Source organism: Haemaphysalis longicornis, unplaced genomic scaffold, assembly GCF_048455015.1.
Source record: "Haemaphysalis longicornis isolate Haplotype H1 unplaced genomic scaffold, Haemaphysalis longicornis Haplotype H1 scaffold_8, whole genome shotgun sequence".
NCBI classification, from domain to species: Eukaryota; Metazoa; Arthropoda; class Arachnida; order Ixodida; family Ixodidae; genus Haemaphysalis; species Haemaphysalis longicornis.
The window spans coordinates 49,838,171-49,910,259 of NW_027526445.1; the positions used below are offsets into that span (position 1 = coordinate 49,838,171).

The 72,089-nt window shown below is 48.5% G+C and overlaps 1 protein-coding gene across 1 annotated transcript; it reads right to left on the reverse strand.

Annotated features, from left to right (window-relative positions):
* Positions 1-9,720: 9,720 nt before the first annotated feature.
* Positions 9,721-52,107, reverse strand: LOC144148166 (microtubule-associated serine/threonine-protein kinase 3-like). The gene is made up of 13 exons (XM_077679747.1): positions 52,034-52,107; positions 50,345-50,548; positions 46,958-47,119; positions 46,308-46,399; positions 44,257-44,422; positions 36,149-36,321; positions 32,269-32,339; positions 30,760-30,876; positions 23,615-24,093; positions 22,071-22,179; positions 15,769-15,908; positions 13,795-14,142; positions 9,721-10,642 (listed from the first exon to the last, which is right to left on the reverse strand). Exons 1-13 carry the CDS (start codon positions 52,055-52,057, stop codon positions 10,385-10,387), a joined length of 2,343 nt encoding a protein of 780 aa, XP_077535873.1. The 5' UTR covers positions 52,058-52,107; the 3' UTR covers positions 9,721-10,384.
* Between the last annotated feature and the right edge of the window lie 19,982 nt (positions 52,108-72,089).

Consider the following 72,089-nt stretch of genomic DNA (forward strand, 5'->3'; position numbering starts at 1 on the left):
CAACGGTGGAGAATGTCCGGAAGTGCAGAGCTCGGGCGGCGGCGTGGGCCGCTTCATTCCCCGGAAGGCCGGAATGTCCGGGAGTCCAGACGATAGTAATGGAGGTCTCGTTAGGTAGACGCTGGAGGAGCGGAATGGCCTTGGGTGGGGCTAGACCTGCCCGGTTGAGGCGGCATGCTTGCTGTGAGGCGGAAACTACAGTGATGTGCGGATGCTTGGCCTGGGTGGTGGCTGCGAAGACGATTGTCAGAGCTTCTGCCGTCTGTATTTTGTTGGTGGTGTGGTGGCAACCGTGGCGATTCGGCCGACGTGATTTAGGGTAACCAAAGCTGTGCGTCGAGTGCAGGAATCATAGGCGACGTCAGTATAACGGACCTGGGGGTCATCCGGTAGCTTCTTCATGAGATAGCGGACCCGCGCGTCCCGACGGCCTCGGTTGAAGATGGGATGCATGTGCCGCGGCATGGGGGAAACGTGGGTACGGTGCTTGATGGTAGTTGGGAGCCGTTGTAGTCTGTCTTGATTTAGCGGTACAGGGTAGCCGAGCGTGCGGAGAACGGAATGGCCAGTTGGCGTGAAGCTGAGGCGTTGAAGTTGGGAGTTTCCCTGAGCCTCCACAAGCTCTCCAAAGGACGTTGTGTATTCCTAGCTTGAGCAGTTTGTCCGTAGATGTGTAAATGGGGAGGCCCAGAGCCATTTTGTATGCTCTACGAATGAGGGTTTCAATTTTTGTGGTTTCTTGTGGTCGAAGATTGAGGTACGGTGTGGCATAGGTGATTTTGCTAATCAGGAGAGCTTGGACCAGTCGACAAATTTCTGATTCTGTGAGGCCGTGATGTCGGCTGCGGATTCTGCGGATGAGATGGGTTTGGCGAGTAATGGATGTCTGGAGTTGCGGAAGGAGCGCTGCAACCCTGTCGTCCCGATAGAAGGGGACGCCGAGGACGCGGAGGGTGGTCACCGAGGAGATAAGTTCGCCTTGAATCGACACTTCAGGATCAGGTGTGGGAGGAGGAGGGCGGCCACGTAATCGGGCCCGCAGGATAAGAAGGGCTGATTTGGCAGGTTCACAGGTCAGGCCCCTGGGACGCAGGTAGTTGACGGTGGTGTCTACAGCTTTTTGGAGGGCGTCTTGCTGTTCTCCACTGGAAGTAGAGGTAGCCCAGAAAGTAATGTCGTCGGCGTATATAGCATGCTGCAGGTTAGGTATTTTGTTCAGAAGAGTAGGTAGTTCAAGTAATGTGATATTGAAAAGTAGGGGGATATTACAGATCCTTGCGGTGTGCCTTAAGAGGGTGTTCTGATGATGGGCGAGGTTAAACTTCCGAGCTTGATAGTAGCCGTGCGCTCTCGAAGAAACGCTGCAACGTAGTTGAAGGGGCGAGACCCGCAGTGGGTGAGGTTGTCTAGAATCGCTTGGTGAGTAACGTTGTCAAATGGCCTTTTGCGTCCAGCGCAAGGATGGTGCGAGGCGTGGTACAGCTGAGATGGTCTAGCACCTGCTCCTTAAGTTGTAAAAGAATGTCCTGCGTGTACAGTTTGGTGCGAAAACCAAACATGGTGAGTGGGTATAAATGCTTTTGTTCGAGGTAGTCGGTGAGGCGGTGATGTATAAGACGCTCGAACAGTTTGCCAATGCATGAGGTAAGGGCGATCGGACGTAGTGATGTCAGCGAAACAGGTTTGTGGGGTTATTTCCAAATGCCACCACTGCTCTGGAAGGGTGCCCTTTGTCCAGTAAGTGTTGAACAGTCGCAAGAGGGAGTCGAGGTCAAGGATGTCGAGATTACGAAGGAGGCGGTTTGTAATGCAATCTTTGCCACGTGTGGTGTTACGTTTCAGATTAGTTAATATGGCCTGTAATTGTTCTATGGTGAACGGGGCGTGTAGTGCGGGGTTGGGATTGCTGGTGTAAGTCTAGGGGGGGGGGGGGCGGGGGGGGGGGTAGGTTGCGGGCGCGCCGAAGAGGTTCGTCTGAGCTGCATGGAGCAAATCTCTCGGGTGAAGAGAACTGTTTCGAATAAGCCTCTGTAGTATTTGATGGTTACTCTGGGTACGGGGAGGTGGTGCTGCCAACTAGGTGGTGAAGTAGGTGCCAGGTACGTTTAGAGCTTAGCGTGCCTTTAAGTTGGTCGCATAGCGAGAACCAGTTCTGCCGATGAAGCGTCTAGGCATATTCCTTCGCTTGGATAGAGAGGAGGGAAATGCGTTTCCTGAGTGTTTTATTGTGGCGCTGATGCTTCGTGTTTAGTGAGGTTGCGGCGCGCCTCCCAGATATGCAGCACGTGGCCGTCGACTGCTGGGTGATCGTCGGTAAGTGTCACTTCATGAGTGTAGCGCTTGAATTTTTGTTCGAGTGCCTCCGTCCAGGCATTGAGATCATACATAATTGGTGGAAGGGCCTCGGCGTCCTTTCTGAAGGAGGGCCAGTCTGTTAGTTTGGCAGTACCTCTGCTTGATTGATTGTGGGGTTTAACGCGCCGACGCAACGCAGGCGATGAGGCGCGCCGTAGTGGAGGGCTCCGGATTAATTCTGGCTACCTGGGGATCTTTAACGTGCGCCGAAATCTCGTGCACACGGGTGTTTTTGCTTTTCGCCTCCATCAGGAAAGCGGCCGCCGCGGCGGTAATTGAACCCGCGACCTCGTGCTCAGCAGCACAACGCCTTAGCCACTGAGCCACCGCGGCGGGTAGTAGCTCTGCTGAACGGTTTCTTGTGCACCGGTAGCTGTATGGTGATGATATAATGATCGTTGGCGAGGGTTTCCGAGTGACAGGTACAGTCGGTATGGGGGCAATTCTGGGACCATGAGAGGTCCGGAATGGTGTCACGAGTGACACTGTTGCCGATTCTAGTGGGCATAGAAAGGTCATTTTGTAACACAAGGTCGTGGTTGTGTGTGGCTCGGATTAAGGCTGCACCTTTTTTGTGGCCCGTGGGTAACCCCAACCAGGGTGAGGGGCGTTGAAGTCCCCTAAGACGACGTCACATTGCCGAGCGCTCGTGAGTGTGTGCCTCGCGGCGACCGCCCAGCCACCCCGGCGGACGTTTGTCAAGCCAAGCATTGTTCAAGATTTGCCAAGATTGGCAAAACAACTGCAGCGTTCACCGTAATCGTGCCAAAACTTCCAAAAAAATGAAGGAAGCTCACACAAAGAAGTAACAAAGATGAAGCAACACAGATGAAGTAAAGTTCGTTGTGGCAGCGAAGGAGGAGCAAATCGGCTGCAATCGTGGACGTAACCGTCGTGGTGGTCGGGAAGGTAGCGTACAGCTTCGCTACCTTTGAGTCCTACGCGTCTGTGTGTACTTCATACCCAGCTTTCTCGCTCAAAATTACAAGCTCTCGGGAACCTATTAAAACCACTGTAGGGAAACGATATTTGGCACAAAGCTAGAAGCCAACGTGAAGATTAAAACTCTAAAAGGACATTTCAGGTTTCTGACTATTTGTTTGTGTAATTCGCTGTTAAATATAACTCCCCATGCATTTCTATGGGATAGTTCCCATGGCTCAGGAACCCAGTCGCGCAACGTGCGCGTCTTGAAACTGTGCACAAAGCAAGTATTCACCCCAAATATTAGCTGTGCAAAAGAACTTTTCATTTCGCTAAAAAATTGCAGAGTAATCACTGTTGAAAGGACTGCCATGAGCGGGAAAGCTGTACATGTCTTAATATTTTGGTGCTTGGATTTCGTTGCTCGGCGACATCGTAAACCAAACGCTGCTCGGAAAGTGCCAGATAGAGTAGGCTACAGTCAAACACGTCAACAACAACCACGTCACCCCTTGTGGCCATCAGCCGAGCCCCGGTCAACACGCTCCGCAATATTGCTCGGAACATCCGCTTCTGAGCTGATGTATTAAGCGAGAGCAATAAACAGCATTGTTAATTTCATGCTCAAATTATTCTCTGAGTCATCAGTACCATCCTTTTCTAAATATTCTGTGGGTCATATAATAAAAATTTGAATCCAATTATCCTTTCAATATAAATACCAAGGTTTGACGGTACATTCCCCTAACTTTTTACGTCAAGAACTTTGCACACTCGCCTATACCTTTTTTATAAATCTGATAGAGGGAGAACAATGCTTTAAGGTTCGAAAACAAGCTCTTGATGAGAGTTTTCCCAGTGCTGAAAATTCCCGAAACAGGAATACATCTCGATCGAAATGGCCAATGATAAGTTGGCATTCCCGACCAGTTTACCTATGATGAGTTGGTCTATTACGATTGGCATTGCGACGAGTGGGACAGATCTCATATGGCTCATATATCCAGCATCGTGTAGATTTCAGAATTTTTCCTGCTCCAGGAACGCGCCGCCGTCTCCATAGTTCATACCCCAAGCTGCATGCAGCGCTGTGTAGGCTACGTTGTTGTCAATAGAGGGCCACTGAGGTCGCCTAACTCACTGTGAAGGAGGTTTTTGAAGGGTCCTTTCAGTCTACCCTCTCGGCAGGTGGAACCACAAGGCCTCGGCGCCTATTGGCAGTGAGATGCTTGAATTCCCCCCCCCCCCCCCTCACCCTCAGCTCTGACGTCGGCTTATGGACCCGCACCGCTGTCGTCTCAGTGGGCGCTCTATCGGCAACAATGTAGCCTCCACAGTGCTGAATGCAGTATCAACTATAGTGTCGCCGTGAAAGACATGGCAAGCTCCGCTGTCCAAGTTATGTACACTTATACAAAACAACCAAGATAGCCCACACTGAGGCTTAGAAAGTGCTTACCGGGGCATAGCCGGCGGCACGGGACTCTACCCGCGACCTGCAGCAAGTTAGACAGCAAAAAACCTGCTTGTTCTTGAATGGTCGAACATCATGCTTGGCCCTTCGAGAGCAAGGAGGTTCAACCCAGTTGAACTAGGCTCAACCAAATATCACGTAAGCTGGGGCTCCTTAAAGTTTACATGCATTTTCTATACGAGCCTAGCTCTAGTGTGCCCTACTGCTTCAACAAGTTCGATCGCTAAAGCAACGTTCTTCGTACAGCCAACAATTCATCTCTACCCACACCTCGCTATCAAAACGCAGCGCAACGACTATGGTTTGCAAGTCGTGCGCTGCCTTGTCATTTGCAGTCGGCAGATAAGGACCTGGCCGTCAATGTTGCCTCAAGAAAGTCGGCTATTTTCTTTCTACACCTATGCTTAATAAATAAACGCTGATGCGGAAGCTGGGAAATAAAAAAAAGAACTGAACCGCATGCTGTACGTGGTGGCCAAAGCCCGCACTACTGGACATGAGCCAGAAAGCTCGACATGAGGCTCGCTGCGACGTCGTGGCCAAAGGAGAGGGCTGTAGGCGGGCGTTTATTATATCCGGCGGCCATGCCGACGATAGGGGTTCGTGATCCCCGTCGTCAGACGCGAGAACTGTTTCTGTCCAAACATAGGTGTGGGAAATAATGTCTGCTGGAATGAAGCTGCTTCCAACCGGCTCTCAGCCAAGAGGAGGAAGCCCACAAGCTGAGGAGAAGGGAGGAAGGAAAACGTTTATAGTTTTTAGGGATTGGGCGGCACGCCACCGGGGTCTTGTGCCACGTGCGACAGTTCCCAGCCGACGGGGTCAGCAGGGGTGGTACCCTTGCTCCAGGGCTCCAACGACCTCTGCTGCTTTGCGTGTCCACTGAATCAGACCGATCTGGTGTTCGCAGCCGTCGCTGGCCAGCAGCGACTCCGCATTAGGGTTTGGGATATTGGGGACAGCTGTTGTGCTTTGGCATTCCCATGTGATGTGTTAGAGGCTGGGTTTTTCTTGATGGCGCAATGGGCATGCGTCTGCATATCGAGTAGAAGAAATTTTACTCGGTACGTTTAGGTTTGGGAAAGTGCCTGCCCGCAGCTGTCTCCAGTCGGTGGCTTCCGCCCTCGTCAGGTATTCGTGTGGAAGAGGATACCTTTTCCTGATACCCCTGCCGTATGCCATGTGGTAGAGTTTCCCGAGGGGACTAGCTTCTTCAAGGTCGGAATCATATGGTGCTGGGTTGGTGGTATAGCCTCGAGCTACCCTGTCCGCCTCTGTGTTTCCCTCTATTCCCGGGCGCGCCGGGGCCCACAGGATCCTGTGTTCAATCTTAGGTGGATGATCAGGGTGTTGGGGAACGCCGCCTTTATCCTGGAGGAGTACACGAAGTGCGCAGTGGCTTATTCGTCCCTTGAGGAAGTGTCGACAGGCCTCTTGCGAGTGGGAAATTATTGTAGATGACCGGCCCGTTCGGCATAATTCTGCCGCTGCCAGAGCGACACCTAGCTCCTCGGCGTCTGTCACGGTACAATGACGTAGCGAGCCACAGGTGATCATATGGAGGTCTGAGTCTATGACTGCAGCCCCCCTGCGTCCTCTTCTTGGATCTTGTGTGGCTGCGTCCAAGTACTCTGTGGTGTGGTTGGAGGAGAACGTGTGGCGTATGTAATCCGCTCGTGCTTGGCGTCTGCCTTGATGGAGGTTGGGGTCCATGTTTTTAGGAATGGGGGCCACGTGGAACTTCCGGCGGATATCACCAGAAAGGTCTGTTGTCTTGGACATTTTTTTCTTATTTGTTCTGTTTAACCCAACTGTCACAGGAGCGTCCTACCCGACGGGGTCCGCATCAGTCTCTCAGTCTGGGCCTTGAGCTTATGTTCTTGGAATGTGTTGCACGTGAACCCCTAAGACCAGTAGCTTTTCTGTTGATGTGCATATCGGTAGCCTCAGTGCCATCTTGTACACTTATAATTATTTCGGCCTGTTGCTCTTTGGAAAGGTTTATGTTCTGGTAGGGCAGACCGTATGTAACCCTGCTCTACCAAGCTGCGCACCAGTTTCAAAGTATCTTCTTCTCTCATTCCGGCGCGTAGCTTGCAACGCGCCTTGCAACGCGTGCAAAAAAAAAAAAAAAGTTGGTAGTACTCATTGAAGCAGTATGAAATTGATTTTGCGTCGCTTACAACGGCACCTGCTATTTCCAATCTGGTGATGGGGGCAACTGGCTCAGACAAATATGGCAAAAATTTCTGTGGCTGATTTGTCATAAACTTGATTTGTTGACTGTGGGGTTTTAACGCGCCGACGCTACACAGGCGATGAGGCGCACTGTAGTGGAGGGCTCCGGATTAATTTTAACCACCTGGGGATCTTTAACGTGCGCCGAAATTTCGAACAGACGGCGTTTTCGTTTTTAGCCTCCATCTAAAAAGCAACCTCCACGGCCGGGAACGGACCCCCTTACCATAAAACTTGCCAGCGTTGTTGAAAAGAAATTATGTCCGGCTTTTTTTATTTCGACTTTTAATATTCGTGTGAGATTACATACGTCTGCTGAGTTATTTGTTCCTTTCTCATTCTTTGTAACTTTCTTTTAATATGAATGATACCACGTGTCATACAAGTGCGTTCTGCGCGTTCTGCGTTCCGTTCCACGCGTTTCCATTTAGTGTGAATGAAGTCTTCTTAAACACATATTGCTTGTTTATACTTTGACCATAAATAATTAATGCTCTATCATAATCACATGGGATTCCGCAGACACTATGTCAAGATGATCGATGAGGCTTTCGTCGTTCGCCCTGCTATACTACTTGAATGGAACCCTTGAGAGATTATCGATGGGGCTGACATTCCGATTTTGGTTACCAAATGTAAGAAAACACATTTGGTAATCAGAAATGTCTTCTTCTACACTTATTTCAGGGGTTAACTGACGGGATACAAACGCGACATCAAGTACTCAATGGGCGCTAACTTGTATGCTTATGGGTTCTTTTACCAAAGATAGCGAGAAGCTATATTTAAAAGCCGCTCACAGCTGTTGACTTTGTGCCTACCAGTCGTAAGCTGATCCAAGTCAATGCCACCGAGGTTGAAATCGCTGGTGATGGCAAGTTTAGTGCGCTCAGTTACATTCTGGTAAAGGAAATCGTTCATTTGAAGTATGTAATCTTACGGGCCTTAGGTTTTCTATAAATGCCGCATACAGTAATTGACGTATTATTAACCTTATTAGTGCACCAGGTACTTTCGTCATCAGGGATGCCTTGATTGGGGAAACATGAAAGACAATTTTTTGTGGCATAGCTACTCCCCCTCCTTGACTGTCATGATCCGTACGTATACCAGGGTATAGGGTGGAGGAATTACTTCGGAATCATGTATGTTAGTATTTAGTCATGTTCCTGTTATAACTGCTATATCAGGGGAGTACAGTATCAGCCACTCCTCAAATTTGTGCACTTTGTTAACAATACTTCTCGCATTGAAACACACTAATGAAAGTGGTGTATTATTCCTGATGCGTCACGCGTCGTTAGTCCGCGCATCGGCAGGCAGGTCGTCATGAGATTGTTCTATTCCCACTCGCTCATTCTGGCGTGGTCCCAAACATACAATCTTTTATTCATGTTAAGTTTGTCATACACCATAGAAACTTTATCGCGATTGTCACGGTAAACTCTTGCCGATTGCTACAGCTTCCGACGCGTTCCATGGACCGCCAGTGAAAAGGCCTCCGAAAGAGATGTTGCTGAATCCTTCAGCTTGAAATAGTTCCGTATAGCACTGACATATTTTATGTGTAGTCATAAAATCGAATCCCGACAGGTCGTTATCGCGTGGAATTTTTCTTGCCAACGCGGTGTGCGCGCTCGACCGAGGTCCCTTTTACCCCTAGCATGCCCGCAAAGATGTTGGTCACGACACTTTCCACAGGAGAACCATAATCTTCATCCTGCGTTTCGTTTACGCCATACACAACTTAGTTATTCTCACGACTACGCTTCTATAAATCACCAATTTTTTAGTCATTTCCTCGGCCTCGCAATGAACGGTGGTTATTTCTTCAACGTTTTCGTAATACTGTTTAAGTGGGGCAAGAGTGACCTCTATGGATGCAATTTTGGCCTCTACATTCTATATAGACAAATCTGTAGAGTGTTGTGAAGAACACTTGATCTCAGTGACAAGTAAGGGTATCCTCTCCAGCTTAGTTATATGACCAGGGTTTTCCTCGATGTCACTAGTAAGTTGCAAAAACAACCCAATAATGCGCAATGAGTCACAGCAACAATGATACACCTATTGAGCCAAGTTTAAAGGGTTCAAACACATGCGCAGTCACACCATCGCCTGCCCACAAAGACCTCTTCACCTCTTCCCCAAGTACAGCTGTAATCAGAGCACCATTCTCGAAACCAGCTACGTACCCAACCTCAACACCCCTGTATGCTCAGCGCTTCTATAACAAATGCACACTGCGCTGATCTCCCCCCCTCCAACACCTAAAAAAAACAGCGCTGAGGGAGTTATACATAGGTTAAGGTCGCAGAGACTTCTCCACCCCTCCTACACATTTGTAATGAGGTTAATATTGTCGAAGCTGACCTCAGACCCGCTTTCAGTGTAAATTTCCGGAAAGCGAGAGTCAGGGCTTTTTTTCACACGGTTACGGTGCAACTCAATCCATGCGAAAAAGGCATTTTTCCTGAGAAAGTATTACTTTGAGATTTGAGATAGAGGGCGTAGGTCCAAAAGGGTGGTGTGACGAGCTGGCCAATGATGAGTTCTCCGGTGATGAGTGGACTTTTCACGAGTCGGCTGGTTGCCAATAAAAATTATCGCACAAATATTCGAGGCAGCAGCGGGGACAAATCATGGAAGAAGTGTTTTAAACGTAATTTCGGCAATTTTTTAAAGCAAACAAATATTACTATTGCGTAAAGGGCACTTTTGTGTCTGCATAGTGGTCCTTTGTATCAAAGTGATGAAAAACGTTTCTTGTGCATCAAAAGTAGCTTGACCACGTCAAGCGCGATCTTGGGTCGTCCGGATTTAACGTGACCATTACAAAAACAAAATTTGGTCCTAAGCCTCAAGACTTAAGGCGACTGAGACCACAGGACTGGATGGCATTTTAACAAGCGTCGAATGCATCCAATCCTTATTGCACCCACCAATCTCATTGTCAATAACATTGTTCACTGTTGGAGACAGTGTCACGTTTTACTGGTAATTATTACATGAGTCAAAGACATTGATAAAAAATGCGAACGCTGCCATGAAGATTCACGACAGTAGGTGTAACTATACATACTAACGCTATAAGCAACAAATGTATGTACAGATGCTGTTTCAATGGTCAGTTTAAAATTAAGGCGCGTTCGAGTAAACAAACATCTCACCGAAAAGTATCGTAATTTGCTCGCAGTTCTGAAGCATGCGCGCACAAGCTGCTGGTGTCGGAAGTGTGAGTACGCTTAATAAAGAGGTTTCGCTAAGGCTATCTCTAACACACCATATACATGCCGCATTGAAATATCAATGAGCGCACGTGGTTGTCGCTTGTCCTACGGAAAATATCAGCCGTACAGTCAATTGTGGAGGGAGCCACACGAAGAGCGGCTTTCAGCTGATGCTGGCTGCCGTGGACTTGGAGGGCACTTTTATGTCACTCATTGTCGACCCCTGCATCTTGGAGATGAGGAAGCGCTTCTTGCGCATCGGGGATACCGGGACCACTGAGAGCGCGATCTCGGGTTTTCCTGCTGCCAACAGGAGGTCGACCTGCCGCCTGGACATGCCTTCTACTGCGACGCCGTCAATATCCACCAACACGTCTCCGGGGAAGATCATTTTGTCGTTCGTACTGGTCACGTCTGCGTACTGGAAAAAAGAAGGAAGGAATGTTACCGGTCTGTAAACTGCACGTTATTGTTAAGTGATGCCCCACTACAGTCGCCCACTCACGTTTTTGCCAGTGGATTCGGTGGGTGACCGCTAATCGCACAAACAAGATTCAGTGACGTCATAAACAAATCACCGTTAAGTGGATAGGTTGTTGCCCCTGCTGCATATGATCTATTTTATATCTCAATTAATTCGCTGAAGTTTGCGATAAAAATAGAACCGTCGTTATTGGGACAGGGCGGCCTCTCAATAAACGGAGCTTGTATTGTGTCCTCACGGCCCCGTTCAGGAGTTTACGAAGAAAAATTCACGTGAAGATTACTATACTCCCTAATGTGAAATTTTTGCGGAGGTCGAACTGCCCTCTTGGTCACGGCGCATACCTGCTGCGTCTCTTGAATTGATCGCGTGATCAGCGAACGCACGGACGCGCGCGCTACTGCACTGTTACATCGCAGCGCGTCGGCGCCGCCGGCAACCATGTTGTTCGAAATCGTGTTTGAACCTCCCGCGCACGTCTCGTGGTTCGGGTGAGCCTTAACCATTTGAGGGTCGAATTTTTTTGAAAAAAACTTTCCCTGGTGGTCAAATTAGTTTATTGCGGATTTGGAATGTACAAAATGTCTAAAGTCAGGATTAAATGGTACAAAATTTATCAGGAACCGCATTTCGGGGTCAGCATCTCTTAGAACTGAAAAATGTTCAATAGTATTTCAGAGTGTGGTATTCCTTGAAACACGGGGCTACGCACAGTGCCTTACCGCAGTCTGCACGCATAAAGCGCATGTCCGAAAATGAGCTGTCTTCTTCTGAAGAAAGACTGTCTTCCGATTCAGACTCGGTGAAAGGAGCAAACTCAGAGTCAGAAGAGTCATCGCGGTCGGTGTCATCAGAGCGGGCAGTTCGTTGGGCCATATCGCCGCTTTGCCGTGCATCTGAAGAACTCGAAGGCAACCCAGTAAACGAGGAGAGCGAGAATAACTCATGCGCGCCTGTGATAAACAAGCTAATAGCAGCGCCAATACAGATAGAAATCAACTTCCGCCGCCCCCGCAACGGAGTCTCCGATTAGGTTACTTCAGTTCCAAGCAAGGAGGGCAAGAATACCTAGTGAGCGTGGGTAATAAACAAGATAACAGCAGCGCCAATATAGATCGAAATCAACTTCCGCCGCCCCTGATAGTGACCGCCGATCAAGTTTCGCGCGCCTCCGATGCGATCACGTGGCGAAACTGAAACCACGAAACGCGTTGACACGTACGCGCCGAAGCACTGCCGGACTGGCCGAAGCAATGCCTCCGCGATCGGAAGGTAGCACAATCAACTTTCAAACACTTCTTGTAAGTCCCAGGAGGTGGCAGCACCTCCCAGGGAGCATGCATCGTTAATATGGCGCGAAATTTCAAACGGATGCTCGAAATCGTACCCGTACGGCAAGGACATTGCGGGACGGAAAACCGCCGCCGTACACCAGTGGCGGATCCAGAGGGGGGGGGCGGTAGGGGCGATCGCCCCCCCCCCCAAAGCCTGTGTCAACATCCCCCCCTCTCCCCCCTCCCTTCAGTGCCAGTGGCCACCTCCTTGATCAGGTTGCCCCGACACGACTGCCCTAACCGCAGAGGAAGCCGAATTTCTATTTTTTGCCGTCACAGCTGCTGAATACCATATCATCAGAAGACGAAGCAAAAGTAGTCAAGCAGATTGCCCAGCGGTATGGATCGCTCATAAGCCACGGCCCAATAAGCGCTAGTGCTATTGCAACAGAACTGCGGCTATGGCGGGAAAAGTGGAAGCGTGAAAGAGAAGGAGCCGACATCCCTGCGACTGCTGTTGAAGCATTCTGCATGTGCGACGTCGACATCTTTCCTTCGATCAAAGCATTACTACAAATACTGGCCACTCTCCCTGTCAGCGTCGCCAGCGCCGAAAGATCCTTCTCTACGCTCCGCCGCTTAAAGACATGGCTGCGATCACAGATGTGTGAGACACGCCTGACCGGCCTCGCCTTGCTACATACGCACAGAGACATCCCTGTTGACTGTGAAAAAGTTATTGATCGCTTCGCCAACGGAAATCGTGGACGACGGAGGTTGGAATTTGTGTTGTAGCATTGGATTGCTCACATTAGAACTTTCAGTAGAAGTTCCCAAATCTACCAACCAGACGTCGTGGTGTTCTAGCTGCACATATTTCTGTGGCATTGTTTCTGCAGTCTCGTACATGAACTCCCATTGTATCTGCAGTAATGCTTGGTTATGAATGGCACATTCACTTTTGAAGTGCAGGTATGTGCTCATCATTATGACCCCGGAAATATCCAAGAATTAGTGTAATTCTGGTGACCACGTCGAAAGAGAGAAAATGATTGGACGTCAATCGGCTCATTTAATATGGTGCCGGTGCACCGGAAAGCGCCGTGCCTGTTCACTGTGATCCGGATAATGTAAATACTTGTATAAAGACAGCGTTCTTTCTCACATCAACTTGTCCTGATGACTGCCCGGCACGACACCAACCCGTGTTCGCACCGGCCACGCAACCCGATTCCTAATAAAGGCTTAGCACAGCAAAATGTGCCTACTTCTGAAGTATGGTAGCCGGATATTTGTAGTATTTCTTGAAATTCATTAAGATTAGAAAACTGATTAGAACAAATGAGTAGAACCACTGTGAGCAAAAATTAACAGTATTTATGCTCTGATGGGGTTCCTTTGATAATAGTAACTACTAAAAACAAAAGTCACCCTCACCCTATTCATTTGTACTTCAAGTGACCGCCCCCCCCCCCCCCCAAATGAGTGGCTGGATCCGCCCCTGCCGTACACGTACGGCAAAAACCCTTAAAGGGTTAAACGCGGAGGAGCATCTGTCGAAGGTGCAAGAGGAAGGCAGGGAGGCAAACTGAGCCATTGCAACGCGCCGGGAGATGACGCCTTAGCAGCGCGTGCCGCCCTCCTCCTCACACCATCGCTAGCCGCTGCTCCTTTGTCTTCCTTCTGCTGAATGGCACGTTCGCTGGCTTGGGTACGCGGATGCCGCTCCCACCAGCTCCGCGAAACCCTCGTACCGGGCGCCAAAGCTCTGCGCGCTAAAAAGCGGTAACAGCGCCGTCCTCTACTAAGCCTCACCAGAAACAGGAAGCACTTGGCAGTGGTCTTCAGCTTTTCGTCAGGCACGTCGACGTCGATGAGTCCAACACCATACGGTTTCGTGCCGATGCAACCGAATCCAGCTGCCTTGACAACGGCGGTCTCGTGGCTGATGCTGCGCATGAGGCCTAAAAATTCGCGACCGCTGCTCAGCAGTCGGTACGGGCTGGAAGCCATCACCGACAGCACCAGCTGGTCTCCAGCGCCGTTGATTAGCTTCTTGATCCGAGGGATGGGCGCGTCTGATACGGGGATGCCGTTCACGTGCAGGATGAAGTCCAGGGGCAGCACCTTGGACAGATCGGCCGGAGTGCCTTTGGTCACCGCCTGGGGAATAGCAGACCGGTACTGTTATTCGCAGAGTCTGCGCTGCGGCCTCTCGCCAGTAGCAGTGGCTTAGTGCTTACAGAAGACTGGAGCATTTGGATTGCATGAACGTTTTGTTATAAAAACTCTCTTTAAAGTTGAATTTGGGCGATAATGTTCGAAAACTATTTCTATTTTCAAATTTTGGGTATTTAAAGTGCAGAACCTAACCTGCGCTATGTGGCGACTGTAGTGGCGGGGGGGCTCAGGATTAATGTTGACATCGTGGGGATCTTTAACGTACGCTGAATTCTCGACTACGCGCGTTCTTGGTTTCAGCAGCAACAACGCCACTGCGCCACTGCTGCGGGATAGCATGGAAAACTAAAAAAAAAAATGTACGAATGCAACCCTTAGGTGGGGATGGACGTGAAACGAAGCTTCAGCTGCTTTCCGTTACAAACTGGTCCATTACGAAGTGCTTGTGAAAGCATTCATCTGTGCCGACAAACCAGCGGCGCTGCTCTCACAAATCCACGAGACGGTGTTTGCGTGGGACGGTACATCGAAACGGCACGAATCGCTTGCTTGACCTATAGATTGAAGGTCAGGGGGACGCTACCAGACGTTTTCTTGGTTTGTACCTGAATAATATGGTTCGCTTGAAATGCATAAAACTTCCGCTGCAGCGATGTAAACAACTTCAATAAAATGTCGACGAAGAATGTTTCGCCACATGAGAACTGAAGTGTGCTTCGGTGTGTGTTCTGCATTCATGCAATACCACCGACTAGCATGATTGGATACGATAGTGCTACTATCATTACGGCATTATCATCTATAAATTATTCTCTTAGCAGTAGTAGATTGTATTAGTAGTAGTAGTAGTAGTAGTAGTAGTACATTGTGCGGCAAAACCTTGTGGCGGCACGGCATATAAATTGATGTGCAGTTAAATACACACATAACCATTGTTTCGCTGTTACCCCGGCGACTCCAAAAGCAAGCTTTCTCACTCGACAGGCCCTTTTCTGTTGTCGCGAGTAAATCAGTTGTAAGTAAGTCCTCTGTTCGTACTTTTGCCTTTCATCCTAGTCTCGATTGTTTAAGCTGTGCTTCAACACACATCACCGACTGGCCCATATATCTCATACTCTTTAGAAAGGTAGGGCTCAAATTACGCCAAAAAGCCATGCATATACATCACCGCTGAGCAGGAAGACAGCCGTCCAAAGGGGAAACTTAAGCGAAAACCAGAGTATTGATGCGTTTACATTGCTCGTTAACAAAATTGTCATGAACGGTGCTAAGGAATGCGCCCTTCTGCCAACACTAACGTACACATTGCCGAGCTTCTTGCCTGCCTCCACGAAAAATGACCTCGTAATGGTCAACAGTCTTTTAAAGGCCGTGGGAAACAGAATGGAGATAAGGATTAACAGCGATTTTTCTTAGCCTATCTGAGATCATTGCCGCTGCATCCTGGTCAGCTTCTTTTTCACTTGAATCGATCACACAATCATCTCGACACGGGAGCAAGGGCCAAGCGCGGTACTGCGCGAATGCCATCTTATGAATGGGCATTCATTTAGCTGCGAATGATGGTTTAGAGACGAGGGCGCGCGAAGGAAATAATAAACAACTCACTTCTACGTAAGTGAAGAAAGACTCCTCTCCCTTGACGCGCCGCATTGAGAAACCGAATCCCCAGAACTTGAAGTATTTCTTCTTCCGGTACAGAATGAGGTCCACCTTCTCGGCGGCCGCGGGGTCTTTGACTCCCAGGCCTAACGAGAACAGAGGCAGGCCTGTTTTATTTCATTGCACAGAGTGAAATAAAGAGCACGAATAGATGCGAAGCACGTAAGCAACGAACAGGTGGGCGCCAACCAGCAAAGCTACCAGGAAGATCAACGTCATGAAATAAATATGCTAAAGGGATCGCGTCTCCGCCATCTGTTAAGTCACTGGGACTAGTGAATCGAAAGTGTATACTCCAACTCAAAGTACTTATAGGACAGTTGCAAGTTGGGCGAGTTGGTACGTGTTCATACTTAATCACAGCGCGAAGGACGGGACAGACAGAAAGATTAACCACTGGACAGGCGCTGACTCTCAACTAAATTTATTGAAAACCCGCAACAAACATTTATACTGAAGGCAAACAACGCCGCACGTGTCAAAGAGCATACAAAAACCAAAAAAACCAGATAAAAGTGCAAACGGGAACATGGCTTATTTGTCGTTATCCATGAACTGGACCTCTTTATCAGTAAGCACCACTGAAGAGTGGCTCACACACTTATCGCCCCTCTTGCTAATGTGATAGGCTTCAACTATCTCACGGTGTAGCTGCTTCGGGTGCTTGGTAAGAATATCAGTTTCGTGAAACACCGGTGGTTAATCTTTCTGTCTGTCCCGTCCTTCGCGCTGTGATTAAGTATGATCAAAGTACTTACTCGTAAGTACATGGACTTGCGAATACAATCCAGTACGATAATCGCGAGCACAAAATATCCACCAGTTTACTGGTACCTGTACTTGCGAATAAGTGCCCGCGAGCCCATGTACAATACTTGTCAAAAATTTCCAGGCCACGCCAAAGGTGCAGAGGCCAGATAAGCACCAAAGTACCAAATTACCCTGCGAGTGGTGCCGAATCATTTCTGCCAACAAGGAAGAGGAGAGACACCTTTATTTCTAGCTGTCACGAAATAATTCGGTCACAGGTAGACGTTAAGCTTGTGCTTTGGGCTTGGCCTAGAAAATTTTAATAAAGACTGTACTTAAGTCTGCACACACTCGTCGTCTAACTCACGTTTAGTGCGAAACCTCGGTGGCGCTACATCTTTAAAAACATTCATTGCGTCACCAGCTACCTTCAGCCGCTTGCGCGCACCCTGCACCTTTCTTTCGCTTTGCTCGCTTGGGCTCTGCCTGCTGCGATGCCAAGCAACAGGGCAAAGGCAAAACGGCTGCTTCGCCGGCGCTTGGTGTCTTACATTCGTTATCTTTGGCGCAGTGACTGGGCTATCTGAGCGTGCTATTCCGTGCGAAGGAAAGGATGAATCCAATCTTCCAATAGATATAGCTAGATGACAGGCCGCAAAATTTTAAGCAAAGGCGAATTCTCACGAAGCACTGTGTGCATAGTCCTCCATTTCGTCCGTGATAACTAGGCTTAGAACTGCTGAACCTGGACCATCTTTTATCTGGTCTGTACTAACTCTGCACCGTACTTACACGTGAGTGACCACTAATGAGTACAAGATGGTCTATCGATGAGAAAAGGAGGAAGAGGGAAAATTTTATTATTATTAGGCTATGAGACAAACAGCCCCGAGTGGTGCGCGTAAAGCAAAAATACATCTTTTTAGGCGAACCTGACATGGCTAGCGTTCCACGCATCTTTCAAGTCCGCGAACCACAAGTAACGTGTGTTTAAAGCCCGAGGAGTTTTATTGCACGAGGTGTGGAAAAATGACGTCCCTGTGCATGCGGTATTATAGCAAGTGGTAACCAAGAAAGCCGCGCACTGTTCAAGACTATCGTACTGGTACTATTTCTTACTATTTCGAATAGATCTCGAAAAGTGCTCGTTGACGTCATTTCCGCCTGCTGCTCCTCCAGCAAGCCCCAATGTTTACGGCACTGTTTAAGGTTAGTAACGTGTATGGTCCAAAGATTCCAATCCATTCTTGCCGAGCTAGAGGTTATTTCTTTCCCTGCGAGCCAAAAAAGCTGGTTGGAAGCACGCAGAAATTTGTACAGAACGGGGAACAACCACGAGGGACGCAGTCGCGTCGTGGCGTGTCGGAAGTGGGAACGTACCCTTAGGCAGTTCTTTCATGAGACACATCGTGTGTATGTCCTAGGCTACTTTTGCTACTTCTGTTTTTGCTGTTTTGTTCTTACATCAGTTTGTAATTATTGTGCTCCCCCTTACTTTATGCTCTACCACAGGCCTGCAGAGTATCGAATAAAAATTAATAAAATAACGCCTGGCTATGAAAGAGATAGCAGACATTCACGCCTATTGAAACGCGGTACTTGCAAAGTTAAAAAAAAGGTGCTCTCAGAAGACCTCGAAGCATACATGCATTTTGCATATTACTGTTCAAACTATTTTTAAAGCATTGGTCCGTTTAATTGGGAAGATACCACTCCTGGCACCATTAGGCATTTCCACCAGGGATGACAACAAGACTCCACGTTGTGCGCTACCCGAACCAAGTGGGGGAAATGAGCCCTCCCCGCATCACATGTGCCAAATCACATAAAGGTTTAACACCAGTTTTGTGACATTTCTCACAATAATACAAAATGTTTATGGCGAGATGCGCATGCCAGCGAAATAAGCTGTCTTGTTTAGATACCTACACTTGAAAAATATAACTTACCATGTCTTCGTAAAGAAAGTTGAGCGATGCGAGAAAGCTTTCTAACATCGCGTCAAGAGTTTTTCAAGCCCTTCGCTGAAAATGCGTTCAATCGATCGTCAAGTCTTCAAAGACCCAAATGGCAAAGAACGAAGCAATGCGTCGACGAAATGTATATGGTTGAAGAGATAAAGGTACATTGTTGTACTCCTCCTTCATGATCGACGCGTGCATTGCATTGTGGTATTTATAGCCGTTCCTCTTTAGCGGTATTCCTGTAACCGTTCAGGACGCCATCGGTCTCCCAAAGACAGCTTTCGCTTTAAAAAGCATTCATATAAAGGGGCCATGTAGACAAAACACAAGTTTGGTTCATTTGAATATTGCTTCGTCATGATAATACTGACACCAGCTACGTAATTAGGAAAAAAAGGAAGTGGCCATGCGACTCACTAGCTCATTTTGCGCACTAGAATATATGATATCATATGCACAGTCATGCGGTTTGCTGAAGCTGGCAAATTAGGCAGGTAAGTTAGGCAGGGCTTAGACGCTTGCAGAAGGAGCTATTTTCGCTTACGTGTTATGCATATTCATTTTATAGTCGTAAAAAGGTGGTGTGAAACAATCGAAGTTATGAAAATCTACCTAAACATATTAGTACCACTGCGTACTGCTGTTGGTACTGCGCGTTCTATCCTTGTCATAGCTGCGCAGCAGTGCGGCACTTCGGGGTTTTTTTTTTTTTTTCAGACAACACTGGCCGATTGGCGTAAGCAACATTGTCTTACGTGACACTACCATAGCTAAGATGGCCACCTTACCATACCCCTTGTTTCACGGAATGGTTAGTACCTACCGTATCAAAAACAAGCTAGGTGCAAATGCGGTGCGGAATAGCGGTGGGGAACAGTACTATGGTGGCGCCATCTAGGAGGACTGATGGTAAATAAGGCTCCGCAATCCAGTCCAGACTGAAATACGCACTTGCAGTTCGCTTGAAGACCCGTACATGTGCCGTCATGGCAGGCGTCAGGAAACACGATTGTGCGGGAGAATCAAAATTTTAAGTTGAATTGATTAATCTCCTAGTGAACAAATCATCACCTGCTGCTGGAAAAGTGCTGGGGGCAATATAAAACACCAAATTTTTCGAAGGAAGCAAAGTTGTATTTTGTCTGCACGGCCCCTTAAACTCTTCCACGCGACTCCGCAGGGTTCCATATTCTGAGCTCCGCATTGATAAAAACACAACTAAAGGGCCGTGCTGCTTCGCAATGCCTGGACATGCGCACAACCACTGGGGAAGCGGAGAGTGCCGATGTGGAAGTGAGTCCGGTGTTCGGATAGAGGAACGTCATATCAGTCACTTATCCGCTGAACGTACACAGCGGTGCAACCGCTACCGTTACTCGCAGCCCAAAAGTGGGAACCCTCGGTGGCGTGCAATCATTTTTTTTTTCATTCATAGCTCAAGTGCGTAACGTCTAAAGAGTCTTTTTCGGTTCTTATTTAACATTCTAACCGGATGGTTTCTATGAGCGTAAACAGCAGAAGTTGATTTGATTTGATTCATTGTAGGGTTTAACGCGCCCACGCAACGCAGGCGATGAGGCGCGCCGTAGTGGAGGCCTCCAGATTAATTTTGACCACCTGCAGGGGATCTTTAGCGTGCTACTAAATCTCGTACACATTGGCGTTTTTGCTTTTCGCTTCCATCAGGAATGCGGCCGCCGCGGCGAAAATAGCAGAACCACTGCTTCGGTTGACTTTCCTTTGAGGGCGACGAGCACTACCAATCGCCCCCCCCCCCCCCCCCCCCCCCCCCCTAAAAAAAAAAATCCTTTGCGGCTTCACCTCTTCAAACTCTGCAAGTTGTTTAGTGCGTGCCACTCTTAGGTTAGTAACTGGAGTTCTCGGGGCTCGGGCCACATTTTCATCTGCACTTCGCGTGTTTGACGGTTCTTCTTCTGCGAAGTGACCCCAGTGTCATTTGTGTGCTTTCCATAACAGCGAGTGGATACGAGACGGATATATAGGGAAAACTTTACTTCCGGTGGTGAGGTTTATACATGCCCACATCACTTAGCGCACAGGTACCCTAAGAATCTGTGAAAGAAAAACAAACGTAAATGACCGTGCCTCACAAAATTCCTTTAAGTGGTAATGCGCATTGAATTGCTTCTTTGTAAAAAAATACGGTAGAAGGATTATTTGAAAATATCAGCGCCCTATTGCCATGACTTCGGATGAATTGGGGCGTCACACGCGGTTATGCAAACAAGAAATCCCGAAAATTGAGTGACAAAATCAAAATTATGCAATTATTCCACCACCCTCACACAATTACCCCGAGAAATAAAAACTATCAATGATACGCCACCTGGAAGGACAACAAGACCTGGGCTCCCATCCACGCTTTCAACGCGGTTGGACAGCACAATTGTGGGCATCACCTGTAATTATTGTCCACGGCACTATGGCAAATCATTGACCAAAGGCTATAAAATGCAGTTTTGCAAAACTTAATTCGTATTGCCGGTTCCCTACCGGCTGTTCCTCGTACTGACGTTGCTCTTCAGAAGTCACTATTAGATGAGTACTCTTGTATTTATGGAAATGTATTGACGTCGCAAAATGTAATTTTTTCAACGCATATTGTTTATATGTAGTGTATTTATGTGGCGTGCGTGCGTGCGTGCGTGCGTGCGTGTGTGTGTGTGTGTGCGTGCGTGCTTGCGTGCGTGCGTGTGTGCGTGTGCGTGTGCGTGTGCGTGTGTGTGTGTGTGTGTGTGTGTGTGTGTGTGTGTGTGTGTGTGTGTGTGTGTGTGTGTGTGTGTGTGTGTGAGGAAGACATGTGGACAGAGATAGAGATTTTAACATCCCTCCTGTTTGCAAGTGTATCTCACCACAAGAACTGCCGAATGTTAGTTTAATAGAGTACTTTATCCCCCACGTTCGTGGCAGTCGTGTATTGGGTTTGTTCTTTACTGACACAAACACTATGGTTTGAGGTGTATGTGTGATTCAAAACTGCTCCCTTTCTCTTTCCATATCCACTGTTGACGTCCTCTTCCTTCCTGATGTACGATCACACGTTCCCCCGGTTGGGTGCTCGAACTGCAGAGATTTGCTGTCCACGGACGAGAAAAAGTTCGTGAATGGAGACCTATACAGCTTCGCTATAATGTATAAATATTTTTAGCGACACTTCTAGTTGTGGTCTGAAAACTACAAAGTCCTCACTGTTCTGCTGTGATCGGCAATAATGGCAGAGTCGATTTTCAGAGGTCGTATAATTAAGATTTCTGAAAATCGACTCTGCCATCGAGTCTGCCAGGCGCAACATTGCGCCTTGAGTTCCGTCGTACGCGCCAAGGGGTGAATCATCACACATGCATTCCAGAATATCTCTCTAGTTTGTGCGCGGCTGCAACCGTAAAATATGTCGGACCAAATTTCAACGGTCTTGCTTCTACCGGAATCGCTGCATTGTAGCGGGTTTGCTTTTGGCATTGTGCAGAGACATGAGCAACTGATGCGTCTGCGATGATCTGTAGTTTCACTCACTGCTCAAAGCGGCCGCAGAGTTGGACTGGTAGTCGATGGCCGTGGATGCCTCACCGCTGCTTTCCATGAACGACTCGGGCAACGTGATCGCTGTCTTGCTTGTCTTTACCTAGGAACGGAACGTTTTTACCGATTAAATTATTCGGAATATATTTTAACAAACCCCCCCAATAGCGGAGCTCATATGTTCGCTCCACGGCTACTGGTATTAGGTACTTCCTCGCAAGCCAAAATTGGTAGGGTTTAGGTCATTCGTTGCTTTTACTTCCAATATCAGCGAACAAACTCAGGGGTTATGGCTGATAATTTGTCATGGTACAGATGCCGTCATAAGTAATCAGAACAAGGATTTGTGAATATGACAAAATGTTTGTGTTACCAACTTTATGATAGCCGTTGCCGGTTTAGCGGAAGCTTTTTCTACTACAAATGGCTACTTTAAACGCAAACGTATGCAGGCAGGCAGTTTCCGGAAGAAATAAATTACTGTATATTTGCGAGACCGTGTTCCAACAACTTTTGATGACACCTTGTTAAAATGCCATTGCCACTGTGACTTGAAGGAGGAGCAGATCATTTAAAATGCTTTCTTTTCATACGAACTGTCTCTCGTGTGCTGTCAACTGATGCCAACTGAAAACATTCCACAAAAACAGTATTTGTAAATATATCGAGCAATGAATAGGCAGAATTTTAGTTCAACTTATAGGATAACATCTATTGTTTTTTATGGATAATGACTGCGATATGGGTGCAGTGTAGCATCGGGATTCTGGGGAGTTAGGTTAGCTTTTAAGGGGTCCACGACGACAAAAAACAGCATTTCTCAGTTTGAAAGAACTAGGCACGAAAGACGTTGCTGTAACAGAAAAAAAAAACACCCGAAATATTGAAAAGCATTCAAACATTGTGCCGCGCGACGTTGTATGGGCAGTATTGGTGATGTATTGGCCAGTACTAAAAACACGGTTGTCGGTGTGCTAGCTCCATGTTAGTATTCAGGCGATAAGATCAAACGTAACCAAAAGCCCCACTACAAACGTCCAGACATGATTTTTGGTATGGACTTAAGTCAGCGGCCGCCAACCGTACAGACGAGGTCATGTGACGTCGTCGAAATATAGCCGGAAAGTGGAGTGTATTCGGCACTGCTTCATGAGTTTTCTTGCATATCACGAGGATGGCTTGGTGGGCTAGTTGGTGTAGCATCATAAAGGGTTGACAGCGCATAAACACGACGGCACAAGGAAGAGGAGACAGGACAAGCGCTGATCCTGACAGGACAAGCGCTGATCCTGATCGAGACAGGACAAGCGCTGATCAGCGCTTGTCCTGTCTCCTCTTCCTTGTGCCGTCGTGTTTATGCGCTGTCAACCCTTTATGAAGTTTCTTGCATACATGAGTTATTTGTTTAAAGTTTTTCCATGAAATTCGTAATATTGCGATAAGGGGAAAGGAGTCGGTTCAAAAAACCAAACTCCATTTTTCTGTGACCCGTTTAAGGTAATGCCCTTCGCTTCCGTGATTTGCAACAGGTCGCATACCTTGGTCATCAATTTCTTGAAGCTCGACGAAGCGTAGCAGAGCAGCGGCTTCTGACTTTCGGCGCTCACGTCGTTCATCTCCTCGATCTTCTGGTGCTTGCGCTTGTCACTCGGTTCGCCCGCCTTGCCGTCCTTCTCGGCGTCGCTGTTCAAGATCTCCTTGATGCTGGCAATTTCACACAGGTCTTTCTTCTGGTACAGCATCTTCCAGTTGAAGTGGTCGAAGAACGGGTGCGTCTTGAGGTCGCTGTAGGTGCGCGAACCGAGTCGCTCCACGGGGTTCTTCTTGAGCATCCGGTAGGTGATGTCCTTGGCCGGCGTGTTGGCGGAGTTGGGGTGCTCGTCGGGCCGCGGCCACTTGAGCGGCGCTGTTATGATGCGCTCCCGGAGCATCTGCTTAGACTTGCCCCGGAACGGCACCCGCCCGGTCATCAGCTTGTACATCACGATGCCGGCCGACCACCAGTCCACGGCACGCCCTGCACGCAGCACGCGTGAACCACTGTATGTTGCAAGTAAAGGACTTAAATAAATGTCTGAAGACGGTGACCCGAAGATTGCGTATTTGGACAGTGCTGATATCACGACCTCCATATTTGCAGCCATCCTATTTCTACTGCCCAGCTCATAGCGCCACCTTAACACTCGTGAGGTATTACGCGATTCCTCATGTATAAAAGGCTTGTGTTTTCTCGGGCATGGACGTTTTAGATGCGATGATTCACCGAAAGTAATTAAATACTGTGATTCATAAGGTACCGCTAGGAAAGCTGCCGGCAAAGGAGGTAGAATATAAACACTGAGACGAAGTATTTGTTGGCCACTTAGCGACATACTTCAGCGAAATCGGCACTTAGTTCAGAAAATACAAACTTGACGAAAAATGAGTGTTCCTTTCCCGCTACACGGACATGCCAGGGTGCAGGAATGGGGCGGTTGGAGCTTGTGAACCTTCAGCACCCCCCCCCCCCCCTTCCACCCCTCCAAAAATTATCGCGCTGTCATCCGAGGCGAGCAAGGCAACCACGTTCGTGGAAACCATCCTAGGATTTTGTTCAGAACCTAAGAAATCCTGCCCGGAAAGTGCACCTACTCACCCTTAGGTGCCCGATTCCCTCCTGGGAAGCCGAGGGTGTTCAGCGAGTGCGCGCTGCTCGGCGCGATGTAGAGTCGCTGCTTTGAACAAACTAGGGGAGATTCGCGGGCGAAACCGCAAGCCTGGCTGCTTCAGTACCTCATGCAACCAGGGCCGCCACCGGAAACGAGTGCGCTAACGACTTCGGACTTCGTCTCCCCCCTACTTAAGAATTTACCTAAAAATTTGCTGTCGTGCGCCATAACTATCTAATGCCCCATCTACAAAAACAAGTCGTTTTGTCGCGCGAGCGTCGCCGCAGCAGCGAATTCGCAGGTACATTCGCACCATGTGGAACGGGCTTTTCCAGCGACACTTTTGTTGTCCTCATCAAAATATATTCTTCTCGATTTTTTCACTACAACTTCACATTTCGACGTGTTTTGTGTCACTCTCGTTTGTTGCAATTAACCGTAGTACGCGACGGTTGACCAGCTGCTCCTACACAATATATTCTCATAAAGGATATAGGTGTTAAGATTTGCCCCCTAACCGTCGCATGCGTGCGGAAAAAAAATGATTCTTGGATGACAAAACGACAATAAAATAAAAGGTCAAGCCACGGGTTCTTCGTTTCGTGCTTTGCACATTTATTATGTTCGCTCCGGGCATTGTTAGCTTTCAGGCCCCTTCACAATTTTGAGACAAAAGCGACGCCATTTCTGTGGCGGCGACGAAAGAGTGCCGAGACCAAGCGACAAAAGCGATCGCCAGGTGACTAACCTTTGTATAATCACATAAATTTATTAGTGATGCAGTCTCACTACACGCCCCAGGCATTGGTCCTTTGGAAAAAAGTGACCTACACAAGCATATGCCCTCTTCATATTACGATCAAAAGGAAGATCCAAGAGCGCTTATACGCCTCGAGCGCTGCTTGTAGGGACGCCACTGAAATCCCCCTAGCGGCCGGTTTCGAAACCAGTCACGGGAGTCACCATCCCGCTTCCCACTGTTGCCGCTGCTTTGGGGGCACGTTCGAGACTGAGATTTACCGTTTGCCATGTGTTCGAAACACGGATTACTGTGGAACAATCGCTCTGTTCGCAAATGTGGGATATTTACGAGAGGGTAAACGATTCTATCGCTATCTTAGTGTGGTACATTCGGTGTGAATGAGCGCCAGGTGTGCATTACAGAGCAATGTGGCGAAGCCGCATATGCTTGGACTGGTTTTAATTCCACTGCACTCAAATTTACTAACAGTGTCTCCATAAGCAGTGTTTCCTCAGATGGTCATGCGATGCCTCTACACCATGATGTAAATCTGTTTTGTGCGCTTATGTATACCAGCGGAACCCTCATACCTGACAACACGCCAGTTACGATTGGTAATATAATACCTCGGATATTGATCACTACATTGGACAAACAATGTGGCAAAAATTGCATTAGCATTCAACAAAACAAGTAGGTAAATAATACAAAAGTATACCTGGGGGTCCGCACCTGAAGAATTTAATACTGGGTCGTCTTGTCCTGAGGTGAGCGCTCGCAAACATTCATCATCTGCTACAAATATCCTTCGCGACCAGCGCGGTGATAAGCTTATAAAGCAAGCCGCGTTCGCGACTAAACGCGTCTTCGAAACATTATCATACGACACCGGGACCCTGCAGAATACCACTCTCTTCCAGCGATACCTTTTATCACTTCGAAAAATGTGTTCATCGAATGATTAGCTGTGCCTTGAAGTCGAAAAACAAAAGGAAATTGAACGCACAGCATGTGTGTGTGATTACTAAAACGTTCACTCTTTGATTTCGCTCTGCCTTTGTGCACAACTGTAGTTAAGCGTCCCCCTCCCCCCATGTCTTGCGAAATATCAGTGCGTTTCGCATCTAGTTGGTCTAATGAGCACTACCTTGCTTAAGTTTCGACAAACGTTTTCAGCATTTCTGAAACTGCGCTGTGTTTTTTTTCATTCCCGCAGGAGCTGTTCTGCTTCTTCAGGGCATAACAGATCATTTGTTTTTCTGTTATCTCATTATCTTTCCTTGGTTCTTGTTATAAGGCATGAGTGGGCACATATTTTACGAACCACAGCATTGGGATTACACTAACATTTTCGCGTGGCTTATATTCCCATAAAAGGCACAAGTTATTGCCAGGTATTGGGTAATCGCATTCCCGCAACATATTTTTCTACGACGTATATATTCGAAATAAATTCGCATTCGTTGTCCGCGCTGCAAAACGAGACCAACCTCTCAATGTGGCAGTATCAGGTCTAAACGAGGCAAGAACTAAATTTACTTGTCCCTGACGTATTCGGAGGTGACAGAGGTAATATGCTGCTGCCGTCGCCTACGCCCGTAAGAGCGGCCTAGAAGCGCGCTGAACCGTGTCACCGGATAGCTCTTTTTGGCGTTCGAGCACTCTACCAGCTGTTTTTTCAAGTGCCCTAAACATATCATTTGCATACAGACATCACCATAACGAGTTGTTTAAGGGGCGGAAGGGCAAAACGAAGTAAAAGAGAACCAAAACCCTGCATGCGCCCTAATGAGCCATGCAGCGCTGCTCCCGTAAGCGCCGCGGAGAAGCGGTGACAGGCGGCGCAGCGATCGCGAAGCTCGAAGCGTATAGATTAGTGTAGTGCCGGCTAGGCTGCTCTTGCAATTACACATAAAAAATATCATATGCAGCGGTTTACACAACATTGAAACCGAGCTTGAATCACTGAACAGCACCATAGCGGCACCTCGCATAACGCGCGCCGCCTCGGGATCTCCTGGGGCTGGGCACATCAGCGCTACGCGCGGTGGTTAACATGTTCACCTTCACGGGCGCTGTGGGGAGCAGGCGCCGCTATTTTCCCAATAGAGTTTTATACTAATATATTCTAGAGGGAAATCTGTCGGTGCAGTCCCGGGCCGCCATGGGCGGCGCCATTGCCGCCAGCGACTTTCCTTGCCTATTTGGCTAGTTATAACTAGCCATTCGGCTTCTGTTTTGTCTCCAAGCCAAAATCAACAAAAAACGGTAACATTTTTTACGTGTTCATCGCGCATGAAGCTTCTAAATAATCACTGAAAAATTAATCTTTTGGGGGGTTCAATTTTATAATAACCAAACCAATTTGATGAACCTTAACAGTAATATTGTTGCTTTTTTGCAGCCAGAGCCAACTTTTCAGCCTGTTCATGAGCCATGCCAAGGACACGTGGAACGTGCCTGCCGGTACATGAGGGAACGCTCACTGAATCCCGGCTCCCCTAGACAGTCGCGCCAGATTTCTCTCTAGCATATATTAGTATGAAACTATGCTTTCCACCACCCACGTATTCTAGTTCACTACACGCACAAGCGAACCCAGGGTTGCTTGCTGTGTTTGTCTTCTCTGCTATGTGTACGTATTGAAGAATAATTGCCGATTGTTATATGAAACCGCAAATAAACTCATGTTCACTGCAAACAGTCTGAAACAACTTGCCCAGAAAGTACAATAAAAACTATTTTTTTAACTAAAACAATGTTTACTTGTGGCAAACTTAATTCGGTCTGTAAATAATGTGCCTCTGAAATACGAAAATAATGCCGTTTGCAGGTAATGTAGACCCCATTTCCAGGCATTACGAACTTCGCAAGGACGAATGCTCGTTCCACCAAATTCACAGACGAAAAGCGCACCATGCAGAACGGGCTTAAAGCGACAGAAATAATGTCGCTTCTATCGTTCCAGTCGCAAGTGTGAACGGGCCTTGAAATGAATTAGTTCTTACTTCCATATTATTGCTTCCATGTTTATTAAGCACATATGTCTATATTTTTTCTGTATGTCTGTATTTCTTTTCGGTGATATTTCTTCATGTGTAGACAAAACAGTTATTTGCAATCACCGATAGCAATTCTGCCACAATTTTCTGTACATGCGAATAAATTTTGTTATGAAACATTTTCTTTTCTTTATTATTGCTATTATTATATTGGTATATTATTATTATATTAACTATTATTATAGTTATGTATTTCAGTTGATAGTTATAAGTTTCAGTTAATAATTTTATAGTTATGTTTCCAGTTTTTAGCCATGTAGTTATTATACAACTTTTTAATTCCTTGAAAAATCATATGGAGGAGGTCGAGGTAGAATCTTATACCCCCCTCCCCCTCCCCCACCCCCCGAGCGAATTTTCTGGCTACGCCCTGGGCCCATGCACTAGGGGTTTTAAAATGCCTAACATGGTTTCAAGATTGTCGTTGTAAGGTAATCGTTAACTGGCGAAGGATGTTGTATGGTGCGGTACGAAAGGAGTAAAAGTTGACTATTAATCAGACCTTACGTTATGATGTGTTCGTAACGCTCGTATCTTAAGACATGAAGCAAAATACATGACGCATGTCCCTTCAATGCCTGTTGCGGAAAGTCGGTAGAAAAGGCTGGATTGCCCTTTTAACTTTCGGCACTTGGCCTATTGAGTTTGCGGGTTAGCTGTAAGCACTCTTGGCTTCTTGGCTTATGGAATCGACCAGTGAAATGTTGGCCCGCCGGCAATAGTGTAGTCGTTGCTGCTCGGCGAACCATGTGGGCTCGATTAAGACGTGTACTGCACAGTCGGTAATCAAGTAGAGGTAAGCTTAGGGGCTAATTATCTTGAAAGGGAACGATTTCGCCTCCTTTCGTGAAAGGGCGTGCAGAGCTGCACATATCAGCCGCAGGCCGCGCGTTATCACGGTCGGGCTAGATCGGGCGAACACCTCCGCTCTAGCCCGGCCGTGTTTTATCTTGTCTAGAACGGAAAGTAGGGCGGCGTGCTCTGAGTGACGTAAACACGTGGGCATGGCGTTGCCGCACTTTGCAGTCTCCGAGCTCCAGATGCGCGTCTAGAGGACTGAAGTACTCAGCCCACAGGTCTGCGCGAAATTACATTTTCGCAAATCTTGCGCTGGATATCTATCTGGTTGATGATCCTCTAAAATTTCCACATTGCAATCACACGCCTAATTAGAACAATTACAAGGCTAAAAAACAAATACCAGTAAAATGTTCCCCTAAATAGTAATTCGAACTCGTTTTATTGCTTCCGCCACGACTCTGGCAATCTTCAAGCAAGAATGAATTTTACCTCCATGAGCCTATTTTTAATACTTACTTCGAGGAGCACTGTCGCGAAATTTCTGTGTTGCATTTTGTTTCGCTCTTATGGGTGCCTACCGGCCCATTAATTATAGCATGGCGCATTAGATGGTCGGTCACAGCATAAATAATTATTTACAGCCTTGTTTATTTGTGTTAGTTTCGGTTTCGACAAAACGAACACCGGGAGCCGCCGCCATAACAGGTTGGCGCTTGTGGCGTCACCGTTATTGCCGCGCCATTGCTGGTCTGGACGCGCGCGCTCAGACCATCTGTGGTCTCCACCATCTCTACCCGCCGGGCAGCATGACGTCAGTCTCAAAACTGTGACGTGAAACACACAGAGGAACCACGTCACTGGAGACCACACGTCGGAAGTTTTGGGACAGGAGTAGCAATGGCGGCATGTTGATGCCGATTGAGAAACAGTGTCCGTTCGGAGCTTTCTCGTGAGCGCACAGCTTAAACGGATTTAAAGTATGTGATACTGAACGGTTACTGTTGAAACATGCTGGGATATATCTGCATGCACAGAGGAAGTCTTCACTGAAACACCCCGTATAAGACGGGGATGTTAATGGTTACGGAGTTACGATCATAAACAACTTGAAAACGACGTCGACATGTATTTGCGTTAATTAGGCTGGGTCGGAACTATCGCGCTATCCGACAACTGTAACTTGGCAGCTTGTCTAAAGTTTTGCATGGTGTGGTTCTGCCTCTGAGAGACCTTTTTAAATAACCGATGTACAAGAACTGCGTTACATGATAGTTTAGAACAGAGTATCGGAGCTCCGCACTGCGTACGGTGGTACAGTGGCTTTTGTCAAGAAGTGGCTGAAGCCAGAGTACGGGAAAGGGCGCAGCCACTTTCTTTTCTCTTCGGTTGAGAAATATTAGCGCTTTCGTTCGTGTGTCAGGAACGCATACCGTAAGGTCTCCTCTTGAGTACTTCAGGAGACATGTAAGGTATGGTGCCCGCTGACTCCATATCGTGGAATTCAAAGGGCGTTCTCCGAAAGTAGCCTCTCAGGAAGCGCTTGGCGACTGCACGAAATAAAATGAACTCTGGTTAGGCCTACCCACCGGGGCAAGCGAGTCGGCTAGGCATCTGCGCGCTTTGTAAATGGGACACACCTGATCGCATTCTTATGGGGCTAACAATTCATGACCCGCGGGCGTAAAAAGCATCGTGTATCTATACGGAAGGTTTTACGAATCCATAAAAATCTTCGTAACTAGTTCGTTTCTTTTGGAAATAGATCACTTCTTTAATGAGATAAAAAAACAAACAAACAAGAAACACCTTTGGGTTTATCCAGTTTTCACCACATGGCCCCAGCTTTCCAGCAACCATACTACAGTGAACTAGAATAGTTCACTATAACCATGCGGCACATAGTGTTAGAATGCGAGGGTATCCATCCAAATCTACACGAGGGAAATATTGGGCTTCCAGATGCCCTAGGATTTAAGGGTATCACAGAGGAAGTTAACTTCAAGGCTGTCGAGGGGACGAAAAGAAGATTACAATGCTGGTGGACGAAAAGCAGAGAGGGGAATATTGCCTAGGACAGTTACCACCTGTAACAGGAAAAAAAAAGTATTTTGCGCCTAATAAGCTTTTTGTGCCTGCCCTAAGCAGCGCTAGTATTAAACGAAGAGTATAAAACATAGGTATATTAGTCCTTTTTGGTAAGATGACATGTCATCACCCCGCTACAAAGGGGAAACCAATAGCAGTCATCATCATCAGCATGAGTTAAATTTTTTATTCAGTACAGAGGTGACATCTCTAAAATAAGCAAGCTACGGCGTTGAGAACATCAATATTTATTTGTAAAAGTTTTCGTATTGGCGCACGACGGCTTTGAAGTCCGTGGGTCATGAAAGTAGTGAGTCTCATAGGAATCTAAACAGGTGAGTCCCCATAAATTGACGCGTAAAAATAGGATCGCGTTGCAACAAATCAAGTCTATGCGTCAGAAGCTCTCAACTGTTCTCTTCGAACTGGAAAATTTGATCAGTAGAAAGTCCAACGCACAGTGATGACACTTTGTCACTTTAAATTGAGAGTTTTCTGAACTGACTGTTAGTACTAATAAAACTCCTCTATTGTTTATAAACACAAATAGGGCGCCTTTGGGAACCGTCAATATTTACAAGTTTTTGTTTTTTTTACGTATTGTTTTCTTTTACGTACAATCAAAACGACACTCAGTGCATTTGCGTAAAATATTTATGGCTGACAAGCCAGTCAAAAGTGCTTTAAGAAATATCACACGAGTTTCTCTGTTGCTGCCGGAATACCGCTAATGCCGTGGTAAGCTAACTCCAATGAGATTTGTGGTGTTCAACGCCTCATTATCAGAAAGTACCTTCAACGTGTAGTTCATATTTCTCATGCAAGAAATCTATGAAACAATGAGCCCTACTCACAGTGACCCTGGCAGACCTTGACTGTGTCGAAATCGATGACCTTCACTCGACCGCCAGGCAAAATCAGCATACTGCAATGCACATTGTCCTCTCAGTATATCTTTATTGCTTATTAAAATGCCTTCAATGCACGGGGCACTGCGTTTTGTTTCCCTTCGCTTTTTATAAACACAAACTCAGGGCACACTTCTCACGAATAACGGAACTAAAGTGTTAACGTATATATTTCATGCCTACAGCAGACTCTGATACAGTCCCGTGTTACAAATACTCGGCTGTTCCGATTCCGTGGTCTACGTAGGCGACTGGGTTGGTTGGACAGCGGAAGACATTTCGGAACAGCTAGACCCCCGGTTCTAGGAGGAAGCGCCAGTTCTGCCGACGATTATAGCAGGGAACGCGCGAAACGCTCCTTCTTTGCCGTTCAAACTTGACCGGCCTTGTGCCCGTGCAAGGCGTTGGCGCACTAAGCCTCTCGGCGCCGGTGTTACATTTCACGTGGCAATATTTATTGATTTCACTGTGCGAAACTAACTTACAGATCAAAGGGTCACTCCTCTCAAGCTATTAGCCACTGTCAGTCACTCATACCGTTTTCCTTCCGCAGGTAACCAGTTCCAAAATGCGGAGTTTTAAACAAAGTTTGGAAGCGACCTTCAGGGTACTTCCTGTATATAATTCGCTTGCCCCAAAAGATTACACAGGTACCGCCACGCTTGCGGATGCAATGTCTGAAATGGCGAAGCGTTGGAATGTCCGGACAGCTAGGATAACAAAGGCAAGCTGTTAAGATTTTGTAATTTCCTTTTTTATAGGACGATGCGAATGGAGACACTTCGAAAAAACCATATCGCCTTAAGGGCAGCAGGTCAGCTTCAGTAACGTTGGGTAGCTCAGTCATAAGAAAGAGCGAGGGAGAGAGCAACATTTCTATTTTGCGAGTGAGGCGAAAGCCTTAAATTGCCGGCCCATTCAGCGAAAAATCCAACTTTCGTGACTGAAAAACCGCTCCTTGGCAGGCGTGGTGTCTTACTGTCGTCACATCTGCTGTCGTGTTCGTGCACTGCGTGCAAGGTGGACGGATGTAAACTTATCTCCCGGTCTTATCTCAAGCATCGGTAAGAAAGCTTAGAGTGATTCATCAGAAATGGCAGTGATGTCCTCGTGTTCAAAGAATTTATATCCCTAAGCGTTCGGACGGGCGAGTTTGAGCGAGAAAGCCGGCGTCGGCATCGGCATTCCTAATATGAAACTGCCCCATCACGAGGTGTTTCACAGCGCGCCCTAATACTCGGCAATAGCGAGAGAGAGAGAGAGAGAGAGAGAGAGAGATTGTAGACTTGCAAGCAGGAAGCTGTAGTTAGGGCCTCGACCCCGTAAGAGGCATCATTAGTCCAAGATGCCTTGGTGCCGGCTGGCAGTACGGACCCGTTCCACCGGTCGTCACTGGTCCGAGACCTCTTTTCGGATTAGCAGCTCCCACCCACCTCTCATACGGAGGGTGAGGATTAGGGATAAGAGAATGGGTCCTTTGGCAATACCATGCCAAATGGTATACGACGCCTCCAAGATGTAGGTGGTGAACACGTGAACGGAGGGGAAAGCCCAGCAGCGAAATTCGTCATCCTCGCCAACTTTTCCGTTACTCGGCGACGTAGGCGAGCAGCGGCGCAACGCGTAGGAGAGACATCGAGACCACTCGAAAGTGCAAAGGCGGATCGCAAAGCAAATCATCCTCAGCGGCAAGGTTGCAAAGTCCTTTGACAATGCGATTCGACGCAAGGCGTCTGAGGTATCCAACTGGAAATTGAGTCTTCCGTATTGACACCCGTAGGAAGTGCGTAGATCTCTTAGGAATATTTATGCCTGATAGTGGCTTCTGAGAAGAGAATTTCAACCGCAAGTTTCTCACTTTCTGCTCTCTCCTTCAGCCTCACTCCGCCGGCGAGTTGTTCGCTGAACAGCGTCGTCTACAAGTTCTAGGGAGTGTATGTTGGGGAAGGAAGGAGGATGCCCGCGGTCATTGCTACGCTTGTCGATTGGGCGGCAAAGTGGGCCTGAAGTGGGCACAACTTACATTACTGTGAATGCTGATTAGGAATGGCCAACGCCGCCTGTATAAACAGTGCCTAACGCGTGAGCGAAAAATGGCCAAACAGCCACTCTCCTGTTGCTCTCTCCTACCCTTCCCCGCTGCGTAGCCTTCCAGCGTGCTTCGTGTCCGCCAGCCAGCGCCGCTTCTCGGAAACTATGCAAAATAGTGGAAAGTTTGTTTAGCGTTTCTGAGGCGGCGCTCCTACGCCTTCTTGTTTTTCACCATGCCTGTCTGTCTTGGTCTGTCACTGATAAAACTTCCTTTGTCACGAAGCAAAATCCCTTGCGCTGCCGCAGGCTGATGCCGGCTTTGCGCGCTTATCTACTCGGATCACAGGCCCTGAAATTTTCTGAGTGGGGCATCCCCCCCCCCCCTATCCCCTCCGCATTTAGGTATTGTTTTGACCCCCCTGTTCGCACTCCGCATCGGTACGCACTTCTAAAATTAAGGACTATACTGTAGAAGCGCCCGGACAGCGTGGCGGGATCGCAGCTGCTTATCCTTTTGTTTCCTATAATTTTCTGAAGTTTACAAGCACGTGATATTATTGGAAAGTAATCGTAGAAGTGAGCGCCTGAACAAAAAACGTGCACGCAATTTTTTCTTCTCTAAATACTCCAGAAAGAAAAATATCAGTAAAATAATGGCTGCCCCATGCGAAAATATCGTTTTTTTGTTAGCTATATGTCTACCCGACAACCAGTATGTTCTTACACTGGGCCTCCTCGATTATCAGTCCCGGATCGTCCGCGGACTGCTCGAGACGCGATCCGGCGCTCGATTTTTCCATGTATTCTTATGGGATTTCCGGTCTGAAGACAGTCCTCGGACTCCCCCGGACCGTCCAGGACTGGTAAATCGAGGATCCCCACTATTTCAGTCCGCCTCCGTCTTTATCTTTGGAAACATGCAGCAAGTATGAAGCGAGCGACACGTTGAACGAGATCCCCAGTGCGCCACAAAACTAGCGCCCCGTCACGGCTAAGATGTAAGCGAAACGGCCCTTGAAGCCCAACACGCAAGCTGACAGACACCCGTCGTAGAAGTGGGTGCAGCGTTCGCGACTCGCGAGCAGTGACGTAAGGCGAAATGTCCGCCGGCACGCGCCACATAGCGGATCAGTGCCTGAACTAAGCGTCCCTACCCTTCCCATTGAAAAGCACGCGACGCGTCAGGCAATGTTAATACAGGCGGCGTTGGAATGGCACATGCGGTCGGACCAGATGAGGGAACGTGGTTGTAGTAGTAAACTTTATTTTAAGTTCGGAGCACTGTAGTGCCCCGGCTTGTCGTCGCAGCTCATCCGGGGTCACGGTTTCTAGCTACCATTGTCACGGCGTTATGCACCCAAACAGAGGATTCGAAAAGAAATCGCTTCCCCTTTTCAGGATCGAACCTGGGTTTCTAGAGTTATGAAGCCGCTGTTTAAACCACTGCCCCACCGAAGCAAACGCTACTCATATGCAAGTGTTGGGGGCTGTCTCTTCGCTGCGCCGTTGCCATGGACGCTGCCTTTTATAGGCCGCAGATGAGTACATAATGGTATAAAATCAAGAAAAAATCATGAATAAGCCCATAATTACCCCAAATTAATATAAACTCAATCCAGTGTCTCTTTAGAGGTCTTGTAGGGGCTCTGGAACCCTCTCTTGACTGATTTCAGTATCAGCGCCGCGCTGACACTGAAACAAGTCAAGAGAGGGCCCTACTGCCATTTCTTGTGAACACTGCTCTGCAATTCGACAGCTTTCGAGTTCAGTTCAACAGCTTTGATTTTTTACTTACTTCGACACCTTGATGTCCCGGTGTAGGAACCCGCGCAGGTGCATATGCTCCAGTGCAAGGATCAGCTGTGCCATTATTATGCGAACCGGCTCGATCTCCAGGAATTCCTCCTTGGTCACAACGCGCATCAAGTCCAGACCGGCGATGTACTCCATGATGGTAACGTAGGCCTCCTGCGACACATCGCTACCGCTTGCTCTGACCCACTCTATCGCGCACGCTATGAAACACAAAGCTGCCTTAAAGAATTCTTTACTGGTCGCCAGCAAACCTGTCGTCGCTGGTGTGCCCGACAAGACACTGTGATGCTTGCGCTACCGGTACCCTTGCCTTCTGTCCAAATTCCACGATCTGTTACGCTTACCCGCATGACTGTTCGAGAAGGTTGTCGTTGTTCTAAATATGCAAATTTCTAAAAAAAATGTATTGTTTCGAATTCGTTGGGCCCTAATTAAACCACAAGGGCGAAATGCTGGTTTGATTTATTAAAGACACCTTTGTCGCAATAACAGTTATGTCAGATAGAACGCAAGCTTTCAACAACTGACCTAGAAAATAAGCAAGGTAGCAGTGGGGTTTGGCCACCACCAGCGATATTCATGCCGGGTTTTTATAACGTCCCACAATTTTGTTCGCGCGATTGGCAGTTACCGACCTAAGCCGCCACCAAAACAATTTGGATGCCGATCACGATACTCCCTAATGCGATATTTAGGCTCAACTTTGTAGCTCTATTGACTGTGTCAAATATGTTGAGGCAAAGAATTTCAGGCGGGCATATTTGTATGGTTACAGAAAACTTGTATTTTCAGTGGCTGACGAAGCACATGCACCGGTTGCCTCGCTCATTGTTTAGACCCAACCCGGGTTCTGGCGTCGGCGGTTCGGGGCCTTCGCTCTGGCAGCTCGTTTAGCAGCAGCGTCTGACAAAGCGCACTATCGGTTGCAGAAAAAACGAAGAACGACGAGGCATCTGTCTCGTCGTTCTTCGTTTTTTTTCCTGGTTCGATGTTTTGACGGCTTTATTGCTCTAGCGACTCGCTCGCGTTTATTTTAATGAATATTCCTCGGAATACAACTATACCGTTTAAGAGCGCAAAGACTTCCATTTACAAAGTCCCACCCCTCAGGCCGCGCTCATATACAGCCACGAAGGATCGTCAATGTTTAGAGAATGGGGAACGACGCGATGATGAGGCGTTTTAGTGGCTCCTAAAGAGCCCTAATCAGCTCATTGACATCGACTATGGTTACAATACAGTGAATACATACCGTCATCATCATCATCAGCCTGTCTACGCCCACTGCAGGTCAAAGATCTCTCCCATAGATCTCCGCGTTCCGCCTCGAAGCGCAGGGGCAGCGAGAGCAGACGGCGTAGCGTTAGCCGTAAGCGATCACAATCACGTGACCGCGTTAGTTGGGCCGATGCAGCAAGAAAGGATGCTATGAAAGCACACGGGGGTACCACCACCACCACCTCCAATGCCACCGCAACCACCAAAAACGTCGGCGGCAACAGCAGCAAGGCGAAGGAAGACGAGGCGATGAGGGTGTTGAAGGAAGCCAACGAGGAACTCCGGCGCAAGAACAACGAGCTCGAGACGGCAGTCATTAGGCAAGAGGCGACTATCAGCAAGATGGCAAAAGAGATCGCGGAAATCAAAAAGCTTCTGACGCCCCGTTCCACCAATAATGGAACGCCTCAAGCGGTGCCATGTGAACCCACACCCAGCACCAGCCGGGCTGTACCCGCATCGAAGGAACCGGCACCCAAGAGACGAGCGATCGAGAACCTGAAGGAGCGCAAACTTAACGATAGGATGGACAACCTGGAAGACAAGGTCGACCGAATCGAGAAACACCTTGACGGGCTCGAGGAATATATTAAGACAACCTTCACTAAGATGATTTTCCACAAGTTCGCCGACATCGAGCAGACATGTCAGCATCTAGCGAACGCCATACAGCAAATCACAACTCAGCAGTACAATCAGCAACAATCATGGCCGCTCCAGCAACAGCAGCAGCAGTGAAGGGTCTGGTGACCTGGCACTGAAACTGTAACGGTTTCGCTAGCAAGAGGGCAGTCTTGCAGCAACACATAACACAAGTAGCACGCAAGCCAGATATAATCATGTTACAAGAGACTCGCACCGACGTGGTATCGCTCCCCGGTTACAGGGCTTACACCAAGTCTCCGGAGGTCACAGGCGGTAAAGGAGTATGTACGTTGGTTCGCAAGGGAGTCACCTTCATCTAACACGAGTTGCACAAGAGTAAAATAGAATACACTCTCATCGAGGTCGTTTCGGGCAAGAAACACAAGAGCAGCACCTTTCTGCTTAATGTCTACAGTAGCCCTTCACACCGGAAACAAAAGTTCAAGACCCTCCTGCACAGAGCCAGCACCACGGCGGGGACCCACAGGCTCGTCGCCTGCGGGGACTTCAACGCGGCGCACCCGGCATGGGGATACAGCAAGCAATTGGCCAAGGGGCGAGATCTGTTTCAAGACACAATAGATCTAGGCTTCACCCTCATCACGGACCCGACGGATCCTACGAGGATCGGAAACTCCGTGGCCAGGAACACGACGCCGGGCCTCACATTCGTTAAAGGGGCACTGACACAAAATGTTGAAGGCGAGATAACTTCGGAGATAGATTGGTGGGAACACATATACATCATCTGCAAAATATCAGCGGTGAATACAGCCTAGAACATATTTAAAATCAATTTTGAAGTGTGCGAAACGCAACCGAGCGGCCAGGAGAGGACCACGCGCAATCGACATCCCGAGGATATCATGTAAATAAACAACATCCAAACACGTCACGAGTTTGTGTTTGCCACTTCCGCACTGCCGGCGTTTTTCGCCGGCTCATCCGGCTCGCCGCTCCAATCGGAGGGCCGGAGGGCGGAGCTTCTGCTCTCGAGAACGAACGACCCGATCGTTGGCGGCGGAGGCGCCGTGATTTCGTCAGCTCATCGGGCAGCTGGCCGCGACCAAAGTTCTACAGCGATTCCAGGCACTCTGTTTCTATTACTGTTTATTACCATTGGATGCGAAAACGCGCCGGAGGCACGAAAAGCCCACTGAGCTAGCCGCACGGTCGCTGTGCAGGCGGCGGCCACGGCCGCGAAGTGGCCCAGGCCGGCGCAGGTAGCTCGAGTGATAGCTTGTTACCGCTGCACGAAATTGCCCCCCAAGTCCCGATCATGGTGGCTTGCATGAGAAAGGAGTTAATGATGCGATGGCGGGTTGCATTAAAAATTGTCATCTGCACCGCTTACGAGAGCGGCACTCGAATATCCGCCGCAGTGCTAAGCCGAACACATCTGTAGGCGGACCTGTAGGCAGACCGGCCGGCTGCTCCCAGCGCGCGTCTTGCCACCCACCGTCTCGAGCGTCGCGCGTCGTTCTTTAGCCGCGGTAGCATTTGCACTCGCAGCGGCTGTGTCACATCCACGGTCGCTTATAAAGTGCGAATGCACTTTATAAGCGACCCCAAACCATCCACCGCCGGCGGCGGCGGCGGCGTCCGCAGTGCTCCTCTATATTTAAAAAAGAAACAGCATCCGGCGCCAGGTTTCGATCCGAGGACTTTGCGGCCGCAGCGCGACGCTCTACCGACCAAGCCACGGACGCGACGCTGAAATCAGTGTTAGTGACGCGCCTTATATCTTTAACGCATTCAAACTACGTCGTCAGCGGCGTGCGTTGGCGACTCAGCGGCGTTATAGCGGCTTGATAACTGCGTGGTGTACACGTGATACTACAAACCCGATGGAAGAGATGGAAGAGAAGGCGGCGAGGCGGTGGGCTGCGGGGGCCGAGCGCAAGCGCCGCAAGCGGGCCGACAACCGTGCATTCGCACTTTCACATTCTCCCCCTCGGGGAAATGCGGGGGAATTTTTTAATTAAGCGCCTCACGAGACCAGTACGTGGGGGCATTCGCAGAAACTGCCGTCGATGCGGATTCGACAGTGCTACGGCGGCTCTGCTCTGTGATATCCCTCCGACGGTCACGTGGTCAGCTTTGTTCATTTTTCACACAAAATCCACAAAATCCATCGTTTCGCGGCACTCGCTGAAACCGAAACTGCGACTGGCCGCATTGAAAATGCCTCTAATTAAACAACCGTTGCACGCTGAAGCAAATGAGGTTTATACAGGTTATAAGTAGGTCACTAGCTACTTATCGCAACAAAAAAAACAAGATGCAAAATTTTTGTGTCAGTGCCCCTTTAAGAACGACGAGAAGGGCAAGATCACCTGGCGCAACACGGGGTCCGAGCTCGGGAGTGACCACTACATCGTGGAGGTCATCATACCGGAGGAGGTCAACACGTCGGAGGACACCAGAAAGCACAAATTTACTGATTGGGGTGCCTTCCGTAGCCTGTTACCGACGGAGGAGGAGGACATCGAGAACATAGAAGAATGGTCGGCCCTCATCGCGGGAAAGATCAAGGAAGCGACCAGGATCATAGAAACGGACGCGCAGGTCGACAAGATAGACAGCCGCCTGGCGCACTTACTAGAAGCGAAACAATCCATCCTAAACAGGTGGAAGAAACAACGGCTGAAAATGCGACTGAGGAAGAAGATAGCGGAACTGCATCGCGCCATCGAAGCCCACTGTCGCGTGCTATGCACGCAACAGTGGAACGAAATCTGTAGCGCTGCGGACGGGCAGATGCATTGCGGCAGGACCTGGAACTTGATGCGGCAACTGCTCGACGAGACTAAAACAAAATCCCATCAACGCGACCGCCACGCAAAGATCATTCACAGAGCAGTCAAGGAACACGGGAAAACAGAAGTAATCAGACGCATCGACAGCAAGTACCTCCCGGTCACACCCACGGAAAGGCATCCTGAGTACGCGGGTCAAGCCAACGATAAGCTCGACCACGACATCAGCGTCGAGGAGGTGCGAGTGGCCCTGCATGACCTGAACAGCAAGTCGGCGGCCGGCCCGGATCACATCTCGAACAGAGCGCTCAAGAACCTCAGCGATGCGGCCATCGAGAACCTCACCGGTTACTACAACAAGTGCTGGAGGGCGGGGTCACTTTCCCAGCAGTGGAAGACTGCCAAAACCATCCTCATCCCCAAACCGGGCAAGCCACCGAACACGGACAACCTCCGGCCCATCTCGCTCACGTCCTGCGTGGGCAAGGTGTTGGAGTACGTCCTCATGTGTAGGTGCCAGGACTACCTGGAGGAGTCAGGACTGTACCCCGCCATGATCACCGGGTTTCGGCGTTGCCTCGGCACCCAAGACGTGATGATTCTGTTGAAGAATGAGTTCATTGACGGCGACCTAACGACAGACAGCAAAGCCATCCTGGGGCTGGACCTGCAAAGCGCCTTCGACAAAGTGAAGCACTCTGCGATCCTAGCCCAGGTGTCCAGACTGAACATGGGCACAAGAACCTATAACTATATCAAGAACTTTCTCACAGGCCGGACCACAGAGATCCTCGCCGGTCATCTGCGACTCCAAGAGAAGAGGCTCGGCAGTGTCGGGACCCCCCAGGGCTCGGTCATCTCGCTGTTGTTATTCAACCTCGTTATGATCGGGGTTGCCGAGCGGCTCTCTCGAGTTGAGGGGGTCCGGCACACCATCTACGCCGATGACATCACTCTGTGGGTTACGGGAGACATCGATGGTCACATCGAGAGCACGCTGAAAGAGGCCGTCGACACTATCGAAGACTAGCTAAACGGAGCCGGCTTGATCTGCTCGCCGAGGAAATCGGAGCTGCTGGTGTTACGACCGAAATACGTAAGGCAAAACAAGAGCTAGCCCAGGGATTACGAGGCGATAAAGATCGTGACGAGGAGCGGCCAGGTGATCCCGGAGGTCGACAAGATACGGGTTCTCGGCATGATTATAGACAAGCGCCACGGCAACGGCGAGACCGTTTCCCACCTTACAGCCAAGATCACCAACGCAGTGCGTCTCATCAGACGGGTCGCCAACCGCAAGGCCGGGATGAAGGAGGAGAGCTTGATTCGGCTTGTGCATTCCTTCGTAATCAGCCACGTCGCCTACGTTGCAGCCTTCCACAATTGGATGCAGTGCGAAAAGAATAAGATCAACGCCCTGATACGCCGAGCGTACAAGGCGGTGCTCGGGCTGTTCGAGTGCACAAGCACCGACAAGCTCCTGAGCCTGGGGGTACACAATACCCTCGAGGAAATTGCTGAAGCGCAACGATCCGCCCAGCTGGAGCGGCTCTCTGCGACCGAGACCGGTAGGCGCATACTGCAAGACTTGGCCTTCACGCCTGCGGCGAAGAAGGCGAGCAGCGACGCTCCTGTCCCGGATGAGACCCGGCGCCGGATTCGGGTAGACCTCATCCCGAGGAACATGAATCCGGAGTTTTACAAGGAGAGAAGAGCGGCGAGGGCCAAGGCCCTCATCGACTTGTACGCCAAGAACGAGCACGCAAGGTTCGTGGACGCGGCCGAATACCAGGGAGACAGTGAGGCATTCGTGACTACCGTCATCGAGGCGTCGTCCGGCGCGACGAGGGCGGCGGCGAGCGTTCGGGTCCGAGAGGCGTGCCAGGCGGAGGAGGTGGCCATTGCCCTGGCCATTGCCGACCCCGGGTGCCAGACAGTGTTGTGCGATTCCAGGAGTGCAGTGCGGAATTATGCCAAGGGCAAAGTGTGCGGTGAGGCTGTGCGCATTCTGTGCTCGGCCGACCTCCCACGAGAGAACAGGTGTGTTAAAATAAAGTGGTTCCTGGCGCACGCGGGCAACGATGCTTCGGACAAGCACGACAACCAAAACGAGACGGCACACGCAGTGGCGCGAGCGCTAACCAACCGCGTCGCTGCAACCGACCGTCCACTGTGGTGTAGCGCCAAGGACCGTGTGACGACGTTCAACGAACTTACACAGTTCCACCGCTTGGCTCGAAGGACTCTCCCACCCCCGCACCCGGGGCTGAGCCGAGCGGAGGCGGGGCTGTTCAGACAACTGCAGACTGGGTCCTTACACCCCAGTATTGATAAAATATGTGTACCCGCAAGTGTATGCGAGTGATGTGTGCCGCGTGTGACCGCGGGAGAGGGCCACCCTAACGCACATCCTATGGGACTGCACCAAGTTCCCCAACGAAGCGTCGACAAGTACAACGATTCCGCCGCGCCTCGCGGCTGCGGCGAAGTGCTATGACCAAGAAATCCAAACCTGGGCCGTCCAGGTCTTGGCGGCTCTTGAAAGACAAAGGCCGAGCGAAACCGCCGGGACGTTGCCCCCAAGAGCGACCGAACGCGGGAGTAGCACGCGCCGAAGTCGAGTAAAGACCACCCGCTGAGAAGACGTAAGGGCCCGCGTCGCGGCGCCATTTAATGGTGGTGTCGCTCTGCAGGCGACTACATAAAGTTGCTTCTATCTGTCTATCTAACCAATTACCCCGGTACTGTGCCAACTGCAACCAATTTATCCCCACAAACTTCTTGATCCAACCTGCCCACGTAACTTTCTGCCACTCCTTGCCACATTTGCTTTCTCTAGGAATCCACTCTGTTACCTTTATAGACAAAGGTTATCTTGCCTTCGCATTACATGCCTTGCCCATTTCTTCTTGATTTCTGTAATAGGTCTTCAACACACGTTTGTTCCCTGACCCACTCCACTCTCTTCGTCTCCCTTGACGTTAATCCTATCATATTCCGTTTCTTTGATCGCTAAGTCGTCCTCAATACAACTTGAACCCTTTTAATGAGTCCCCAAGTTTCCGCCTCGTAGGTGAGTACAGGTAAGATACAGCTCTTATACACTTTCCTCTTGAGGGACAATGGTAGGCTGTCATACATTATCTCAAAATTCCCGCCGAATGCATTTCACCCCGTTGTTATCCTTCTAATGATCTCTGCCTCATGGGGGCGGATCTGGGGTCCCTACTTGGTCTCAATAGTGAACCAGGAACATACCGTCATAAATCGGAAAATTTCTTGCCGCACGTTAACGGTGTTGTTCACCACTGCAGAACATGTTCTGTACACCCACTTCCAGTTGCTTCCCAGTTACGAACGAACATGTCAGCGTGAAAGCAGTCCCGGCATGCATTGCGCGCCTCACCTTGACGGAGAAGCAGCAGTAATACTTCACGATGAAAGGGTTCCTGATGACGGAAGCCACCACCTTGTCCATGGCTGCCTGTTTGTGTCGGCTGAAGCGATCCGTGTTCACCAGCTTCACCGTCGTCACGAAGTTCGCAGGACGGAAGTTCGCCAGGTACACGGCCCTGTATACGTGTTGAACATGAACAGCGGGAAACGCTAACAGAGCTACAGATGCCGCGAATTCGAAACCAAGAGTAGAAAGTGAAGCCGACAACCACAATGTCTCTGGAACTTAGGTTTCCTCGCGTGCTTCGAAGGCGAAACTCTATTAAATAATATCTTTTTACTGCTACACCTTATAAGCCTCGGTTTCTTCGCTTTCATTGACGCGAGAGTAGTTCTAATGGGTAGCGACTGACGAGGTTTGACCTGAAAGCACGATGTTAGGCCAAACGCGCAATTCATTAAGACGCGCTGCGCAGCATCGATTACGAGTGATGCGCCATTCAGCACGCGCTTTGGACCATTGACGGGAGACACCGAAATTTAAAGAGAGGTGCTGCCCGAAAGTGTTCGCTATGCAGCCTGGTGACAAACCACTATATGCGCTAACAGCGGAAAGTTCACAGGAAACGAGGATTACCTGCCGCCTGCCCAGGCCCACACACATTGTCTAAAAACTTCAAAGAGAATTTATTCTAGAGCTTAACCAAATGTCAGCGCACGTCAAAAGAAACGCACTCGTCGCAGCAACGTTCGAAATTACAGCACAGAGGAAGGAACGCCAGCGCGCATATTTGAAACAAACAATACGTATTGAATTTCATGAATCTATGAACTTTTGATTTATGTAGGCATAAGGTGGCCTTTAGCAATATTCGACCCACTTTCGAATTTTTGTGCTCGTTTGACTGCGAGAACTCATTTCACAAACATATGATTTTAAAAAGTTCTTACGCATTACGCAGGCTCTGCTGATCCCACAAGAGCCTCCGAAGAGGCGCCATGAAGACTAAATAACAGTTTGGTTCCCTAGAAATATTGCTTTCGCTCGACAAAAAATCACAAAGTTTATTGCAAACCTCAGATAAACAATGGATATAGTAACAAAAACAGCTCAAGCGATCCAAGTCTCCAGTAACATTCTTCTGATTTCTCTATGACGTCACAGACTATTGTTTGTCCGATTGGTGATCGCTGACCGAAGCCACCGTCAAGAAACGTGACTTGACGATTGTGGGGCTCATATTCCGTTCGATCGTATTACTTGAATGCTAACATAGAGTTAACGCACTGATAACTGTGTTAACTACGCCGTATTACGCCACTCATGCCCACGTTACGTCACTGTAGTGCTAAAGATGAAGGTTGTTTCAATATTTCTTGCATTCTTTTTTGGTTTAAAAACAACTTTACGGGCTGGGATGGAGCTGAAGAGTTACCGAATGCGAGTCTTTGAAGCTGAAGAAACCTTTATTTTGTCATGCATGGCCTCTCTAAGTAGTTGCGACACTGGGACAATTAGTAACATACAACTACGCCTTCGTAACTACAGGAAACTGCGTCCTGTTTATGTACAGGATACAGACAGATCATTCACCGTGGCTTTATTTTGGCGAAATTGAAAGCGCCAAATAGAAAACATTCAGTTTCTGGCAGAACCCTAATCTTGATTACTTGCCTGCATAGCATGGGTACACTTATTAACTGCAGGCAGTTGGAGAAAAATGGCAATGCCAATCCCGTGCCAGTAATTTCTCGAGGGGTATTGGTCCGAGTTACGCATTCACAATTGCCCACGCATGGGCTGGACCAATGGTGGATAGGATTTGTTTGCCCCGCAAGGCTAATAATAGTTACCGACCTCCACACGTGTTCATGGAGGAGTTCGCCAGGAATAGCAAGGAACAATAAAAGTTGTTTTAAACCCTGTGACTAAGATTGAACTCCAGAATCTGCTGATTTAAAACACCTAAAGCAATATTTCCTTCCCTTTGCACATGCACAAGAGATACGGAAGAACACTCCTCAGTTTGGCTACTCGCATCCATTTACGCAGCAACGTACCCAAATCCGCCGGCTCCCAGCATTTTGATGCTCCGGAAGTCGCGCATCCGAGGAATGTAGGAGGCGAACGGGATCGGTTTGGGCAGATTCAACTGCAAAAAGGGCAAGAGCAGGTTTAAGTCCTGGAGTCACTTATTTGGTTGAGTCGATCTATCCTTTGCCAAGAAACAGCTGTTGTTGTTCTTTTCCAGAATTTAATGCTATGATGGATGCGTACAAGCGAGTCAAACTATATATAGTAACGGGGGAAGCTATACAATCTGTCCGAAAGCTTTTTTGCCTGCGAGGAGGGACATTAAACAAGGCAACACGACAGGCTATCTTTGCATCTCGAAGGTTGATGCGCCGATCACCTCTTTGAGACAACTGGAATGATAACCCTCGCGTTTTACGGGTAGTTTTCTTTGATAGGAAAGATCGGTCTTTACGCACGTTGTGGCGAATCATCTCCGAAGGCTGTTCCTGAGGGTTTTTGCAGAATAAATGCTAAAAAAGAAGCCACTGCAGTAGTGGTACCTGAACTCTGTCTGCAGCGGCAAATGTTTATTTTTGAATTTTTTAGTGTAAATATTCGGACATTTTTTTTTTCATTATTAAAATCAGTTCAATATTGTCGTTGCCAGACGTTTGCTTATTTGGTTTTTGCTTACCTGCTCGAGCTTGTAGACAATGGCGTCGCCAATGGCCATCCAGTCACTGACGGGAACTTCGGCCATTTTTTCCAGCGACGTAGCAACCTCGCCGACGATGATGATTAGCTTTCGCACGGTTGTGCCCAGCTCCATCGCCGCCTCGGTGTTCTTCTTGATGCACTGCGAGAACAAACAGTTCCGTCTCACATTAAAGTGCAACTACTTTGCAATGAAGTCATTCGTTTTCTGATGCTCGATTTATTGTTAGGATGTCCGGCTGACAAGTTCATGGTATCCGCCATGTAGGCGCCAAAGACACCGATGCCGCGGATTTGATTCTGTGCGGGGGAAGCTGTACGGTATGTTAAAGGAGCCATGGAGACAAAATACAAGTTTGGTTTATTAGAAAGGCTGCTTTGTTCTGATAAAAATGATACCGATTTCATCGCAAACTTCCAAAAAATAACGGAGATATTAAAGAAAACGTGTGGAGCTGTGGCGACTCGCTAGCCAGTTTCCAGCAACTTTTCTATGACGTCACAGAATCTTGTTTGGGCGATTGACGGCGGCTGAAATAATCAATCGCCAGGACACATGACTGGACGATTGTAGTGGGGCCGCTAGTTCCGTTTGATCGAATCACTCGAATGCTAACGTGCACCCAACCCACTGAAAATTATGTTTTTAGTGCTGGCCCATATGACGTCACTCACGCCGATAACACGTCACTGTGGCGCGAAATTTGAAAGTTCGTAAGTATTTCTTGCGTTTTTATCGATTAAAAAAACGTTTTTAGTGGCCGGAATGGAGCTGAGTGAAGTACTGAAGCCTAACTTTTTAAATTTAAACAAAGTTGTATTTTCTCTTCATGTACCCTTTAAGTGTAATCAGCCTGTTGTCACAACAGTTTCGATTAAAGGGACTCTGTAACACATACGATACAGGCATTCACTCGTTCCTTCGCGTCTGGAAGCACTGTGAAAGCAATAGTTATCGGTATCACGCAACCACACTGCGTGATTTGCACACCGCAGCAGATACGCCTTCCGTTTACGCTTTGCTTTTGTGGCTTTCTTTTTAAAGTGGTCATCGAATGCTTTCGTTACTGCAACTGAGGAAAGGCCGGCCAATAGCCGCTACCCGGTCTAATGGCCCAATTCCAGCTGTCGAGGAATGCCAAGTCCGGGAAAGAGAAGCATATTTTGAGCAATTTCTTTGGTATCTGATGCGCATAGAGCAGTTTTTTGGAGAAGGTACATTGCGACCTCCTAATCTAAGTGCTGGATGTGTTTGTTTACTACGTTCTGAAAGCATATAAAATAAAAAAAAAAGATGAGAAAAGTGTTGCAGGGTCCCTTTAAAGCCTGTTGTAGCTCCCTGGCAGCAGCATCGTCAAGGTGTTCACGAGCTCGTTCCCGTTCGTGCTCGCGGCGTCGCTGATTCTAAGCTTCCGGCTCCTCGCAAGTTACGTAGGACGCGTAGACTGTGACGTGCGGCCGGTGTTAGCCCTTCTCACGCTGACCCTGCTGCTTCCGTACCACCGCCGGCCTTTCCCGCCGTTACCGATTCAATTGGGCTACGCGTGTAGAGATTCGCTGCGCGCATGTTCTGCTGTGAAAGTTACTCTTCGTCGCTTTCTTCTCCGTAGTTCTAACTCCCCTCCAACCTGTTTTTATTTTCTCGGATGCACATGGCGTTTTCTCCGTACACAGGACCTTCGGATTTACTAGCGCTTGGCCTTATATAGCTTCGCTTTGAAAATTTGCCATGGTTGAACGCGGCCTAATCAAGTCTGTTCCAAGTCAGCTGGGCGTTAGAGCCGAGAGCGCGCAAACACGCCGTCAACTACGATCGCTGCAGCACATAAACGCCACAAAACATGCTTCATGGTTTTTCATACCCATCATAAGCAAACCTTTTTAGTTCCTTTTTAGTTCCGAGCATCATTCTAGATAACCACGTGATTTATTCATCAAATACGGCCACATTTCTAGGCGTTGTGCTTGACTCTAATCTAAAATTTAACAAACATGCCATGTCCCTTGCTAAAAAAATTGGTTTTGGTATACGTGTATTAATCAAATCTCGCCATTATTTCCAGCAGCATGTTATTCTGTCACTGTATTACGCTTTCATACACAGCCACCTCACATACTGCCTATCTTCCTGGGGAAACACGTACGAAACTCACATGTCTCACCTTGAACACTTGCAAAACCAAGCAGTACGCCTGATTACATTCAATCCTGTCCAGACATCTGCCCTCCCAATCTACCGGAATCTGAACATTCTTCCGCTCACATACTCACTACAGTTAAAGCTCGGCCTTCTAATTCATCGAATTCGAAATAAAGGTACTGCCGTTAATAATATTTCTGCCCCACAATTACTAAACCCCAATATTACCAGATTCGCGGAACAAAACAATATGCTACTACCAAAAGTGCGCACTAATTATGGGAAACAAACAGTCCTCTTTTCAGGAATAATTCTTTGGAATTCATTGCCCACAGACATCAAATTCATCAACTCTGAACGCTTATTTCATAACTGCTTAAAAAATCACTTGTGGTCAACAGTTTACCAGTAATCAGTGACCATTACCTTAATTTATTACATCTAACCCGTTCTTTGAATATATCTGTTTAATTATGTTCTATTGATGTTTGTTTGTTCTTTGCCAAATATCGCTTCACTGATCTCGGTAACGCTCTACCTGCCTGTGTGTGCTTTTGTTTTGTACTCAGCACAGGAGGTCCCCTCGACAGTGTAAACTCTGGGACCTCCTTCTGTAATAATAATTGCCATTGTTCTTCTCCTGTATGCAAATATTTTTCAATAAAACCTGAAACCTGAAAAGCAAGACAGTAGTGCCCGCAAATAGATGGAATCGGGTGCAGCGAAAACAGGAGCGCGGAAAGGAAAACGCGTGCGGTAAGCTCGCTGTCAGTGATATTAACATGGAGGAGGAGAAGGCGGGGGAGGAGGGGGAGAGTATAAGTTACTTCAGTACGTGCCCCACTTACGCACCCCCCTTACATGGGGTTCGTCATCCCCTTATCGGCGCTAGCGCCGAGGAGCTGCAGTCTTCGTGTGCCGCCGCGTATGAAACCGCTGCTGCCAGTCTCTCTCTCTCTCAGCTAGCCTTTAGCGCTGAGAAAGAATGGACATCGAGAGCAGCAGCTCCGTTCTCAAGCCCCCCCTACCCCCCTGCTCGACCCAGTAACACTCGTACGTCTTACTAGTGAGATTTTTGCGGTGATGTCACCTGAAACTTTTTTGTTTCGGTTTCTGCATTTTTTTTTCTTCTGACGGAGTTATCAAAACCGAGGTAGTGGGTGTCTACATTCGTGTGAACGCAACATTTGTTGTTTTAGCTACCGTTCTCCGGCCGAGGTGCATTACCATGTTATGGAGCCCAACCAAGTTCTCCACCATGTCACGGACGTCCTGGTAGGTGATGACTTGCTTGTTGAGCTTGAGAAGGCACTCTTGCGCGTGGAGCACGACCTCCTCTTGGCAGAAGTGGGGGAGCGGTTGGCGCATCAGGGACACCTTGCTTTCGCGCTTGATGAAGAATTCGAGTAGGACGGTGGCCGTCTTGGGAATCTGTTCGCCAAGAAGAAGGGAGCGTAGCTTTGCCTGGATGGCCAATCTACTTCTCGTACCGTAATAAGGGAACGCGGTGATTACTTCAAACACAACATTATGTAACCAACAAATGACACTATCGGGGAAAGAACAACGACTGACATGCTGCATTATAAGAACTCTGTCGTACCTTCTTGTGCACACAAGGAAGATGTAGGCCTAAAGCATTTCCTTTCCATCTAACATTTGAATTTTGTGTCTAGCGTTCAAATGGCCCCTCCAAATTTGTCAATTCGTTAAACTGCAAGCACTCCGCAACACGGACTAAGTTGCGCGGCTAGCCAGAGCTGTGTGAATGGCTGAGGCCGGCAAAAGCAGACGCAGGAGAATATTAGACGCCATTTTAGAGACTATTAGAAGAGCAAGGGATTCTTTTGACGTGGTCGTAACTTTGACTTCAAAACACTGCCTTTTAATCAGATGATGGTGCGAACATCCAGTCTAATTTACCTTCTAAGCCAATATAACCGTTAGCTTACAAACATTGGAACTTCAAGTAGGGGGGATATGCCACCGCAGAAAGGCAAATACAACACTAGCATTCAGCTTAGGTTTCATACATAGCAGCGTGCATTGATATATTCGCATCTTATCTGTATTTCCTCGTATAGCATGCATGTGCATCAGCCTAGGGCCTATAGTGTACATAAAACATTCGCATGACCACTTAGGAAAGCTGACTTCAGGCAGTGAACATTTCAAACCGAACGTACAACACAGGCCCGTTACCAATGCTTTAAAACTTGGGCAGGGCTTAGAAGCTTGCACAACGAGCCATTTTCGCTTAAATGAATGACATATTCATTTTATAGCAATTAAAAAGGTGGGGTAAACAATATAATTTCCGAAAGTACCCGTAAACATAGAAATACTAGTGCGCACTGTTGTTGGAACTGCGCGTATTATGGACATGTCATAGCTGCACAGCAGTCTGGCGCTTTAAGGTTGTCTCACACGAAGCTGGCCAATTGGCGTAAGTGACATTGTCTTACGTGATCCTGTTTGTAAAGCATACCCAATTTTTCACGAAACAATTACTACCAACCGTAACAAAAACAAGCCAGATGGAAATACGGTCAGAAACAAAGTAAATGCCGACAGCGGGTCTCTGCAGTATGGTGGCGCCATCTAGAATGACTAATGACTGCAGCGGAACGGTTTAAAGGCCAGTCCTTGTTAAGTCATGGCAGACGACACAAAACACGACTTGGCGGGATAATCAAAATGTTACGTTAAATTCAATAATTGCTAAGTGAATAAAGCATCGTTTGCTGCCGAACAAGAGCTGGGCCCGTAAAACACGAAATCTTTCGAATAACACCACCTTGTATTTGTCTGCATGGCCCTGTAAATTACAGTGACGAAGTGTGGTGCAGATGTGAAACTTGCTTAACCGAGTCAAATAGTCAAGCTGTTAATCCAAGTAAAAATTATCTGGCTTACCCTTGGATAAAGCGTGACAAGCATCTTCACCGACGTCTTCCGCTTGTCAGCGGCTGCAGAGCCTAAGAAGCGTACACGCATGATAAGTACAGCACATTCTACTGCCCTTCATAAGTACAGCACATTCTACTGCTCTTGGGTGGGTGCATTTTAAATACCAAATGTACGAACAGAATTGAATATTCGAATAAAAAGACGTGGCTTCGAATACCAAATTGAATATTGAACATCTACGTTCAAGCTTTCGTATTCCTGGAATGCCCATATTTTTTTCGAACCACCTTTAAATGCCGTTACAAATGTCTGACGATTACTGTACTTCCTAATGCGATATTTGTGCTCAGCGCGAAATGCAGTCTTCTCGGTCACGGCGCATATCATATCCGCTGCGTCTCGGAAATCGATCGCTTGGTGAGCGAACGCACGGCGGTGCGCACTACTCTGCCGTTATCCTCGCAGCGCGTCGCCGCCGCCACCTAGCATGTTGCTGTAAATCGTGTTTGGACCTCCCGCGAAAATGTCTGCGATGTTAAGCCTCCGCGTCTGTGGCGCAAACTACGTCTCAGGAAGTGAACGCGTCGTCGTTCATACCTCTCGGTGAGCCGAGTCAGTAAGCCCTCGGCACCGGGGTGAGAGGTACTCCGCCCGATCGTTAAAAAAAAAAAAAAAAGAAAGAAAGAAAGAAACACAAAAATCCTCCGTTTTTGCAGCCGCCCCTTTCCATAGGGGCGATTTCCCGTGCAAGCCGGGCGAACTTCCCAAGCGTTGTAGTCCCACACAAGGGCCGAGCGCCAGGCCAGGGAGTCGCTTGTATGTACCTGTTACAGTAGTACCTGTTTTACCGGTAGGTGCCCGGCGCCACCAAGGCACGCAAATGCACATGGTGCCTTCCACAGCCACGCTGGACGCTCAATTTTCAACCGCCTGTGGCAGGACATGCCGCCAGACTCTTTCACCCCCCGGCAATGGCGCAACGCGGCATGATGGCCGGGGGCCCCGCCAGATGGACAAGGGTCAAGGGGCCTCTCGCAAGGGTAAAGGCAGCTTTCCAGGCGTGGATTTCCCTTTCAAGGGTCCGCACTCGATCTGGGACGCCTGTACCCGTTACAGACACCTGTGGGTTCCCGGCGGTACCAGGATTCGAACCCGTATACCTCCCGCATACGAGGCGAGTGCTGTACCTCAGAGCCATCGCTGCGGTTCCATGTCCGTGTCGTAAGAACCATAATAAATATCTTGCGCACGCTTGTTTTACGTCTACACGGCTTTCCCATGACGTCCCCACAACCGTTTCTGCTGCACTGCTTTCAGCTTCACGAGTGCCAGTACCGAACAGAGCAGAAAATACTTGCGCAGCCTTTCTCACTATATACGCGGTAAAAATATGGCAGCTGTGGTGACGTCTGAGCAAGTTATCTCATTTTAGCACTCGTTACCATTTATAAATACCATTTAAAAACTCTTAGACATCGGCAGATGCCGAGGGGTGATACAAATACAGTCTATTCAAGATAATATGAAATCCACGGCACCGCAAAAAACACTGAAATAACTGGACAGTCGATTCAAGATAATATGAAATCCACGGCACCGCAAAAAACACTGAAATAACTGGACTTCCAGTTAAACAAAAAACACAAGAACAACATTCAATTACTTAAGGTAATTTTTAAGGTAGTGTATTATCACGCAACCGTGAGAATTACCATCACAAATTTCTCACGGCAGTCGCCTCTGATGGGCTAAGCACGCCTCCGAAAATTCACGGCTGCTCCTGTGGTGCTGTTTTAAAGCACTTGCTTTTAAAAGAGAACGCTCAGGATCGAGTCTGACATGGGCAAAGTTTTTTTTTTTTTAACTTTCCATATTTTTGAAGTGCTTGCCCATGGTGATTTTGTTGCTTTTTTTATTCGGGTTATTATTATATCAGGAGACCGACGTACAGGACTTCTAGTATACGTTGTATTACGTTCAGTATAGAATGTATTCTGTGTCGTTTGGTTAGGATTGTTGCAGTTGGGCTCGATTTAGTTAGGTTATGATACGTTAGGTTAGGTTCGTAAGGTTAGGTTTAAGGGGTTACGCTGGGAGGTATAATGTTCGGCGAATTTTAGGCGAGCCAACTTTCATAGAAACTGCCGTGAGAATTTCGCGGAGGTAATTCTCACGGTTGCCGTCAGATTAGACGCTACCTGTTTTTTTTCAATATCGTTCAGTTTCTTTAGTTTCGTTGCCAAGTCGGACCCACAACACGGCTTGCCTTGATTGTTCGGGCTTCTTGCTAAAATCGGAGACTGAAACGCCCGCCGCACAATATATTCACACGGTGCTAAGCGTTACAAAGAAAGTTGAGGACCTCAAAATACAGCCGCTTTGTCAACTCTGCGCTGCCTCAGTGGTGGTTTCGCAGACCTAATATACTTGAGGGCTGTTTTAGCGTTTGATCGAGATATGACAGTCATATAGATGCTTTATATATAAAAAAATTCAAATAAATTCCAATTAGCTTCAAATTGTCGAACAATTTATTCCGTTGAATCGCATGTAGAACTGCCAGGACCAGCACATCGTTTCTATTAAGCGAAAATTCCACTTACGCGACTTTAAACAATTGAGAGTCGACTGTAATCGAAAAATATAAGCTCAAGAAAGGCTAAAAAATTACGCCCACCTCCCCTCGCGGGAACCCTGGTGTGATGCAACGCTGAGGGGGGTTCAAGCGCAAGCGGAGAGCAACCGTCGACCGAAAGGCCGCCGGAGAGCGGCACACCGGTTACATGCGCAGTGCGCCCGAAGGAGAGGAGACCGCGGAGAGAGAGAGTACTGCACATGCGCAGCACCGCGCGCAGCGCCGCCCACCGGCGGAGTGAGAACGCGCTGGACCGCACACCCGCAGATGTTGAGAGAGAGTGTTCGCTCTCACCTGGGCACGCTCTGGCGTTAGTGCGTCTGCCGCGGCTTTGACGCAACACAATCCAACACAACCCACTTTAACCCAATCCAATCCAAATCCAATCCAATCCAAGCCAAGCCAAGCCAAGCCAAGCCAAGCCAAGCCAAGCCAAGCCAATCGAATCCAATCCAATGCCCCTCGCGAGAGAGGGGGCGTTCCAATTTAGCGTTTAGACACCTTCGTTGCCGTCTTCGCGGACAGTACGCCATGTTAAGCCCCCTTCCTATTCGAACGAAGCAGTCAACAAAGACTGCTTCAAGGACTCGGAGACAGCATCGAAGTCAGCAACGGTGCAGGCTACCTTACTGTCTAAACTGATGACGATGATGATGATTAGTGGCTTTCCCTTTGAATCGGGGCGTCGGTTGTCAGCAATCGACTTGCCTGTTTTATTACGTTTACATGCCCTACTCCCAGGTTAACATATAGATTTGCTTCCTCCCTCCCATTTCTCCCTCTTTTCTGTTTTAAACTCATCGCCCCCACCCCCCTTTTTTCTCCCCTCGCTGTTCTAAATTCTCGTCCGCATGATTACTCCACCTGCGTACCCACCCCTTCCCTGCTTTTCCTCCACCACCACTCCAGTCACCTCTTCGTCACCTCTATGGCCTTGAAGTTGAGGTTCCCTCTCGCCCCAAATCCCAAAGCCTCCGCCAGCGTCGTTTCCCCCTCACCCCACGGTGGCCGTATCTCTGTGCAGCTCCTGACAATATGTTCTATAGTTTCCCGATCACTGCCGCAGCATGCACACGCCAGCATTAGTGACGCCAGCGCCACCTTTTTGCGTATTAATGTTGAAACAAAAGCACTTGTTCCTTTATTTAAATATTTAGTATAAGTTACTAGTGATGAAGATAACTTTGTTGAATTTTTTAATTGCGTAATGTTTGTAATAACAACGGTAATAATAGTTACGAAACTTGCGCCTTGCGCAACTCCACATGTCTGCTATGACGCTGTTGTCTGCGCTGGTGTTGCGCTTGCAACCGCGGCGCCGTTCCAATTTTATTCCTTTAGACGTCTAGTTAGACTGCTTCGTAGGCTGTCTACGAAGCTGTCCGCGAATAGGAACGCAGCCAGAGTGTTTGCTATCGGAGAGGAGAGGGGGTGAGCGGAGGAGAATGCGGACGCCGACGACGACGACGGACGCACGCAGAAAGGACAGGGCCGCCGACAAGAGATGCTCTCAGCGTCGCATCTAAAAAACGACTGACTTTATACGCACGACGTCGTGAAGTCTGGCGGAAGCCACTATACGCACGACGCGAATGACGCGCCAACGCGGCTGCAGGAGCAACCGGCGCACCACCACCGCCGGCGCGTTGCTCCGGCCGTACCAATCGCCCCGAGAGAGCGTTTTGCCGCGGCCGCATCGCTGTTTTCCGTCGCACCACGAGTATGGTGGTCATACCACGGGTCGCGAAGCCGATGGTTCAAATGAAAACCGTACAACGCTCCTCGAAATGGCTTTTCGTCAACTTTCGCGCTCCCTATCACAATTAAGGAAATCATAGCTGATGTGGATGCGAAGCAAGACATAGAACCGGATAATGCATTTATTTTACCTACGGTCGCCACTATGCGACTTATTTAACATGCGCTGTGCCACGTTACGCCTTTGACACACCGACCATATTCCCTATTACCGATGGGGAATTCGGGGCTCATTCTACTGATGCGCGTTAAGAAAGTTCAGCTGCAATTGCAGTTGAAAGTTCAGTTCAAGTTCAAGGCCAACAAATTAAAAAAAAAACGAAGTCAAATGCACCCCCATTTCATTTTATCCTGAAACGTATTTCGGTGGCCACATGCAAGCCGAATTTTAACCATTTCGAAATGAATACCCACGACATTTAATTTCAAGCACATCCACATGTGTTGAGAAATGATAACAGCTATCATGTTTCCTTTGGGCATTAGCCATTTACGTACACACTAAAAACTAGAAACCAAATGTGCGCAGAACAAGAACTGAATGGTTTATGTATCCGTCGTGAAGGAACCTCCTTCATGTGCGACGGGTTCGCAAGCCTGACCCCGCTCGACGAAATGACGACGACACGCAAGAAACAGAAATAACCAGTTTATTCTATGCAATAAAACAAAACGACATGTGTAAATGCATCAAAACCATTCCAAGCTCAAAACATAAACGAGGGACGACGAGAGAGCACAGGGACAGGCGCTCGTCGTCTCTCGTTTATGTTTTGCGCTAAAAAATTTACACCATCTTCCCGCGAGGGGAACCATGGGGTAGATGCGACGCATCGGGGGTTTCCGTTGCGTTTCCGTTATGTTAGCGTGTCCATTGTTGTTGTGTGTCCATATTTTACGCAGCATGTTCACCCCCGATGCGTCGCATCTACCCCATGGTTCCCCTAGCGGGAAGATGGTGTAAATTTTTTATCAGGGTGGCCGGTGCTTGTTGTGGTTGCGCCGACCATCGCGATAGCAGGCTTGTTAGTCTTCATTCAAATAATCTGTGGTCATCGGAGGATGTCATCGGCGGAGCGGCGGCGGAACGACTGAGCGGAGCGGCGCAGTTACCGCGTTTATATGCAGCAGAATGAGAGAGAGAGCAGCGCATAGCAGCGCATGCGCATGAACCGAGCGCAAGCTGCGCGCAAACCCGCACCCACGCACAGCCGGCACGGCGACGGAGCGAGCGCCGGCGAACGCTAAGACCTCTCCCACATTAAAGAGTTCTCTCTCTCTCTCTCTCTCTCTCTCTTCATTAACCCTCACGGCGATGTCCGAGTTTATGGTCGCGATGTCCGAGTCTATTTTCTCGTTTTTGTACTTCAGTTTCTTTTGCAGTAGGTAAGTCCTATAGACTTAGCCACGAATTGACGACGTCCACTGTTTTTGTAGCTTTTACCACGAAAAGGGCGATGTTCTCGAGTTGAAATTCTGTAAAGGCGTGATTGAAATGGCTAAAGCAAATAAATCGCGCCCCAACTTCGAATGCCATGTCGCATCCGTCGAAGCTGCCAAGTGGCTTGGGGAACCCGCCACTTTTAGTTTTCAGCAACTGCCGCGTTGGCGCGTCAGTGGCGTCGTGCGTATAATGGCTTCCGCCAGACCCCACGACGTCGTGCATATAAATAAAGTCAGTCAAAACTTAAAGAGGAGATGTCGTCCCTTCTAGAACTAAACTTTGTGTAAACCTTGCTGCTTTGCGTGGCAGTATTGGACGGTTACTCCTCTTTTGCAAAAGCCGGCCAACGCGCTGGCTGCGGTGGCTGAGCAGCCAAGGCGTTGTGTTTCTACGGCACTGTGCTGATCCTGAATGCTAAACTCCTATCCGGAAATGCGTGCACTCGTCGGAAGGCAGCACAACGTACCAGGCGTGTCGGGGGTCTGGGCGGCTACTGCGGAGGCGGCCATGGCGTTCGCACGGTTGATGAATGGTTGCTATCTCACGAATTGCGGACGAGCGTGGACGCAGCTGAGGTCACCCCCGGTAAGTCGTGAGCAGTCCGCTGGTAGCTGGCCTGACTCGGTTCGAGCTATCACCAGGTCGCACAAAGGACAACCTCGCTGGGAGGCAGCGAAAACAGCAGATCCCGAACGTCCGAGTGGGGTCACGTGAGCGCAGGCTTGGTTCTTCTTCTGAAGCTTGGTGATGATGACGGCGATGATGATGGTGGGGGTGGTGGTGGTAATGGGCAGTCTGCAATATTCCGTTCAAAGATAGCTACAAGCCCGGCACTTCCGGTGCGATTCAAAGCGCTAAGTAAACGTGTTCATATGCCTCACATTCTCCCTCTAAACCAACCTAAAAGATGTGCGTCCACCTTTACGAAGTGAACGGGTAGAATTGAGTGAGAACAACCTTTTGCAATAAAACGAATCGCTCAGCTTGGGAAGAACGTATTAGCCCCGCTGGGGCTCCGTTTCGGAACGAACCTGGGGGGTTCGTTCCGAAACTCATTGCTCTACCTCTGTACTTTATTAAATGGGCTCATGCATAGAGACCGTTCCCGTATACCACTAAGGTTGAACGGGTAAGGAAAAATTCGTGTTAGTTGCATGTTTGGATTTACCGCCGCGGTGGCTCGGTGGCTAAGGCGTTGCGTTGCTGAGCACGAGGTCGCGGGTTCGATGCCCGGCCGCGGCGGCCGCTTTTCTGATGGAGGCGAAAAGCAAAAACGCCCGTTTGTACGAGATTTCGGCGCACGATAAAGATCCCCAGGTGGTCAAAATTAATCCGCAGCCCTCCACTACGGCGCGCCTCATCGCCTGTGTTGAGTTGGCGCGTTAAACCCCACAATCAATCAAATCAATCATGTTTGGATTTAAAATCGAATTAAAGTTTAAAAAAGGTAATTACACGAGATAATTACACCGAAAATAACTCAATGTGCAACAGTACTTCAGTAGCAGTGCCTTTTCTTTCATGTGGTACCTGGTGTCTTGTGTTACCGTCGAAGGCAGGCAATAAAGAAAAACAAAGATAGCCCGCGGACACAGGACTGCGGAGCTCTTTTAGCAGTCGCATAAAATAATAAAAAGGGCCCATCTCCCCGCGAGGGGGACTCGAGTAAATGCGTCGCACAGGGGGTGGGTGTATTGCGTTAACGTTTAGTGTTTGGGGAGTTGGTGGTAGTGAATGCGTTGTATCAGCAGCTTCTTGACGTAGTTTGAATGAGTCAAGGATATAAGGTGCGTTCGTAGCCTCCCATTCTGTGTCGGCTTTGTGGCGCAGTGGATAGAGCACCATGTACCTTGCGTTCCGCCCGCAGGGTCGAGGGATCGAAACCAGGCGCCGGTAAGTATTATTTTTTTATATAGTGTAGGGGGAGGGGTGCGGACCTGTTGATGAGAGCGAGGAGGGTAGCGTGATGCGGGAGAGGAGGAGTGGGGGAGAGGGCGCACCTGGAACGGCTGTTGCGGACGCCGAGGCACGCCGACAACGCCGGGTGACATCGTGAGTTAAAGAAATGATCTGCATTTAAAAGCCGTGTTCCCAGCCAGGCGCCGGGGTCGCATAGGAAATGCCGGGCTCGGAGTCACAAGGGAATGGTGTCCCGCTAGGCCAGCCTATTATAGGCTGGCCACAGTACAGACGAGTACAACACGTACTATCGTGATAAATTCAAATACGAACAACGGAGCGCGTGGCCTCCAGTACATGCCACGCATCCTGGTGACGGCCTGCGTATGCGCAGTGCGAACAGGTTACGAACGCTTGTGGCCAGCGTTCATATGGAAACACCGCCGTTCCGCCTGTAAGAGTTTTGGTTTGTCTTCCCGCCGCGTTCGGCGCCCGCTCACGCGAGCGTTTTCAACCTTCCCCATTGCGCGGAGTGAAAACGACGCCCGCAGCTATATTCTTTTATTTTAAATGCAGAGCGTTTCAGTAACTCACGATGTCACCCGCGTTGACGTCCGTAGTCGTAGTCCGCACCCCTCCCCCTACACTATATAAAAAAAATACTATCCGGCGCCTGGTTTCGATCCCTCGACCCTGCGGGCGGAACGCAATGTACATGGTGCTCAACCCACTGCGCCACAAAGCCGACACAGAATGGGAGGCTACGAACGCGCCTTATATCCTTGACTCATTCAAACTACGTCAAGAAGCTGCTGATACAACGCATTCACTACCACCAGCTCCCCAAACACTAAACGTTAACGCAATACACGCACCCCCTATGCGACGCATTTACTCGAGTCCCCCTCGCGGGGAGATGGGCCCAATTACGATGGCAGTGCAACGCCGGCACGTGCGGGGAGAAAAGAACAAAGAGAACAGAACTCCCGCTGGCGCAGTTTCAGGCAGGGGGCGCGCGAGCACTGCGAAGGCGGGAAATTTGAATTGCATGGGGTGGTACAGTAAGCGGATAACGGCGGTACAGGCCACTATGCCGAATCACTGCTCTGCATTTCCGACAGCTTTCACATTGAGTGGAACGGCTTCTATTTTTTTTTTTTTTTCGTGCTGAGCGCCCGACGGACGATGGAAATGCGATCGGTGGTCTTTCCATATCAGGGTTGGTAACGAACTCTCGTAACTTGTTCGCGCCATAGAGTTTCTTAGTAAGTATAAGAAACTCTATGGTTCGCGCTGCGCATATGCGGCCTGTCGACAGGATGCGGGGCATGTGCTGAGAGTGAACGCGCTCCGTTGTTCGTGTTTTAATTTATCCCGATAGTCCCTTCTAGATGCAATGTATGCTTGCGCAACGGATGGAACGATATCAAGCAATAAAAAATAGGAAAATAATTACAAATGCGTTCCGGGGTAAATCAAGCACGGCGTCAGTTTTCCAAGTACGCTTGAATTACCGAAAACGGTTTCTGAAACTACCGGCACTCTGGTGCCCCCTGCATTCCTGCTGCCGCCGTGACAGGCACAACGGTATTCTGGTCATCCCCAAACGGTTGTGGTTGCGGGCTTTCACCACGTGTATTTCCGAAACCAGACGCTTATCCTGTTGATTCATGCGAAATCGGTTTGTTCTCTGTTCCTCTAACGGTTCAAATGAATCAATGACGAATTTATAATTATATTGTGTAATTTTGTGGCCATTTCCTCACTTCAGCTATACAGACTGATTTCATAGTATTATGAGGTGGGTGTACCAAACTTAAAACCTACCCAGTTTCTTGACCGATTTCCCATGTGTAGATGCGCTGTAAGAGAAAGAACTACAACAATACTGCACTCGTTGAATTATTATTAGGGGCACTGCGTGCGTCTCTTTTGTTGCTTAGGCGTCATCTTAGGCGTCATATAATATTTTACTGGAAACTGGCACCATTTAGTGGGAACTTCATTGCTCGAAAGCTGTACAGCCTGGACTTCAGGCATGCCAATAGTAGGCGGATGTGCATAGAGCACGACCATATTGTGGCCAATGACATCGCGTTTAGCATATCCCGTAGCAAATGTGATAGGCGAAGTACGCATTTTAAATAGTGTTTTCGGACGTATAGACTGCGGGAACAGAAAAGGGGCATGTTGTATCTTTGCATTGGCGGCTGGCGACCTGTGTACTTGTTATTTTGGAATACCTAAATATTTTAGATGGACTGCAGGCTCATTTTGCGAAGTCAGATGCTGTTGTAAATGACGCACAGCGGCACATATTTTCTGGTTTAGGTAGGGATAAGCGCTTGGCAACAAGTAATTTCGTCAGGTTTCGCCTCAATTTTGGTTTCAAAGAATCCATGGTACTATCAAAATCGTTGATTCACCTTTCCATCCCGGGAAATAGAAAGAAGTCTTCTTTGTCATTACTAACCCTGAAACAATTGACTCTATTGATGACAGACAAATACGCCGGAAAGGTACATGTATGTACTAACGGTTCTGTGACTTAATTCATGTCTACCATGGCTATAATGATTCGAGGATTCACATTAGACCACAACACAACCTCCCCTCCAAGTGAGTTGGGTGCCATCCAGGAGGCGATTCGTTTAGTCTCCCTTGAATCACCTCAAGCTTGGACCCTTTTTTGTAACTCAAAGTCAGTGCTCCAGGTCATCAATGGAGTTATGACACAAGAACCTTATTGGGCGCTTGCTCTGTAAGTAATGCAATTATGCTCCTTTGCACTACAACAAGGACATGTCCTCACAATTCTGTGGGTACCAGGCCTTTGCGGGCTATCTGATAACGATTTGGCTGACGAGGAGGCAACGAAGGTTTCTGCAAACGCCGATGTTGAATATCTGCCCTTCGCAAGGGCGGGCACGACAACTCTTCTGCCTACCATTCTCTGCCTTGCCTCGACAAGTGACTTGTCCCTTTCTCACAACCGCCATAGAAGACTACACCGGATGGAGCTGGGCTGTAAGCTTCGTTTACCTCCTTGAATTCAGCAAAACTACGCCACGCTGTATCATCGACTACGGCTTGCGTAGCCTTTACCCGTCACTCCAACGCCTTATTGGTGTTACGAGTGACGCTAATTGTGAAACATGCCGTTTACCAGAGAGTATTTCGCAAGTTCTTAGCAACTCTCCACAATACGCGCATCCTCGAAAACAATTACCTGGATCATTGGCCAGTTTGGACCGTCGTGTTGTGTCTGAGCACCGCCTCCTTTGTGAGGCGGTGCTGCCGGGCCCTTAGCCAGACGCGCAGCCTTCCCACAAGGCATTCAAAGCAGTGCTGGCATTTGGACGCGGCAGTTCCCTGGCTGCGATATTGAAGTTGGGCCAGTATTGATGATTTGCAACACGTGCATTGTATAAGTATAGGCGTCTTTATTGTTGTTGTCGTTGTTGCGTCTTTAGATATGGCACATACCCAATCAGGAGATCGGTCAATCAACAGAGGATGGTTAAAATGAATGGAATTCTTATCTAATCACGAGGCGCTTAGGAAAGATAATTTAGACCAGTTGGAAAAAGGTTTGAAAAAAAAAACCCCTGAAAGATCAAAGCGAGGGTGACCAATCGCAATCATAAAGAGAATCGTTTGTGTAGCCATTCTTTCACTTCTTCACCATCTTCATCTCTCTCATCGTCTATCCTCTTCAATTTCCCCTCCCCCCACAAAATAGTTGGCCAGGACTAACACCATCAGGCCGACCGTCTTGTGTTTTTTTAATTGCATTAAAAATATCCCTATCTCTTTTTCTCTCTTCGTTTGGCCCTGCGGACATGGCTCGTCCCACTTTTAACCATAGCCTTTCTCAGGCAACCTACTCACGCTACGTAAACTCTGGAAATTTTGTCTCTCTGTCTATCTGTCCGAAAAGAATTCGGAAAAGATTGATTGATTGATTGATTGATTGATTGATTGATTGATTGATTGATTGATTGATTGATTGATTGATTGATTGATTGATTGATTGATGGTCTAACTCGCCTACGCTACACAGGCGATGAGGCGCGCTGTAGGGGAGGGCTCCGGATTAATTTTGACCACCTTGGGATCCTTCGCGTGCGCTGAAATTTCAAACACACGAGTGTTTTGGCTTTTCGCCTCCGTCAGTAAAGCGGCCGGGGATTGAACCCGCGTCCTTGGACTCAAGTGAACAACGCCTTAGTTTCTGAAACACCGCGGAATAATTTGGAAATGAAAAGTTTAAACACGAAAAACCTTTCCGAACACCTAAACCTGTTAGCAAACTGCATACGTGTCCCCATTGTTGAACAAAAAACCTTAGGCAAATCTGAAGCAAGACAGCAATATATACCTGGCATTAGGCAGTGGTCTTTTAATTAAAACTTGATATGCGGTGGATATTTGCGATAGCAAATAAAAAGTACGCATTGAAAACAATACTATGACCAAGAAAATACAAAAAGAGCTCCCACCCGAGCCTGTGCCTCGTGGAGGCATTCTAAGTACGACAGTAACAAAAGGTTCCAATAGATGGCCCGAGCAGTCCAACGCGGTAAAATTGAATTGATTTGGGAAAACTGTGCTTATTGTAAGAAGACGGAGACGCGAAGGGAGAAGGGCGGGAGGGGAAAGAGGCATTTACGCGGCAGAGGCGGCAGACGACTACCCTCTTTCGACGACATTTGCAGCGACGTGAGCAGATACGCAAACTGTTTTTTTTTTTTCTTCAAGAGACAGAGCAGGTGTGACAGCATTTTTTGGCAGTGGGTACCCTCGACACACAGTGCAGGCTCCCCCTTCGGCACAGCGTTGCTGATTTCGCAAGAGCACTTGTTACCCGGATGAAGACTGAACTCAGCTCTAGTGTTTTTTTTTTATTTTTTGAACTTACCTTAACTGGCATGTTTTAAATGCAGAGCATTTCAGTAACTCACGATGTCACCCGTGTCGACGTCCGTAGTCGTAGTCCGCACCCTTCCCCCTACACTATATAAAAGAAAATACTATCCGGCGCCAGGTTTCGATCCCTCGACCCTGCGGGCGGAACGCAATGTACATGGTGCTCTACCCACTGCGCCACAAAGCCGACACAGAATGGGACGCTACGAACGCGGCTTATATCGTTGACTCATTCAAATTACTGCTGACGAGCGCTCTATCGTCAGCAGTTGCCACAAGTGCAACAACATTAACGTAACGCAAACTACTTAACGTCGTGCGCCCCCGGAAATGCTCTGCATTTGATCGTGCCCCTCGCGAGGGGGATGTTTCGCACTTGATCGCACTTCCACTGCTCTCTGCGCATGCGCCCCGTCGCTATAGCAACGGAGGCGCGTCGTCTGCTTCCAGGACGCCGCGGCGCCAAATTGAAACGGGTGGTGAGCGGTGGTGCCGCACGCCACTCGTCGAAACGCGCCGTCGGAAGCGAGAAACGTCGTCGCCACATCTACGATCGAGATAAATAAATGCAAACGTAAAGCGCCAGACATTCGGCGCATTTACCTCATCCTAGCCACGAACAGCTGATCCGACAATTCGTGTCTCGATAAGCGCTGGCTTTGGCTAGGCTAATCGGCGCTAGCATATGAGTTTTTTATTCGAAAGATTTCGCGTTTTATAGTGCCCCCACCGCTTGTCCGGCATCAAATGATGTTGTGTGGACTGAAAAATTATCAATTCAGGTTAAAATTTTGATTCTCCTGCCAAATCGTAGGTTTTCGTAATTTCAGCAACGCCGTCATAAGCGCGTGTATTCAAGCGAAATTCCACTGCGTCATTCGGGTTTGCGGCCTTGCTGTCCGTCGGCCCTCCCAGGTGGCGCTACTATAGTCATCCACGAACCGTTGTCCACCGTTGCTTTGTTTTAAATGCAGAGCATTTCTTTAACTCACATGTAGCGTCCGCCGTGCGTCCGCAACAGCTCAGCGCGCAGGTGCGCCCTCTCCCCCACTCCTCCTCTCCCGCATCACGCTACCCTCCTCGCTCTCAACAACAGGTCCGCACCCCTCCCCCTACACTATATAAAAAAATAATACTTACCGGCGCCTGGTTTCGATCCCACGACCCTGCGGGCGGAACGCAAGGTACATGGTGCTCTACCCACTGCGCCACAAAGCCGACACAGAATGGAAGGCTACGAACGCGCCTCATATCCTTGACTCATTCAAACTACGTCAAGAAGCTGCTGATACAACGGATTCACTACCTGTGGGCGGAACGCGAGGTACATGGTGCTCTTCCCACTGCGCCACAAAACCGACACAGAATGAAAGGCTACGAACGCGTCTTATATCCTTGACTCATTCAAACTACGTCAAGAAGCTGCTGATACAACGCATTCACTACCACCAACTCCCCAAACACTAAACGTTAACGCAATACACCCACCCCCTATGCGACGCATTTACTCGAGTCCCCCTCGCGGGGAGATGGGCCCTTTTTTGTAGCGAGAGTTACAATGGCCGTATTCTCGTCGTTTCGCTGTGACTGGTGGCCTCACTTCGGTTCCCTAGCTGACGCTGGCAACGGTTCCTAGGGAACCTGAAGGGGCTAGGGAACCTAGCGATTCCCTAGCCGTCCTAGCTGGCAGCGCCACGGGCCGTGTCAAAAATAAAAATAAAAAATTAAATTAAAATAAAGGAATACAAAAAAGAAAAATAGAAAAAATCGTACATACAGAAGAAGCGGCTCGGTGGGATTTGGTGTCAGGCTTCGTCGTCGGAACGAATCCAGGAGGAGGCAGCGAGCAGAGGAGACGGAAGAAGAACGATCCGCACGCCTCGAGGAGCGTCATAACAGTACAGAGAACCAAGCTAAACAATAACATTAACCGTACCTTTCGGTACGCACACCCAGGCATAACTGAGTTAAGCCACAGCCAAACTTTTGAGAGCGCACTTTTAACTGAAAAGCATCTTTATCGGCTCGAAACTTCAGACGACCAGCTAAGCCGAGAGGCCGTACCTAAAACCTACGGCGTACGGGGGCTCCACGCGTCCTGTGTGAATCGCTTTTTTGGATGGAGGGACCGGTGATGCGGGATCCGGACGCTTCAAAAAGAACACATCAGTTAAAGGGACACTGAAGTGAATTTGTCAAGCTCCCGTTTTTGCTTGCACTGCGTAGACTGGCTCAAATTAGCACACTTTTCATCGTTTATCCGGTTGACAAATCGGTAATTATTTTACAAAGTGCGAAAGAAGAAAAACTACCATGCGCGGTTTGCGGCGGCCGCACCAACTAAGGCTGTGACGTTGGGAGGAGGGGCGCCGTGATTGGACGATGCCCAAGGTTAGCAATCAAACAAGTTTCGGTTTCGGTTTCGGTTCTGTAAAAAATAACCAATGGCGTTGTTGGATGGGCATTCTCTATACCTCAGTAATCATCGTACCGCGCTTCTGCCATGTTGTCGGCTGTAAAATGCACAAGATAAGCCTCCCAGGACGGCTTGTAGTCGTAGCATTCACTAGCCGAGACCTACGCAGTGCATGAACGCCCTCCGCGTACGCGCAGACGCCCAAATGTCGTGCGCTTTTCCCCCATATTTGGAGCTTGCCTCCCTCATGCCTGTATCGTAAAAAGCGTGTTCGCACCAGGCCAAGGGTCTGTTCATTCTGGCCTGTGCCCACTGCCTGCAAGCAGTCGGTGCTTATGGCAACAGCACGCCAACGAGAACTCGCTAGCGCGCCAGTGCCAGCCTGCGCGCGTTTTGTGAACTAGTTCCTGTAGCCATGAACGTTGCGGCCCAAAAAAAGGTGAACTCAATATAGAAAACATCGGCGGAAAACAAAAAAGTTAACTTACAAAAAAAAAGCACGTACCCGCGGGGATTCGAACTCGTGACTTGCAAAACATTTGCGGTGACATACCTAGCTCCCCATACCACTGAGCCACGGAGCGGGACGCGAAGGCCTTGCTAATATAGGGTATATATTGTACAACCGGTTTACAGTTTTGTTTGGTTTTGGCATTTCAAGCAGCTTAGGTGACTATTTGTTGTACTGCGATCGTGCAGTAAGCGTCGCCCGAGTTTCCACAGTAGCTCACTTCTAGCAATTGCATTTCGTAGACGGAAAAGCGTTCGCAGATGCGTAGTCGTGCTCCTGACCGCTGTGCTTGTTCGCCCAGCGCAAAAAAGTGCTTCCCGCGCCCTAGTTTTACGCTGTACGGTAAAAATATCAGTTGATTTTATTTCCTTAGTACCTATATTGACTTCGCTGACTCTTCTCCCGCCTTCAAGAGGCCTTATATTTTCCTACTGGCGTACCAATCAGCGAAGCGTCGTGCAGCGCTTGTGTGAAGCGGCCTTGACTTGGAGCTAGATACAGTGTACAAACAAACCAAGTAAAGAAAGGCACATTCTTCCATTCACAAACGTGTCCTGGCTTCGTTTCAACTAAGCGAACGAATTGCGACTAAGCAATTTTTTTTAACCTCCTTGATTGCGACGACCCGCCTGCGGCCGGCGGACGAAACGCTGGGCCGACTGACTCTGTCGGCCGGGGAGCCGTGCAGTAGCGCAGCCGTGGCGCAGCCAATTGCCAGCTCATCCCCTCCTGACGTCACACGAAAACGCCACAGAAAATGGGCGAGCGTAAAGAGAGGAGGACAGCATTTTCGAATTAGTTTTTCTACTAAATAAAATCGCGTAAACGCGCCTAGAGTGGTCGAAACATGGCCTGGGGACTCCGGACTACAATTTGCGCTAGTAATCCCGCAATGTTTACATATCACTTCAGTGTCCCTTTAAGGAAGTGCTAAGGGGAATATGTAGGATAAAGCACACGACAAATAGGGTCATACAGGTTACGTAAGCTAGGAGAGACCTGCACGCTCTAGGCACGTGAAAAGGGGCAAATGAGCTTTGGATGCGTGGACAGGGAATGTTCATTACAGATGTGTAGGCATACAGTTAGCAGAGAAAATTTTCAGACCACAACAATATCAGTTTCTGGTCACTTCTTTGGCGCATGGAAACAGCCACAAGCGCGCGTGCGAATTTATCTTGTCGTTATCATAATTACATACAAATGAGCTATAGTGATGCCTTCCAGAGATGAATATTCCCACATTACGGCTCTCGGTGTCACTAATATTTTGCTCACGAATGTACTCTACGGTCGCATCTCCACGGGGCTGTCTAATACATGTCTTGTAATGTTGCCTTAAAGTGTGCATGTATTTTATGTCGAGCCGTCGTTTCACGACCATCCAATTCCACAGAAGGTGCATTATTACAGCAACGTACTTAAGTGCCCTATTCTGTAAAAAAAGCGCCGTTGTTGTTGTTGTTGTCCGCTGAAGAACTTGGCCGCCATAGTAAACAGCAAATAAATAAAAATACGCCGGCGTGACTCGACGGGATTCAAACTAGGTGGGTACTGCAGCAGCCCAGAGCTCTACCAGCTGTGATATGTCTGCTTTTTCCCCGTATGGCCTCTCTTCGACATACATGTCACAAAACCAAAAAGAAATGATTGCAGAGGGCGGAGACACATTAGCACAACACTTGTCATTACTGCCATGTTTGACGAAGCCTTGCCATTCTTTCCAACTCGTTCAGGCAACTAGATGGACAAGGTTGGGTTTTAAACACTTCAACAATATCTCGTGTACTTTGGCAAAACAACTCACCACTCGGCCTTATATCAGCATCATTATTGTGAAATACCATAGGAGATTGCCGTATATTATGCAGGGCGAGTAAAATCCAAAACTTCCCACGCCCCGAAGGCGTTCTCGATGAACGCCTTCGTCATTTTCTAAAACATATAATACCTGATTCCACGGCTATTCAACGACAATCATTTTCTAGTGTTCTCTGCAAAACAACAAATAGCAACACCCCGTCGTAACAGTCTATCAACGCGTGCCCTATTTTCCATGGCTTACTGTGCTATCTCCGCACGTTTCAGGCACAGAACAGAAGTTGTTGCGCCTACAGAATTGGGGATAGGCCGCGATTCGGGAGCATTAACGGAAAGTGAGCTCGCTTTCCAAAATTTACAAACTATGAATTTCAAATGTAAAAGTGGTAGAATAAGGAGTACCGCAGGGCGCCTGAACGTGATGGCCGTATTCTCGTCGTTTCGCTGTGACTGGTGGCCTCACTTCGGTTCCCTAGAACAGGTTTACACAAGCCTTGCCGAACCCCGACTGTAAGGAAGCTGTGGCGTGTGTAAGGGTCTGCTTGCTGCCGTTATTCATACCAGGGATTTATACACACACCCCTAACACCCCCAAACACCCCCCCCCCCAGAAGAACTTCGACACCCCCCCCCCCCAAAAAAAAGATTCCACAACCACAAGCACCCTGCCTAGGAATTTATACACCCCCCCCAAACATCCCACAGATACCCCCCCAAAATCGAAATTCTGCATAAACCCCTGATTCAGACCATCCGACGAAGAAGCGAAAGCCATGAAAGGGACGCTTACACCTAGTAGCGGAAAATAAGGCGGGTTAAGGAATTCGTGCTTGCAGACAAAGAAACGAATGCGAATGAAGTGACGCGAAGGCGATGTTGAAGCAAAGAAGTTAACTAGTAAGTATCGCGAGGCCTTCAAATCACGTAAGCAGAATTAAGTCCCCGGAGGAATTTTTCTGCTTTTGATGGGAAGTAAACAGGCGTCTGAATCTTTCGACGTGCTTTTCCAGTAAAATTTGGAAACGAAGTTTTTTTTCCCTATTTTCATGGTTTTAGGGGGTGGTCCTGCTGCTGTTTTCTGGGGCGCGCGCGGCGCTTAGCACGCGATAAGGCTAGCCTTTTTTTATATAGTGCACCCAATGGCGTAAATACTATGTTACAAGTATAGGTCAACTCCCGTTTCGCGGGCACGGCCGCGTCAAAGGCACTTTTTGCAGCGACGTCAATTCCGTGACGGATATGTGACGTCACTGAGATCTTGGTGTACCCGGGCATAAAACGCTTTCGTGTTTAAAAAAAACATGCGCTTCGATGAGATTTGAGCCTGGCTCTTCCCAGTCGCAGCCTAAGGCGTCACCAATACGCTTTCTCCGGTGTTTTTTTATTGCCGCATGAAGCATACAAAATAATAGTACAACCGCTGTACAAAGCCAGCACTAAACCAGGTGGTGGTGGTGGTGGTGCCAAAAGAGATGGCTCATACCCACTCAGGGGGATTGGCCAGGAAAGGGGCGCTCACAGAGAGAAATTACAAGGTAATTAAAGAAAGACATTTAAGGAGGTAAATAAAATATGAGGGAAATATATACAGAAAAAAAAACTGCTCAAACATGAGACGTAGCAACAGGAAGTGTTGAAACCAACATAAAATAAAATAAAAAAATAAAGGAAAGAAAACATGAAAAGTACGTAGAGAAATAAAACAAGAAGGGAAGCTGGCGAAGGAGAGGCAGTGGGCGGGAAGGCACTGATAGTAGCGATCATACACGCAGGGATCTTTTTGAGGGAAGCCCGGCATGGCCTGGGGCTAGCACGGGAGACGGCCAGATTCCGAAATGAACAAGTGCACGGCGGAGTAAAGATCTGCGCGGCTAAAACCCAGTGCCTTCGCCCCGAACGATAAGATCAGAGGAACAGACAGTGGGAAGGCCAATTTGTTAAAGCTGTTTTCCAAGTATCTTTTTCGTATGGAGGAGTACCGTCGGCAGGAGAGGAAAAAATGTTCAGCTGTTTCTAATTCGTTACAAAATGCACAGAGTGGTGAAGGGGCCAGATTGCAGCGATACAAGTAATAATTTAAGTTTGGGACACCACACCGAAAGCTGGTGAGGGTAACTTCACAAGCTCGTGACTGACTAATCCGGCACTTCCATGAGTGCCGAAGGTGCTCGAGGTCATAACTTGCGTACGCAGAATCCTCCATGCTTTGTAGCAGGCCTAATCTTCGAAAGCGTGCCGAGGTGACAAAATTTATGGGTGGTAGAACCTCCATCACTGGGCCATCCACTGCAATGCCCGCCAGAGTGTCGGCCGCTTCGTTGAGCCAGATACCTGCGTGGCCAGGCACCCATACCAAACGAAGCCAGGTATTTGCTGGCGAACCAGTGCATTTTCATCTTCATCAACGCACTAAACCAAGCCTACACGGCCTCGTCGCTGTTTTATTTCTTCATTAAATCACGGATCCGCGCAAACTCTCGACAAAGCAATCTCGAACAGACAATGCACTGAGGTCATTGCTTCTAACACCTTAACGAGACCGCCAGATGTTGTGCAGTCCCACCAGCATGATGGGGTCACAGGGCCATTCGTTACCTTAAACAGGGGAAGCCGCATTTCGCATCCGTCTGCCGTGAGGCCCCTCTGCAA

Bases quoted from the DNA above. Each gene is read 5' to 3' on its own strand.
- LOC144148166 (XM_077679747.1), bottom strand. From the start codon at position 52,057: ATGCTTGTCACGCTTTATCCAAGG. The intron at 36,322-44,256 runs GTGAGGCGCGCA...GATGTGTCGCAG, and splicing joins ACTGCTGCTTCTCCGTCAAG to GAGGCCTACGTTACCATCAT. The intron at 15,909-22,070 runs GTGAGTGAAACT...TGTTCTCGTTAG, and splicing joins CTCTGCGGCCGCTTTGAGCA to GCCTGGGAGTCAAAGACCCC.